Genomic DNA, 63,512 nt, shown 5'->3' on the forward strand with positions numbered 1-63,512 from the left:
TGAGACTTACAGGGAGACCCTCAGGATAGGACAGTGATGTCATTAAGGTGAGACTAACAGGGAGACCTTCAGGATAGGACAGTGATGTCATTAAGGTGCGACTTACAGGGAGACCTTCAGCATAGGACAGTGATGTCATTAAGGTAAGACTTACAGGGAGACCTTCAGGATAGGACAGTATTGTCATTAAGGTGAGACTAACAGGGAGGACTTCAGGATAGGATAGTGATGTCATTAAGGTGAGACTAACAGGGAGACCTTCAGGATAGGATAGTGATGTCATTAAGGTGAGACTAACAGGGAGACCCTCAGGATAGGACAGTGATGTCATTAAGGTGAGACTTACAGGGAGACCTTCAGGATAGGACAGTGATGTCATTAAGGTGAGACTTACAGGGAGACCTTCAGATAGTGGTAAACCGAGGCGTTTTTCAACGTGACTCGTTCAAATGTTGATGATTCTGCCGCTTCGCCAATCCGCTGCATTCTTTTTGGCTACAACAACACGAACCCCTTCGAATGACAAAGCAGGAACTTCGTTAGCATGCAAACATCTGGAACCCTGTTCAATACAGAAATTCATCAGGGCAGATTAAAGTCGCACATGCGTTTTATCTTGACAGGTGTCAAATAACGTTTAGTCACATATAAATATCCCCAAGGCAGAACAGTGGACCAAACTTTACAAGCTGGTTCAAACCTTTGGAATTTCTACACCCATAGTTCTTGATGGCCTGTTTCAGATGAAGTGCTAAGAGAACGCAGGTTTTTCTTCCAACAAGTCCACACACCTGGAGCCTCGTGTATCAATCATTACTATGAGGCAAATTTGTTCTGACACACCCATGGAATGTTTTAGCCCTCAAGATTGTCTGACAGTCAGCAGCAAAGCATGATGGTTATTTGTAATTCCTTCCTCCGAACATCTATTGTCTACCTCTTACAACGAGCAATCAGCCATGCCTGCAAAGACATCAGTGTTAGCCAACTGGTGTGTAAATTCAGGGGTTACCCAGGTTCTACACAGGTCTCTGAGACAAACTTCAGGGCTAAAAAAAATCCCATGGGTGTGTACACAAAAATTTGCCCATAGTAACGACTGATACATGAGGCCCCTGGTGATCTCACTGGTTAAAACCCCTTCAGTTAAACAGGCCAGGCCGGTCAGTAAAATGACCTGCTATGATGGATATAAAGGGACTGGAAGGAAAACATGATTACTCTTGGCAGTCCATGGCACATGTCTGCCTATGTCTTCTACAGACCAGTGGTTCTCAGTCCTGCTTGTGGCCACCACCAGTACTGCTGGTTTAATATATTGCCAAGTACATTCGCCTGGTGTGTCAGCTATTCCAACCAAACTACTCCTCGAGAGAAGCAAGTAACTGTAGTTCAGCGGCTACTAGCACAGTAGAGGGACTCACACCTGTAGTCTGGTTCCTTAGTATAAAAGATGGCTGTCCTGTAAGACACCATTGTAAAGCTGAGTCCAGTGGTGGTCTGGTGTCCAAAATCTCCAAAATTAAACCATTCATCCATCCATTATCCAAACCATTTATCCTTACTCAGGGTGGCGGGGATGCTGGAGTCTATCCCAGCAGTCATTGGGTGGCAGGCGGGGAGACACCCTGGACAGGCTGCCAAACCATCACAGGACTCAATAGTGTGTGAGAGAGTGTAGCTGAGAACTATGAGAGAGTGTAGCTGAGAACGCATCCTCTCTTAAGGCTGCGTAGGACACAATTCACAATACACGGCCTTTCATCAGGCCGTGTAGGCCATGATGAGAGTTATGGCCTACACTGGCTGGTGAGAGGCCGTGTAGGCCATAACTCTCAGCTGCACTGCACACACCATCAAACCTTCTCACGCGCACCATCCAACTCTCTCACGCACACATGCACATAGTGCTTGTGTGTTCTTAAGATTAAACCACTGAATACAATGATAGGATAGCTGATATGCACTATGGGAAAAAAACTATGAAAATGTGACCCAGGCTGCAAAATACCGGTCCGGAATGATCCATTAAATCTATCACATTACTGTAAACATCGTTACCTTGTTACTTCTTTTAAATCGACCAACCTTTAAACAGAGACCATGTTCATTTAATCACGTTTCCAAGAGTTTTATTTTCCATAACTTTTCCAGGACCTCTAATTTACTGACTTTCCCGGGTACTTCATGACCGTATGAACCCTGGTTGGACGCAACATGAAGACTACGACCCGTCAGAACCGGGAACCAGCAGCAGGGTCGGACTGAGAGCCCCTAGTGGACTGGCTGCAGAGCAGAGCAGAGGGTTTCCTCACAGCCTGTACATCAGGGTGTCGCCTTTAGTCATCTGCTGTGGAGGATCAGGTGTATGCAGGGCTTCATACCCGCTCACCACTGCACCAGCTGATTCCACTGACTGAGATCAGACGGTGTGAGATCTAGATAAGTAATGTGATATAGACGCTATGTAGCTGAATAAAGTCCTGCACACACACACACACACACACACACACACACACACACACACACACACACACACACACACACACACACACACACACACACACACACACACACACACACACGACTCTCCACGCCTGCTGTAACGCGTTAGCATGGATGGCTGGCTGGCTGGTACCGGCAGGCTAACGGAGGTCACAGCAGCTAGCTAGCAGCTAGCTAGCTGCTAGCTAGCTGCTCCCGAGCCTGGCGTCGCTGTCCTGCTTTCCGCAGCTCCTTAACCAATATGTCAACTTCATTTCAAATATCCCCGTCTACTGATACGTGCTTGTGTTTATGACCCTGCATATTTAAAGCTGAGGGATTATGCGGCCATGAGCCCGCTTCTGCAGCATGCCTATCGTCAAATAATGTTTAATGTTCGTATATTTTACTCACCTATATCATGGAGTTGTATCTTTAACTTCAGTAGAATACGCTGTTCGTTTTCGACCTTTCTACTGTAAAGTTTAGACCAAGGTGCTTGCCCTCCCGACTGCACTTGCACCGTTTCTGTTGTGTCGGCTTAGTTTCTTCTTCGTCTTCTTCTTCAGTCTACTTACCAAGCCTTCTTCTTCTTCAGTCTACTTACCAAGCCTTCTTCGTCTTCTTAGTCCTCCTCTTCTTTGCCTTCTTCCTGTTATTGTTCTGGTTTATTGGCGGATGGTAAAGAACGGTTTGGCGCATTACTGCCACCACCTGGCAAGGAGTGGACCAGAAGAGTCCAGATTCAAGAGACCAGATTCTTTATTGTTACGTCTCGTTAAAAAGGTACGAGAGAGCAAAATCGTTGTGTTTCGGCTCCTCAACACTGCAGCAACAACAGCAATCAAACAAAAAAAATAAAAAAACGGAACAAAAAAGTAGTAATAATGATATATAATAAATCATAATAAATAGTGTGGGGTGTATGTGAGGTGCTGTGTGTGTGTGTGTGTGTGTGAGTGTGTGTGTGTGTGTGTGTGTGTGTGTGTGTGTGTACATACACACAGGGTGTTGTGATGCGTCTAGTGCAGCAGTGTGTAGTTGGAGGAAGGTGCATGTGTTCTTCCAACCCACTTGTGTCCTTCCTGCCCTTAGCTTGCTGCCGCTGGCTAGCCTCTGTGGCGAATAGGGAAGCATCCTAGCGTGTAAGCCTTCCCTTACCAGTACATAGCCTCTCCTTCACCAAGACTCCTGCCCTTAGCTTGCTGCCGCTGGCTAGCCTCTGTGGCGAATAGGGACGCATCCTAGCGTGTAAGCCTTCCCTTGCCAGTACATAGCCTCTCCTTCACCAAGACTCCTGCCAGGCCTCCCCGTGGCCACACATGGTAACTGGGGTCTTGCGGCTCCAGGCTAACTTGGCAGGGGATCTCGGAGCAGCAGTGGGCCCCAGAGATATGGTGTGCAGGCCAACCCTGGTGGACACGCCCTGGCACCTATCAACCACTGCCCCGCTGCCTTGTGGGTGAGTCTGGAAGACATAAGGCTAAGGGAGCTCACCCCAACAGAAAAGCAAGCTGTGGCGGCACGCTTCGAGGCGGTTTCCGAAAAACAGGATTCCCGGCAGCCCCCTGCAGTTGTGTGGAGGTGCCGGTCGTCTAGGGATCCCCCTTGCCATCGGAACCATCTCCTCTACAATCAAGTCATGTGGCGTTGGGAGAAGCGCCCCACCCCCATGCCACTTTAAAAACCATCTCTGCTGCGCAGGGATCTTCTGCTATCTGAGTCCTCAAAGGACCCACAAATAGAAGAAGATGGTCATCATCGGGCACCATGGACAACCAGCAAGCAAGTGTCTGTGCGCGCGCCCGCCCATTCATTCATTCATTCATTCATTCATTCATTCGCATGCCCGGCCAACGACTCCCAGGTAAAGTCGTCTACGGCCAACTACGCCTTGGTCAACACACTGCTGGTGGGCAGAAGAAGCGATTCAAAGACCAAATGAAGACCACGCTGAAAAGATGTCAGATCAGCCCCTCTTCTTTGGAGGAACTTGCCTCCTGCCGCAGCATCTGGTGCTCTCACGTCTCACAGGGAGTGAAGTCTATGGAAAACCAGCGCACACAACACCGTGTAGCAAAGCGTGTGAAGAGGCACGCTCACAAAGCTACCCCTGCCCCCCCCCAGCACCACTTTTACATGCCCGGTCTGCAAAGCTACCCCTGCCCCCCCCCAGCACCACTTTTACATGCCCGGTCTGCAAAGCTACCCCTGCCCCCCCCCCAGCACCACTTTTACATGCCCGGTCTGCAACCACAACTGTGCATCCAGGATTGGACTATTCAGCCACCAAAGGACCCACAAATAGGAGAAGATGGTCATCATCAGATGCGATGGACAACCAGCAAGCGAGTGTGTGTGTGTGTGTGTGTGTGTGTGTGTGTGTGTGTGTGTGTGTGTAAACTGATGATGCGCTGAAGACCATAGGTCAGTACCATCAGTCCGGCACCAGGCTTAGTGTCTTCCATGAAGACACTAACTTTTCGATGAAGCAGCAATAATTGGCAACGCTGTGTTGGGGAGGGGGCGGAGTCAGCTTGTGTTCATCACGTGACTGCGTCTCTGTGTGTGTGGGGTAAAAGCAGTAGTTCGGCCTGGAGTCGCCTTGTCACGAAAGTGGGGAGACGGTCTCCTTCCAGACTGCCGACCGGAGAGATGCAGTTGGCGAACGCATGTAGTACGAGGGTGGGTGTTTGAATTAAAATAGGGATCGATTGGCCACTAAATTGGGAGAAAAAAGGGAAAAATCAGAAATAATAATAAAAAAAAAAAGCCTGGTTGCTTGGTGGAAAAGCTCTTCTAGAGCCTACTGGTCCGAATTGAGGCTGCGGTACTGCTTGCCTCACGGTAGCAGCTGGAACAGTCCGTAGTTGGGGTGGCTGGTCTTTGATAATCCTGCGGGCTTTGTTGACACAGCGTCCATTGTCTATGCCCTGGATGGAGGGAAGCTCGCATCCACTGATGTCCTGGGCCATCCGCATAACCCTCTGCAGTGTGTTGCGGTTGTGGGCAGTACAGTTCCCATGCCAGGTGGTGATGCACCCAGTCAGGATGCTCTCGGTTGTACCTCTGTAGAAGGCCTGTAGAATCCTGGGCCCCATGCCGAACTTCTTCAGTCGCCTGAGGTGAAAGAGGCATTGCTGTGCCTTTTTCACCTCATGGCTGGTGTGTTCATCCCAGGTGGGGTTCTCGGTAATGTGGACACAGAGGAACTCGAAGCTCTTGAAGACCACACTGAAAAGATGCCAGATCAACCCCTCTTCTTTGGAGGAACTTGTCTCCTTGTCTCACCATCTGGTGCTCTCTACAGCAGTCCCGTTGCTTGTGGTGGGGTCCAGCCTCCCCTCCCCCTCTTCCAGTCGTCCACAATCAGCTCCTTGGTTTTGTCGACCTTGAGAGAGAGGAAATTCTCCTGGCACCACTTTGTTAGGTTGTTGACCTTGTTGTTGTAGGTTGTTGACCTCTCCCCTGTATGTCATCTCGTCATCGTCGGTGATCAGGCCCATCACCGTCGTGTCGTCCGCAAACTTTATCACCAAGTTGGAGCTATGTGTGGCCATGCAGTCATAGGTGTACGGCGAGTAGAGGAGGGGTCTCAGGACGCAGCCCTGGGGGGCTCCTGTGTTGAGGGGCAGAGGGGCAGAGGTGTTGGAGCCCATCCTCACCACCTGGCGTCGGCACGACAAAACTTCTATGTACTTCCATCGATCCATCCATCCATCCATCCATCCATTATGTGAACCGCTTATCCTGCTCTCAGGCCGACAGGTACTTATAAAAAATATTCTGAATTAAACTAGTTATTTCACAGGTTTCTGACAGGGACTTAAATCTCTCCCAGCAGCTACTGCAGACCCTCTCCAGAAGCTCCCAAAACACCCAGAAATGTCCCGATACATCGACAACTATGTCAGTTCAATCAGATGGTTATTAACTGTATGCTGGAATAGAAGGACAATCTGAGCGAGCTGACATAGTTGTCGATGTATCAGGGACATTTCTGGGCAGAATGGATCGTTTGCAAGATGTCGATCAGATCCACAACGGTAGCAGGTCCGGCAAGATGTAGGACGAGAAGAAACAGCAGCAGCAGGGCGAGACAGAGCAGGACGAGAAGGAGCGGGATGAGAAGGAGCGGGACGAGAAGGAGCGGGACGAGAAGGAGCAGCCAGCCAGCGAGGCAGACGGAGGCTTCGGCGGTTTGCGATGGCGGCGTGCAGCGCTATGTGCAGACACAACTTGCACGGGCGTTGAGCGCTCACAAGCAATAAGCTTAGCTTGCTCCGCAACGGCTTCCATCTGTGTTGCAGTTGTAATGGCTCTTTGCAACGTTATAGGAGCAGTCTCTCTCGTACGCGACGGTTTAAAACGTTTTCCACCAACTGATCTCGTAGCATTTCATCCGAGTTTACGAACTCGGACGTAGATGCTAAGTCTCTTATTACTGCAACGTACTGTAGCACAGATTCATTGGGAGTTTGAACGCACTTTCTGAAGGCATGACGCTCAGCCACTATGTTCCGAGCCCGACCTATAGTAAAATGTGCTTCTAAAGCTTTTACAGCACCTTCCACGGTCCGACCTTGGTCCGGCAGTGTATAGAAGAGTCTCTGGCCCTCAGTCCCCAGGCAGTGTAGAAGTAATGCTGACCCTTTAGTCGACTGGTTAACGTTGTCGCCCGTGGTGCAGGAGATCCGGGTTCGCGTCCCAGCTGCGGCGGTTCCCGGGCTGCCCCCCTTGAATTCGCTACATTGGTGTCAGAAGTGGAATGGTGAGACCGTGAGGTCATCGGAAGCGCGTGCGCCAAGAGACGTGAGGGGGCTGATATGCTGAAGCGCGGGGACGCGCTTCCCGAAGGAGGGGGTAGAGTAACGTGCACGGATAAATAGACACGCTAGCCCTTGGCTAACGGGTCGGACCCTTTAATCGACTGGTTAACGTTGTCGCCCGTGGTGCGGGAGATCCGGGTTCGCGTTCCGGCTGTGGCGGTTCCCAGCTGCCCCCCAAATTCGCTACAATGATATTGGTGCCACCTACTGGGGTATGCATAGAACACAACAGAGTGGGGTAATTGGCCGGATACAATTGGGGAGGAGAAGGAAGAAAAAAGAAGAAGCTGCATGCAGTTCTGGCAGAATTTGTACAGGTCTTGTGCCACATATTTCCAGTGAGGTTGAGGTCCGGACTTTGACTTGGCCACTTCAAAACGTTCACTTTTTTGTCGCGTTGCTTTAGCCTTGTGCTTAGGATCACTGTCCTGCTGGAAGGTGAACCTTCGCCCAGGCTTCAGTTTCATGACAGACTGCAACAGGTTTTCTTCCATATTTGCCTGTATTTACACTACCGTTCAAAAGTTTGGGATCACCCAAACAATTTTGTGTTTTCCATGAAAAGTCACACTTATTCACCACCATATGTTGTGAAATGAATAGAAAATAGAGTCAAGACATTGACAAGGTTAGAAATAATGATTTGTATTTGAAATAAGATTTTTTTCACATCAAACTTTGCTTTCGTCAAAGAATCCTCCATTTGCAGCAATTACAGCATTGCAGACCTTTGGCATTCTAGCTGTTAATTTGTTGAGGTAATCTGGAGAAATTGCACCCCACGCTTCCAGAAGCAGCTCCCACAAGTTGGATTGGTTGGATGGGCACTTCTTGCGTACCATACGGTCAAGCTGCTCCCACAACAGCTCAATGGGGTTCAGATCTGGTGACTGCGCTGGCCACTCCATTACCGATAGAATACCAGCTGCCTGCTTCTGCTCTAAATAGTTCTTGCACAATTTGGAGGTGTGTTTAGGGTCATTGTCCTGTTGTAGGATGAAATTGGCTCCAATCAAGCGCTGTCCACTGGGTATGGCATGGCGTTGCAAAATGGAGTGATAGCCTTCCTTATTCAGAATCCCTTTTACCCTGTACAAATCTCCCACCTTACCAGCACCAAAGGAACCCCAGACCTTCACATTACCTCCACCATGCTTAACAGATGGCGTCAGGCATTCTTCCAGCATCTTTTCATTTGTTCTGCGTCTCACAAACGTTCTTCTTTGTGATCCAAACACCTCAAACTTGGATTCATCCGTCCACAACACTTTTTTCCAGTCTTCCTCTGTCCAATGTCTGTGTTCTTTTGCCCATCTTAATCTTTTTCTTTTATTGGTCAGTCTCAGATATGGCTTTTTCTTTGCCACTCTGCCCTGAAGCCCAGAATCCCGCAGCCGCCTCTTCACTGTAGATGTTGACACTGGTGTTTTGCGGGTACTATTTAATGAAGATGCCAGTTGGGGACCTGTGAGGCGTCTGTTTCTCAAACTAGAGACTCTAATGTACTTATCTTCTTGCTCAGTTGTGAAACGCGGCCTCCCACTTCTTTTTCTACTCTGGTTAGAGCCTGTTTGTGCTGTCCTCTGAAGGGAGTAGTACACACCGGTGTAGGAAATCTTCAATTTCTTAGCAATTTCTCGCATGGAATAGCCTTCATTTCTAAGAACAAGAATAGACTGTCGAGTTTCAGATGAAAGTTCTCTTTTTCTGGCCATTTTGAGCGTTTAATTGACCCCACAAATGTGATGCTCCAGAAACTCAATCTGGAAGGTCAGTTTTGTAGCTTCTGTAACGAGCTAAACTGTTTTCAGATGTGTGAACGTGATTGCACAAGGGTTTTCTAATCATCAATTAGCCTTCTGAGCCAATGAGCAAACACATTGTACCATTAGAACACTGGAGTGATAGTTGCTTGAAATGGGCCTCTATACACCTATGTAGATATTGCACCAAAAACCAGACATTTGCAGCTAGAATAGTCATTTACCACATTAGCAATGTATAGAGTGTATTTCTTTAAAGTTAAGACTAGTTTAAAGTTATCTTCATTGAAAAGTACAGTGCTTTTCCTTCAAAAATATGGACATTTCAATGTGATCCCAAACTTTTGAACGGTAGTGTAGCTCCATCCAGTCTTCCCTCGTTTTTAACAAGGTTCCCAGTGCCTGCAGATGAAAAGCAACCCCATGCCATGATTCACTGTGTGTGTGAGTGTGTGTGTGTGTGTGTGTGTGTGTGTGGGGGGGGGGTTAGGGCATGAGCAGTGTTAGGTTTGTGCCACACATAACACTTTGAGTTTTGGTAAAAAAGCTCACCTTTCGTCTCATCTGACCACAAAACTTGTCCCACATCCTAACTGGGTCTCTCTCATGCTTGGCAGCAAACTCTAACCGTGCTTTTATCTGCATAGTTTCTAGCAACAGCTTCTTTCTTGCCTCCCTCCCATACAGGCCAGATTTATGGAGAGCCTGTGATATGGTTGGCTCATGCACATTTACCCCAGTTTCTGCCGTTGACCTCTGGTGCTCCTTCAAAGTGACCGCAGGATCATCTGTGGCTTTCCTCACTAGCCCACGTCTTGCTTGGACACGTGGCTTTGAGGGACGGCCTGTCCTACAAAGCGTCTGGGTGGTGTGATACAGCTTCCACTTTCTGACAATGGATTCAATAGTGTTCCGTGGGTCATCCAAACACATGGATATTGTTTTGTATCCCTTTCCCGCCTTCTGCATTTTATTCACTTTGTCTCTTCAGTATTATGCTCCCTTTTCTTAATTTTCTGATGGAGTTCACGCTAATGAACTTTACACAGAGTGCTTTTATATCCATAAACGAGACCGTTATTTTAATATCTTACAGGTGCACACTATTTATGTCCAATTGTGTTTATCTGAGTTTGTTGGATTTTGTCTCCGATTCTGTTTGTGATATTCATGGACAGGATCTCAAGGTTCAGCCAAAGTGAGGAGTGTGTCCATTTTGGGAACCTCAGAATTGCATCTCTGCTCTTCGCAGATGATGTAGTTTTGTTGACTTCATCAGAACGTGACCCCCAGCTCGCAATGGGGCGGTTTGCAGCTGAGTGTGAAATGGCCGGGATGAGAGTCAGCACCTCCAAGTCTGAGGTCATGGTTCTCTACCGGAAAATGGTGGACTGCTCCCTCCGGGTTGGGGATGAGTTACATTACTTTCCAGTCATTTAGCTGACGCTTTTATCCAAAGCGACTTGCAATAAGTGCATCATTTAATGTAGGAAATCAGGAGAACTACTAGTCATCAGAGGTCATAAGTGCATCTAAACAAGCATCTAAGAGCAAAACCAGAGCTAAAGTAAAAGCGCGAGAAAGAGATTTCGAATACAATAAGTGCTAAGAGCAAGTGACAGGGTAGTAGTTCTTGAAGAGGTGAGTTTTTAACCTGCGCCGAAAGATAGGCAGCGACTCCGCTGTCCTGACATCAGTGGGGAGTTCATTCCACCACTGTGGGGCCAGGACAGAAAAGAGCTGTGACTGGGTTGATCGGCAGCAAGGGCCTCTGAGCAACAGGGCAACCAGGCGTCCTGAGGCAGCAGAGCGAAATTGTCGGGCGGGGGTGTAGGGCTTGACCATGGCCTGGAGATAGGAAGGAGCTGTTCCTTTCACTGCCCTGTAGGCTAGCACCAGAGTCTTAAACTGTATGCAAGCAGCTACTGGGAGCCAGTGTAGGGACATGAGAAGGGGAGTTGTGTGGGAGAACTTAGGGCGGTTGAACACCAGACGAGCTGCAGCTTTCTGAACAAGCTCCAGAGGTCTGATGGCCTATGCTGGGGCGCCAGCAAGGAAGGAGTTGTGGTAGTCCAGCTAGGAGATGACCAGAGCCTGGATGAGCACCTCTGCCATCTCGTCGGTGAGCAATGGGTGAATCCTCTTGATGTTATAGAGGAGAAATCTGCAGGAGCGAGCAACCAATGCAACATTTGCAGCAAACAACAGTTGGTCATCCAGGATCACACCCAGATTCCTCGCAGTCCGAGTTGGCATCACCACGGTGTTGTCAATGGTGATGGCCAGGTCTCGGTGTGGGCAACCTTTCCCCAGGAGGAACATCAGCTCTGTCTTGTCTAGATTGAGCTTCAGGTGGTGTGTTGCCATTTACTCCGAGATGTCAGTCAAGCATGCAGCAATGTGTGTCTCTACTTGTGTGTCAGAGGAAGGACAGGACAAGATCAGCTGGGTGTCATCGGCATAACAATGGTAACAGAAGTCATGCAAGCGAATAACAGAACCCAGGGATGTCGTGTACAGGGAGAAAAGGAGAAGACCCAGAAAAGAACCTTGTGGAATGCCTGTAGTCAGTCTGCGAGGCTCTGACACAGATCCCCTCCATGTCACCTGGTAGGAGCGACCCGTCAGGTAGGTTGCAAACATTGAGAGTGCAGAGCCTGTGACACCCAGTCCCTCGAGGGTAGAGAAGAGGATCTGGTGGTTCACTGTGTCGAACGCAGCTGACAGGTCCAGGAGTATCAGGACAGAGGAGAGAGAGTTGGCTCTCGCAGAGGGCCATCTCTGTCGAGTAACCCACCCTGAACCCAGACTGGTTGGGGTCCAGGAGTTTGCTCTGGTGGAGGTACAAAGACATTTGGTTGAAGACAGCACGTTCAAGAGTTTTGGATAGAAAGGGTAGAAGGGAAACCGGTCTGTAGTTTTTGATGTCAGAGGGGTTAAGTGATGGTTTCTTGAGAAGGGGGGTGACTCTAGCAGTCTTGAAGGCAGATGGAAAGCACCCTGCCTGGAGGGAAGTGTTGATGAGGTGGGTTAGAAAGGGAAGGAGTTCAGGTGCTATAGACTGATGAAGAGGGGAGGGGACCGGGTCAAGGGAGCATGTGGTGGGGCAACTGGATGTGATGAGGTTGAGGACCTCGTCGGGGGAGAGGGGAGCGAGGTGGGATAGGGTGGGATGTTGAGAGGTGAGGGAGGGTGCAGAGGGTGGGATAGTGCAAGCAGCACTAACCGGGTAGTGAGAAAAGGAGGATCTGATGTTGTTTACCTTCTTGTCAAAGAAGTTAGCGAAGTCACCAGGGAGAAGGGAGGAAGTAGGAGGAGGAGGTGGGTGTTGAAGACGTGTAGAGAAGGTTTCAAAGACTTTCTCAGGATTAGAGGCAGAGGATAGGATTTTAGAGCGATAGAAGGCAGCCTTATCAGCAGAAAGGGAGGAGGAGAAAGTGGAAAGAAGAGATTGGAAATTGAGAAGGTCCTCTGGGAGTTTGCCTTTTCTCCATTTGCGCTCTGCCACTCTTGGCCGGGGATGGATCGAGCGGCTGAAAAACACTGCAAAGACTGCCATGGTTGCCAGATAGTAGCCAGACGCGACCCACCAGAACCACTGAGACCCACACCCCTTCCAGACGGGCCTTGGCAGGATGTGGCCGTAGACTTGCTTGGACCCCTGCCATCCAACCATCCATTCTTGTAGTAGTAGATTACTATAGTCATTATTATGAATATGATATCTTGACATCTACAACAACAGAGAAGGTTATTGATAGCCCAGAGTCAATATTTAGCCGTCACGGCTTACCAGTCACCTGTAAATCAGATAATGCCCCACAGTTCAAGCCTGAGCTATTATATTATTGTGAAAATAACGGCATCACACATCTGAAGACAACAGCTAAATGGGCTCAGGCCAATGGAGAGGTCGAGCGCCAGAATGCATCACTAATGAAGAGAATCAGGATTGCTCATTCAGAAGGACTGGACTGGAAAAGGGAGCTGAGAAAATATGTGACTGTATACAGAAGCATCGACCCTACCATGACAGGGAAGAGTCCAGCAGAATTGCTCTTTAATCGTAAAGTGAGAGGAAAACTGCCAGATCTCACAGAGTCACGTACAGACATGCAAGTGCGTGATCGGGACCGGGAAGGGTAAATCCAACTGTACACAGATGAACGCCGGAGAGCACAGCACTCAGAGATAAACGTCGGTGACACCGTGCTTGTAAGGCAAGACAAAGTGGATAAGTTTACCACTCCCTTTAATGGACTGGAGGAGACAAGCCATGACCAGGACGACACACAAGGGGTTGAGGACATCACAGTAAAGTAAGGGCATGGGTGACGTGAGGATTGAGGATTTTTTAGTTTTATTGTCAGACACAGGTTTGTAAGATGTTTGGATGCAAAATTATTACAGAATTCAATTATCAGACACAGGTTTGTAAGATGTCTGTAGATCTTCAAGGAAAAAAGGGATGTCATGTATTGCGTTTGGATTGTAACAAGAGAATTCATTCAGTAAAATATTGAAATGCGAGTATGCGTTTGTCGTTCGTTTTGATTCAATTCAGTGAATATTGTAATGATCTGGTTTCAAGTATTAAGACATAAACACAACAGTACGCTATGCCACTCCCCTGCTTCGAAAGAAAGTCATGCCCTGCCTACAAGCCCCCAAGGAACCAGTCATGCCGAATCTGAGAAGTACCGACAGACGACTTCCCAAGAACCCAGAGCAATCTGAGGCCTACAGTGCAGACATGCAGAAGCTAATCCAAGCTGGTGCAGTAACGAAGCTAAGCCCCGGAGTGGACCAACCAGGCATCACCCGAGAGGTACACGTGTTCTGCGATGCATCCGAACAGGCATATGGCTCAGTGGCATACCTAAGGACAGTTAACAGTCAGGATGATGTCCACCTGTCCATCCTGAAGGCCCAATCCAGAGTCGCGCCCAAATGACTACACTCCATGCCCAGATTGGAGCTTTGTGCAGCCGTGACTGCAGCTCTGCTGTCGAACCTCATACAACGGGAGCTTACCCTGAAGATCGACCACCAGACCATCCTGTGGAGGGACTCCATCACAGTGCTGAGTTGGCTACAGTCCGAGTCCTGTCGCTACAAGGTATTCGTTGGCACCAGAGTCGCAGAAATTCAAGAGCTTACAGATCTTCATAAATGGCGTTATGTGGACTCAGCGAGGAATCCTGCGGATAACATCACAAGAGGCAAGACCCTGAAAGAGCTGGTGGAGCCTAACAAATGGAGCCAAGGACCCCCATTCCTCCTGCACCCTCCAGACAGTTGGCCTGTGAAGCCTGCCGGTGAACCTGATGAGCATGTCTCTGAGCTCCGCAAGTCCACCTTCTGTGGTGTCACCTCAACTGTGTCCAGTACACCGTTAACCGATGTGAGTCGGTGTAACACCTGGAAGGAGCTCCTAGAAGCTACAGCACAGGTGCTGCACGGGGCGGCAGATTAGAGTGTTGACCCCACTGCTGAAGATTACCGCAACGCAGAGACACTCATCTTCAAGAGAGGCCAGCAGGATAGCTTCCCAGAGGAGCTCCGACTTCTGAAGGCAGGCAAACCCATTCCCTCTAGTAGCCGACTACTTACCTTGGCCCCCAACTTTGATTAAGCCAGCGAGCTCATCCATGTCGGAGGCAGACTCCGTCGAGCAGAAGATTTGGACCAGGCAACTGTGCACCTTATTGTCCTAGACCCTAGTCACCCATCCACCAAACTCCTGATCCAGGATATCGACAGCCGGCTGAACCATCCTGGCCCAGAGAGAGTGTTTGCTGAGCTTTGTCGAGCTTCGCTGAGCTTCTGGATCCTGCGCGGGCGTGAAGCTATCCGCAGTTACCAACACACCTGCACTGAATGCCGACGTTGGAAGGCCCGACCAGCTGTCCCCAAGATGGCGGACTTGCCCCCTGCTTGTTTGCGTCTCTTTAAGCCTGCATTCCACTCCACGGGAATGGACTGCTTTGGACCATTCCACGTTAAGGTGGGACGACGCAACGAGAAAGGATGGGGTATAATCTTCTAATGTCTCCCCACCCGAGGTGTACACTTGGACCTCCTGGCCAACATCGATGCCGACTCCTTCCTGATGGCCCTCAGGCAATTCATTGCCTGACGGGGGACACCAGCAGAGCTGTTCTCTGATCAGGGAACAAACTTCCGGGGATGAGAGAGGGAACGACGTCAGTCCGTCGCCGAGCTGTCTCCTAAGCTACAATGACAGCTTGCTAAGCAGAAGATCGGAGGAGTACTTCGGATCGTTCTTCTGGAAGTGGAAGGGATCCTCAACTCGAAGCCACTGGGCTATGTCTCTTCCAGTCTCACCTTGACCCCATTACACTCAACGTCCTATTGATGGGGCGGCCTGACGGATCTCTACCTCAGATCGTCTATCCCGAGACAGAACTCATCAATCGGCGCCACTGGAGGAACTCTCAGGTCTTAGCAGACCAGTTCTGGTCTAGTTTCATCAGGAACTATCTTCCTGGCCTGCAAACCCGCCAGCAGTGGCACTCCACTCCAGTCGACCTCACTGAAGATTCTGTAGTGATGCTGGTCGATCCGCATCTGCCACGAGCCCTTTGGCCCACTGGGCATGTCATCAAATTACACAAGAGTGCTGACGGTCACGTCAGGTCAGCCGATGTGAGGATCAAGGACTGTGTCTACACCAGACCACTAGCCCGACTGGTTGTCTTGCCAGCCATTCCAGATAGTGAAGAGGAGCAGAACCCGAGTGCCTCAACCCCTCCTTTGTAGACTATTGTCACCTTTCGGTGTAGCAAATGTACTTTATACATTTGGGGGTGGCTGTTAGAAAGGCTCCATTCACAAAGCTGATGATTGACAGATCTTGGCCCCGCCCCCAAGACCAGACTCCTTCTGGGGCTAACCTCCCAACAGAGACGAGGAGAAAGTTTGCTGCTAGCCTAGCAACCTTACGTTTCCAGCCTAATATTACGAGAAGACAATCTAAGTTGGAGTTTGTATTTTGATCTGTGCATGTGTGCGTCCATGAGGATATGTAAGTCCCCCCTTGTCCTTAGTGCACAACACTGACTTGTTATTTGCTGAGATAACGTTAGCCTATTGTACGTTGTTTGGATTAGTTGTAAGAGTCCGCTAGCAACAGAGCCGTTAGCCTCCTCTCGTCACAGTATTTAGCTAGGTGGCTCGGGACACGTTATGAATGTCTTATGGATGCTAGCCTATCGGGCCCGTTATGGATGTACTTGTTATGAGCCTTATTCTCTGTGTGTACGAGCTACATGTTTGGTTAGCTAGACTGTATACTGAGCTAGGCTATGTATTCTTCAGATCATCTGTTGTCGTCAGCTATAGCCTAATAACGTTACAGCCTGATGTTGGACTTTGACTTGAATGCTAGATCTGTTCGTTTACTAATGGTAGTATGGTTTGTAATGTGTTACAGACCACACAGCATGTTAATAATTGAGAAACATGGTCACTTATGTAAAACTATCAAACCTCACACAAAACTATTAAAACTGAAAACAGCAAGTTACCAAAGAATATACGTATTTATAAGCTAAAAGGATAACTAAGTCAAAACAGCTAGGCAACAAGAAATATTTAAAGACACACTAGGTGAAAAACAGCTACAGCTAGAATAAGACAGCTACAGCAAGAATAAGATCCGACTAGTTCCCACTAGGAACCAGCAGCAGATCTATAGAGAAAAGGACTAATACTCAAGCAGCTGGAATAAGACTAATAGCAACTTGTTAAACAAGAAAGATGATACTCTATTCCAGATGAACCAGCAATTCAGAATCACTCCTGGAGTTAAAATTCACACTGGGTTGTTGCCTCAAGTGAAGGAGTTCAAGTATCTCGGGGTCTTGTTCACGAGTGAGGGTAGGATGGAGTGGGAGATTGACAGGCGGATTGGTGCAGCATCAAGAGTAGAACGCTGCTTCTTCTTCACATCAAAAGTTGAGGTGGTTCGGGCATCTGATTAGGATGTCTCCTTGTCACCTTCCTTTGGAAGTTTTCCGGGCAAGTCCAGCTGGGGGGAGACCCCGGGGTAGACCCAGAACTTGCTGGAGGGACTACATGTTCAATCTGGCCTGGGAACGTCTTGGGATCCCCCAGGAGGTGCTGGAGGGCGTTACTGGGTAGAGGGACGTCTGGAGTGCCCTTCTTAGCTTGCTGCCACCACGACCTGACCCCGGAGAAGCGGCTGATGATGAGATGATATGAGATAATTACAGAGGCATTTGTGTGAACATAATCTGGGGAAGGTCTTCCACAACATTATAAATTCTTGGCTCATACACTTCCTTACGAAACAATGTCCTGAGCAAAGGTCAAATTGGATTCCTACGAAATCATCTCACATCAGACCATATTTACACCCTACACAACCTGGTCGACAAATATGTTTATTAAAATAAGAATGTTTCATTGACTTCAAAAAAGCATTTGATTCAATATGGCACATTGGTATATGTTGCAAACTACTTCAAAGTGGCGTAGGGGGTAAAACATGTGACTTACTAAAACCTATGTGTGCAAACAACATGTGCAGCATCAAGATTGGAACATCCTTTATTTCTCAAGAATGTGTGGGGTGAGACAAGGTTGCTGTTTATCACCTACCCTGTTCAACATTTATATTAATGAATTGACCACCATGTTGGAACAGTCCACAGCACCTGGTCTTACACTTCATAACGCTGAGATCAAATTCCTGCTGTACGCAGATGATTTAATACTGTTAAATCCAACAAAAGATGAACTACAACAGAGTTTGGACAGACTTGAATGTTACTGTCAGACCTGGACCCTGGCAATTAACATCAAAAAGACCAAAACAATTACTACTACTACTTTCGGCTGCTCCCGTTAGGGGTCGCCACAGCGGATCATCCGTTTCCATTTCTTTTTTTTTTTTTTTCTAAATTTATTTCTGATTTTTCCCTTTTTCTCCCAATTTAGTGGCCAATCGATCCCTATTTTAATTCAAACACCCACCCTCGCACTGTATGCGTTCGCCAACTGCATCTCTCCGGCCGGCAGTCTCGAAGGAGACCGCCTCGCCACTTTCGTGACAAGGCGACTCCAAGCCGAACCACTGTTTTTCCGACACACACAGAGACGCATTCACGTGACGAACACAAGCCGACTCCGCCCCCCTCCCGAAGACAGCGTTGCCAATGATCGCTGCTTCGTCGAGTCCGGCCATAGTCGGATCTGAATCCGTTTCCATTTCTTCCTGTCTTCTGCGTCTTCCTCTGTCACACCAGCCACCTGCATGTCTTCCCTCACCACATCCATAAACCTCCTCTTTGGCCTTCCTCTTCTCCTCTTCCCTGGCAGCTCCATATTCAGCATCCTTCTCCCAATATACTCAGCATCTCTCCTCCACACATGTCCAAGCCATCTCAATCTTGCCTCTCTTGCTTTGTCTCCAAACCGTCCAACCTGAGCGGTCCCTCTAATATAATCGTTCCTAATCCTGTCCTTCTTCGTTACTCCCAGTGAAAATCTTAGCATCTTCAACTCTGCCACCTCCAGCTCCGCCTCCTGTCTTTTCGTCAGTGCCACTGTCTCCAAACCATATAACATAGCTGGTCTCACAACCATCTTGTAAACTTTCCCTTTAACTCTTGCTGGTACCCTTCTGTCGCAAATCACTCCTGACACACTTCTCCACCCACTCCAACCTGCATGCACTCTCTTTTTCACCTCTCTACTGCACTCCCCGTTACTTTGGACAGTTGACCCCAAGTATTTAAACTCGGATGTCTTTGTCACCTCCACTCCTTGCATCCTGACCATTCCACTGTCCTCTCTCTCGTTCACGCATAGGTATTCCGTCTTGCTCCTACTGACTTTCATTCCTCTTCTCTCTAGTGCATACCTCCACCTCTCCAGGCTCTCCTCAACCTGCACCCTACTCTCACTACAGATCACAATGTCATCCGCGAACATCATCGTCCATGGAGACTCCTGCCTGATCTTGTCCGTCAACCTGTCCATCACCATTGCAAACAAGAAAGGGCTAAGAGCCGATCCTTGATGTAATCCCACCTCCACCTTGAACCCATCCGTCATTCCAACCGCACACCTCACCATTGTCACACTTCCCTCATATGTATCCTGCACCACTCCTATATACTTCTCTGCAACTCCTGACTTCCTCATACAATACCACACCTCCTCTCTCGGTACTCTGTCATAAGCTTTCTCTAAATCTACAAAGACACAATGCAACTCTTTCTGGCCTTCTCTATACTTCTCAATCAACATTCTCAAAGCAAACATCGCATCTGTGGTGCTCTTTCGTGGCATGAAACCATACTGCTGCTCGCTGATCGTCACCTCTCCTCTTAACCTAGCTTCTATTACTCTTTCCCAAATCTTCATGCTGTGGCTGATCAACTTTATACCTCTGTAGTTGTTACAGTTCTGCACATCGCCCTTGTTCTTGAAAATCGGTACCAGTATGCTTCTTCTCCACTCCTCAGGCATCCTCTCACTTTCCAGGATTGTGTTAAACAATCTAGTTAGAAACTCCACTGCCATCTCTCCTAAACATCTCCATGCCTCCACAGGTATGTCATCAGGACCAACTGCCTTTCCATTCTTCATCCTCTTCATAGCTGCCCTCACTTCCTCCTTGCTAATCCGCTGAACTTCCTGATTCACTATCCCTACATCATCCAACCTTCTCTCTCTCTCATTTTCTTCATTCATCAGCCCCTCAAAGTATTCCTTCCACCTTCTTAGCACACTCTCCTCGCTTGTCAGCACATTTCCATCTCTATCCTTGATCGCCCTAACTTGCTGCACATCCTTTGCAGCTTGGTCCCTCTGTCTAGCCAATCGGTACAAGTCCTTTTCTCCTTCCTTAGTGTCTAATCTGTCATACAACTCACCATACGCCTTTTCCTTTGCCTTTGCCACCTCTCTCTTTGCTTTACGCTGCATCTCCTTGTACTCCTGTCTACTTTCTTCATCTCTCTGACTATCCCACTTCTTCTTTGCCAACCTTTTCCTCTGTATAATTTGCTGTACTTCCTCATTCCACCACCAAGTCTCCTTGTCTTCCTTCCTCTGTCCTGATGACACACCAAGTACCTTCCTAGCTGTCTCCCTCACTATTTCTGCAGTGGTTTTCCAGCCATCTGGCAACTCTTCACTACCACCCAGTGCCTGTCTTAACTCCTGCCTGAACTCCACACAACAGTCTTCCTTCTTCAACTTCCACCATTTGATCTTCGGCTGTGTCTTCACTCGCTTCCTCTTCTTGGTCTCCAAAGTCATCCTACAGACCACCATCCGATGCTGCCTGGCTACGCTCTCCCCTGTCACCACCTTGCAGTCTCCAATCCCTTTTAGATGGTGCCTTCTACATAAGATATAGTCCACCTGTGTGCACTTTCCTCCACTCTTGCACGTCACCCTGTGTTCCTCCCTCTTCTTGAAATATGTATTCACCACAGCCATTTCCATCCTTTTCGCAAAATCGACCACCATCTGTCCTTCCACATTTCTCTTCTTGACTCCATACTTTCCCATCACCTCCTCATCACCTCTGTTCCCTTCACCAACATGTCCATTGAAGTCCGCTCCAATCACCACTCTCTCCTCCTTGGGTACCCTCTCCACCATGTCGTCCAACTCATTCCAGAATTCTTCTTTTTCATCCATCTCACACCCAACTTGCGGGGCATATGCGCTGATAACATTCAGCAATAAACCTTCAATTTCCAGCTTCATACTCATCACTCTGTCTGACACTCTCTTCACCTCCAGCACGCTCTTGACATACTCTTCCTTCAGAATTACCCCTACCCCATTTCTCCTCCCATTCACACCATGGTAGAAGAGTTTGAACCCACCTCCGATACTCCTGGCCTTACTCCCCTTCCACCTGGTCTCTTGCACACACAGTATGCCTACCTTTCTTCTTTCCATCATGTCAGCCAGGTCTCTCCCTTTACCAGTCATAGTGCCAACATTCAAAGTTCCAACTCTCACCTCCACATGCCTACCCTTCCTCCTCTCTAGCTGCCTCTGGACATGCTTTCCTCCTCTCCTTCTCCTTCGCCCAACAGTAGCATAGTTTCCACCGACACCCTGCTGGTTAACAGTACCGGTGGCGGTATTTATGATCCGCATATTTGATTTGGCAAAGATTTTATGCCGGATGCCCTTCCTGACGCAACCCTCCCCATTTGTCCGGGCTTGGGACCGGCACTAAGGATGCACTGGCTTGTGCATCCTCAGTGGCTGGGTTAAAAAGACCAAAACAATTATATTTCAAAAAACGATCCAGATGTCAGGGAAACAAATATCACTTTACAATTGGAACACATGCCATTGAAAACTGTTTGGAATATAATTATTTCGGCTTGAAAATAAGTTCCACTGGAAATTTCAACCCAGCAGTCAAGGAACTGGGAGAGAAAGCACGCAGGGCATTTTATGCAATCAAAAGGCAAAGTCACATTCAGATTCCAATCTTAATTTGGCTCAAATAACTTCAATCAATTATACAACCCATTCTGCTCTATGGAAGTGAAGTGTGGGGCCCGCAAACAAACCTAAATGTGGACAATGGGCAAAACATCCAATTGAAAATGCACACACTGAATTTTGTAAAAGCATCCTGCAGGTGCACAGGACACAACTAATAATGCCTGCAGAGCTGAATTGGGCCAATTTCCATTATTACTGAAGATCCAAAAATGACCAATTAAATATTGGCTTCATTTAAAAGAAAGTGACCCCCACTCCTCGCACCACAAAACCCTGCAGAGCCACGAGATGAGAGCAAAGACGAAGGTCACCTTACTCAGCTGGTCCTGATGCTCCGTTCCAGTCCAAGCAGTGTTCTGCCTCAGGACCAGTCTGACCCCAGGACTATCTGAGTCAACCAAATTATAACACAACAGAAACAAAAGTACCTCACCTATTGGAACACAAAATCATACACACAAAGTAAAATGCAAAGCTATCTGGCTCTAAAGAGACAGAACACGGTGGCAACCTACCTGAGCACAGTGACTGATGTTAAACAGACATATGTGAACACAGTACAGACTGAGACTCATAGCCTGGCCATAGAGACACAGACACATGGTAACACAGTACAGACTGAGACTCATAGCCTGGCCATAGAGACACAGACACATGGTAACACAGTACAGACTGAGGCTCATAGCCTGGCCATAGAGACACAGACACATGGTAACACAGTACAGACTGAGACTCATAGCCTGGCCATAGAAACACAGACACATGGTAACACAGTACAGACTGAGACTCATAGCCTGGCCATAGAAACACAGACACATGGTAACACAGTACAGACTGAGGCTCATAGCCTGGCCATAGAGACACAGACACATGGTAACACAGTACAGACTGAGACTCATAGCCTGGCCATAGAGACACAGACACATGGTAACACAGTACAGACTGAGACTCATAGCCTGGCCATAGAAACACAGACACATGGTAACACAGTACAGACTGAGACTCATAGCCTGGCCATAGAAACACAGACACATGGTAACACAGTACAGACTGAGACTCATAGCCTGGCCATAGAGACACAGACACATGGTAACACAGTACAGACCGAGGCTCATAGCCTGACCATAGAAACACAGACACACGTTAACACAGTACAGACTGAGGCTCATAGCCTGGCCATAGAAACACAGACACATGGTAACACAGTACAGACTGAGACTCATAGCCTGGCCATAGAAACACAGACACATGGTAACACAGTACAGACTGAGACTCATAGCCTGGCCATAGAGACACAGACACATGGTAACACAGTACAGACCGAGGCTCATAGCCTGGCCATAGAAACACAGACACATGGTAACACAGTACAGACTGAGACTCATAGCCTGACCATAGAAACACAGACACATGGTAACACAGTACAGACTGAGACTCATAGCCTGGCCATAGAAACACAGACACATGGTAACACAGTACAGACTGAGACTCATAGCCTGACCATAGAAACACAGACACACGTTAACACAGTACAGACTGAGGCTCATAGCCTGGCCATAGAAACACAGACACATGGTAACACAGTACAGACTGAGACTCATAGCCTGGCCATAGAGACACAGACACATGGTAACACAGTACAGACTGAGACTCATAGCCTGGCCATAGAAACACAGACACATGGTAACACAGTACAGACTGAGACTCATAGCCTGGTCATAGAAACAAAGACACATGGTAACACAGTACAGACTGAGACTCATAGCCTGACCATAGAAACACAGACACACGTTAACACAGTACAGACTGAGGCTCATAGCCTGGCCATAGAAACACAGACACATGGTAACACAGTACAGACTGAGACTCATAGCCTGGCCATAGAGACACAGACACATGGTAACACAGTACAGACTGAGACTCATAGCCTGGCCATAGAAACACAGACACATGGTAACACAGTACAGACTGAGACTCATAGCCTGGCCATAGAAACACAGACACATGGTAACACAGTACAGACTGAGGCTCATAGCCTGGCCATAGAAACACAGACACATGGTAACACAGTACAGACTGAGGCTCATAGCCTGGCCATAGAGACACAGACACATGGTAATACAGTACAGACTTAGACTCATAGCCTGGCCATAGAGACACAGACACATGGTAACACAGCACAGACTGAGACTCATAGCCTGGCCATAGAAACACAGACACATGGTAACACAGTACAGACTGAGACTCATAGCCTGGCCATAGAAACACAGACACATGGTAACACAGCACAGACTGAGACTCATAGCCTGGCCATAGAAACACAGACACATGGTAACACAGTACAGACTGAGGCTCATAGCCTGGCCATAGAAACACAGACACATGGTAACACAGTACAGACTGAGGCTCATAGCCTGGCCATAGAAACACAGACACATGGTAACACAGTACAGACTGAGGCTCATAGCCTGGCCATAGAGACACAGACACATGGTAATACAGTACAGACTTAGACTCATAGCCTGGCCATAGAGACACAGACACATGGTAACACAGCACAGACTGAGACTCATAGCCTGGCCATAGAAACACAGACACATGGTAACACAGTACAGACTGAGACTCATAGCCTGGCCATAGAAACACAGACACATGGTAACACAGCACAGACTGAGACTCATAGCCTGGCCATAGAAACAGGCAGATGTAAGAAAACATGGCTGCCAAAAGAGGAGCGTCGGTGCCAACAGTGTGGAGGAACTGCTGTAGAGACAGAGCAGCACTTTCTCACACAGTGCCCAGCATTTCCACTTATCAGGGAACAAGTTTTTACCCAAAATTCAGCAATAAACACCCACAATTTATGAAATCAGATAAGGAAAAACTAAAAATTATACTGGGGGAAATGAAAGAAAGTTGTGTTCTGGCAGGACAGTTAATCTCTGCCTGCCACCACATGAAGGAATCAGAATGACCTGCTGATCTACATCAGGCCTCAGTTTTAACTCGCCTTCTTTTTATTCATGTGTTATATATGTATGTATTATTGTCTTCTTTCTGTGTATAGTACTTGTTAACATTCGTTATTTGTACAATGCTCTGGCAATACTGTAGTTTGTTATGGTCATGCCAATAAAGCAGTTTGAATTTGAATTTGAGAGGGAGAGAGAGACAGAGAGAGAGAGAGGTAGGGGGGAGAGAGAGAGAGAGACAGGGAGCGACAGTGAGAGAGAGAGACACAGAGAGGGAGGGAGAGAGACAGAGAGGGAAAGAGGGGGAGAGAGAGACAGAGGAGGAAGAGAGAGAGAGAGATGGGGGAGAGAGAGACAGGGAGAGAGAGGTAGGGGGGAGAGAGAGAGAGAGAGACAGGGAGCGACAGTGAGAGAGAGAGACAGAGAGGGAAAGAGGGCGAGAGAGAGACAGAGGAGGAAGAGAGAGAGAGAGATGGGGGAGAGAGAGACAGGGAGAGACAGCGAGAGAGAGACAGAGAGTGAGGGAGAGAGAGAGAGAGAGAGACGGAAAGGGGGGGGGGGGAGATAAGCCAGTGATTCTGCTAGTGAATTTTTAAAGCGGTGTGGAACTTTGTCAGGCGGGTCACTGTGACAGTGGGGTCGAGTTACAGCGCGCACGCCTCTGAGGGAAGAACAAACCCGACAAACAGTCAGCCGTTACTTGGCTTCATGCCTGTTTTAATGTGAGAAACTGAGAGAAGAGAGACACACTTCTCCAGTATCCAGTCATTCTATCAGTCCATCAGCTCTTTTCTTTTTCATTTCAGTTTTGTTCACTTCTGTTAAGTTCTGGATGTCAGCTGGACTGGAATAAACAACACTCATGGGTTCTGTGGTAAGTGTACATCTATCTATCTATCTATCTATCTATCTATCTATCTATCTATCTATCTATCTATCTATCTATCTATCTATCTATCTATCTATCTATCTATCTATCTATCTATCTATCTATCTATCTATCTATCTATCTATCTATCTATCTATCTATCTATCTATCTATCTATCTGTCTGTCTGTCTGTCTGTCTGTCTGTCTGTCTATCTATTTGTCTGTCTGTCTGTCTAGCTAGCTAGCAGGGGTTGGTTCCTGTGGCTTAACACAATAGGAATCAGTTCAGTGTGAGGAACTTTGCCATCACAGCAGAATCACATTGTGATTGAATAACAGAAAAATCAAAGATCTCAGGAAAATCAGTTGTTTCATTAAAAAAATCATGAATTTACTGAATGAAATCATATTCTGCTGGTGATGAGTCATATTCTGCTGGTGAAGTTTATTGGTGGACTGTTGTGAACTTACTCGTCCGTACTGTTTAGCTGCTTGTCGTTTTGTTTATGTGATAGTGAAAGGTGAAAGGTTTGTTTATCTGGTAGTGAGAGGTGATAGGAAACTATGTAAAATATCCATTTGGGATCAAATCAAACAACAAATTAGAGTTTATTCAACCAATCAGTCTAACTTGCCCTCAAATCAGCAAGATGAATAGTTTTCCAGAAGAACTTCACTAAAAACCAGAGTTATCATGTGCTGTGTATCAGACAGACACGTCAGACAGGCAGGAGAATGCTGTCAGTCGTGAATATTTAACATGTGGCTACTAGTCTAGGGATTAAGGCTTCCCCAACCCAACGCTATGCTAAGCTATGCTATGCTAACCCAGCGCTATGCTAAACTATGCTATGTTAACTCAGCACTATGCTAAGCTATGCTATGTTAACCCAGCGCTACACTATATGAACAAAAGTATTGACACAGCTGGCCATTACACCTACAGGAGTTTTTATGACATCCAATTCTAAATCCATAAGCATTAATATGGAGTTGGTTCCCCTTTGCAGCTATAACAGCTTCCACTCTTCTGGGAAGGCTTTCCACAAGATTTTGGAATGTGTCTGTGGGAATTTTTTTGCCCATTCATCCAGAAGAGCATTTGTGAGGTCAGGCACTGATGTTGGACGAGAAGACCTGGCTCGCAATCTCTAGTTCATCCCAAAGGTGTTCGATGGGGTTGAGGTCAGGGCTCTGTGCGGGCCAGTCAAATTCTTCCACACCAAACTCACCCAACCATGTCTTAATGGACCTTGCTTTGTGCACTGGGGCACAGTCATGCTGGAACAGAAAAGGGCCCTCCCCAAACTGTTCCCACAAAGTTGGAAGCATAGAATTGTCCAAAACGTCTTGGCATGCTGAATAGTTAAGATTTCCCTTCACTGGAACCAAGGGGCCGAGCCCAACCCCCGAAAAACAACCCCCTACCATTATCCCTCCTCCACCAAACTGTACAATTGGCACAATGCAGTCAGGCAGGTAATGTTCTCCTGGCACGCACCAAACCCAGACTCATCCGTCAGACTGCCAGACAGAGAAGCGTGATTCGTCACACCACAGGACACGTTTGCACTGCTCCAGAGTCCAGTGGCAGCGTGCTTTACACCACTCCATCTGACGCTTGGCATTGTGCTCGGTGATGTAAGGCTTGCATGCAGCTGCTCGGCCATGGAAATCCATTCCATGAATGTCTGAATGTTCTCATTCATCCAGGTCATGGTTATCCACAGGAGTTGAATCAAGTGCAACTGGGCTTGATACCAAGTCCAGTTGCACTTGATTCAGCTCCTGTGGATAACCATTCCATGAAGCTCCCGGCGCACAGTTTTTGTGCTGATGTTAATGCCAGAGGAAGTTTGGAATTCTGCAGTTATGGAGTCAACAGAGCGTTGGCGACTTTTATGCACTATGCGCCTCAGCACTCGTTGACCCCGCTGTGTGACTTTACGTAGTCTGCCACTTTGTGGCTGAGTTGCTGTTGTTCCTAAACGCTTCCACTTTTCAATAATACCACTGACAGCTGACCGTGGAATATTCAGCAGGGAAGAAATTTCACGAACTGACTTGTTTCAAAGGTGGCATCCTATGACAGTACCACGTTTGAATTCACTGAGCGCTTCAGAACGACCCATTCTTTCACAAATGTTTGTAAATGCAGACTGCATGGCTAGCTGCTTGATTTTATACACCTGTGGCAATGAAACACCTGAATTTACTGATTAAGAGGTGTGCCCCAATACTTTTGTCCATATAGTGTATGTTAACCCAGTGCTCCGCTAAGCTATGCTAAGTTAACCCAAGCCCCCATACACAAATAAATGATTAAAAACTAGGGAAAATTTAAGTAAACTCAATGTAACATAATTAAAATGAAAGTGAAACTAAAACTAACGAAACTAAGCAGAACTGAGTTTAACAAAAGTAAATAAAGTAAAACGTAATTAAACCTATGATAAACTAAAAACCTGAACCAAACTAAGCTGAGCTGAGCTTAAAACAAAGCTAAATGAAGTAAAGCCTTACTAAACGTAACTCAGCTCTTCCCAGCATAATTAAAACTAAAATTAAATAAAATGAAACTAGCTAAATTTGCCTCTTAACTCTTTCTCCTTTTGTCTCCACCAGCTCCTGTTACTGTTACGTCATGGCATTCATGCTATTATCATAGCAACATGATCTCCAACACCCTGACGCTGTTACCATAGTGACACGCCCTTCAACATATGACACTGTTACCATAGCATCAAGACGTCCGACACCCTGACACTGTTACCATAGCAACATTACGCCTGGAACCATTACACTGCAACTATACTAACATGACTGTCTGATGCTGTTACCATATCAACATGACCCTCAACACCCAGAGAGAGAAAGAGCCTCTACGGCGTCGAGCTAGCACCCCTCTACCCTCCTCCCACTACTGCCAGACCTCCCCTGGGACAGGGGACTCTCACCAGCGTGAAGAGGGACTGGGGACCCTGCGCAGCCATGCCCTTCTGGGCCAGTCAGCATCATACCACCCCGGGGACAAGTCGCTCCACTACCGCGCCCAGTGGAGCTCTGACTCCGATGACGACTCTCAGAGTGATGCCGATTGTGTGTACCGTGTGGTGTTGCTAGGCGACCATGGCGTGGGCAAAACCAGCCTGGCGGGAATCTTCGCCGGGATCTCTGACAAAGATGTAAATTCTGAAGGTGGGTAGTTAATGTTAGCTAACCGCAGACTGCTAGTTAGCTAACTAGTAAGCAACCGTCAACTGAATACTGAAGTTACTCTGATAAGTGAGTAAGCTAATTTTTCAAAATTTCGAGTTAAGCTTATTAACTCTAAGTGACCTCGATAAAGTTAACTGGTGGTCTGCTGAATAAAGCTTGAGGGTAGTTAGCAGGGTGATTAACAAAACAAAACAAAAATACTTTACAGTCGATAATAATTTCATTTACTTTTTTGGATGCAAGTCAATCTCTTTCCAAATGATGAGCCAATTTAAGAAGAACTTTAAAAAGTTCAAATGGAGATTGGAGTTTCCACTCGCTGGTTGAAAACATTAAAAAAAGCAACTACATAAACAGAGCTCCGTAATTAAAACATGAAGGAGAAAATGGATGTGCTGACAACCATTTGAAAATTCTCTTGCTTTTTTAAGTTTTGTTTTTATTTATACGCCAACTTGTTCTTCTCATGTAAGTGTATAAACCTTTTGCAATATTTAGTTTATTTTCAATAGTTTGGCATTTTCATTAAATTTAGAATTCACACAAAACACAAAAGAACACAGCCACAGCTAAGTGATATTTTGGCAGGTAACAGCGTCATAAAGAAGGCTTCTTTCATGCTAAAGTGGCCTGGTTACATGGAGACAGTGTGGCCGGCCAGTTACAGGCTGACTCAGGTCTTACTGAGCCCCTGTGGTTCACAGATGTGCTATTTAGTTAATTAAATAAATGTTACAATTTATCAGATTACAAGATCCCATCACACTCAGCTTTCTGCCTGTCTGCCCTTCTGCCCATCTGTCTATCTGTCTGTCTGTCTGTCTGTCTGGGCTGTGACATTGGTTGTCCTAACTTTGACCCAGTTCGATCATTGACTGGTTTGTTAAGTCACATGCTTGGCTTTGATCGGCCCGAGGCAATGACTGACAGCCTGTATTGATCCAACCACAGTCCATGTGCTAACAACGAGATGTGGTGGACTGGGCTCACATGGTTTATGTTTTCACAATGGCTGAATATAAATGTCCAGATTAAAATTTAACCGCTGCATTCAGGTGAAGACTGGAGTGGCTTGGCCCGCCCCGTTCTATAATTCATCAAATCCGCAGAGACTCATTCAGACTTCCTTAAAGACTTCATAGAAACGTCCATGCAAAATTCATAGACTTCGTACAGACGTTCCTACAGATTTCCATAAAAACGTCGCACGAACTTCCCAGAAAGTTGAACCAGTTCCTCTGGACACAAGGTGTAGTGGGAGAAATGTTTCTTCACCATCTAAGGGACTTCGTCAGTCTCAGCTGACTGCAGGTATCCCCACTGTAGACCAGTCACTCTGTTCACGGTGGTCTATATTGAAGACCTGTTCCGGACCTGTTGCACGGACTGTGCTTTTTCAACCAAGATTTGTTTTTTCTTTTTCTCAAGCGAGGACAACCAGGCCTGCCAGGCGGCGCAACTAAACATGGCGGACGGCCCGACCCTCTCGTTTTTGACGGTAACATCGCCGAGAACTGACGTATCTTCGAACAAGAATGTGACATTTTCATCGTGCCAGCACAGTCTGACAAGCCGGCTCGCACACATACATGCATTCTCCTCAGTCTGGCAGGATCGGAAGCCATAGAACGTGAACGATCTTTTGTGTATGCGGGGGAGGCGAGGGAGCCCGGCGAGGGAGGACAAATCCTCGCCCTAGCAGATTCCAAGGAGGACCCCGAATGTCTCTAGAGGAAATTTCGGGAGATGTGTAACCCACAAACCAATGTTACCATGGAAAGACACAAATTCAACACACGGAATCAGAAAACTGGCGAGACAACTGAATCATATGTCTGTGATTTAAGGATCAAAGCGAAAAGCTGTAACTTTGGAGATAAGAAGAATTTATAGACTGACTGGTCTGTGGTATCAGTGATGACAATCTGAGAAAGGTGCTCCTGCGTAATAGTGGTTTCACTCTGACTAAAGCTACCTCCATCTGTCAAATTCATGAAATGACTGAAGAGCACAACAAAACACTGGCTTCTCCACAGCACTCAGTCACAAATGTTGATCCAGTCCAGGTTAAGCTCACGAGAAAACAAAAGCATGACGTAAAAGTAAAGGGTCACTCTGACAAAACAGGGACACACTGCATTTCTAACTGCAACAACTGTGGTGGCACTCATGCAGCAAGGAGAGACAAATGCCCAGCTTTTGGCCAACAATGCCGCACCTGCAAAAAGTGGAATCACTTTGAAAAATGCTGCAACTCTAAACAACAGCAAACCTACAACAGGCAGAGACCTAGGAGGACTCTTCATCAGCTAGAACCTGACCACGATGATTGCACTACAGATGAGACATTTTATGTCGATGGCATATCACTTCAAGTGAGTGTTGATTCAACTGATGCACAAATAGAGGGAGATGGTGATGCTTTTGTTACTGTGCAAGTTAATGGCCCACCAATTGAGACGAAAGTCGACACAGGTGCCAAATGCAAAGTTTTGTCAAAGGAGACATTTGAGAAGCTAAAAAGTGAAGAACAAATACGAGCATGCATTAAATCCACAAATCTTGTTGCGTACGGGTGCAGCAAAATAAAGACTATTGGATGGTATGGTTAAGTTGCAGTGCCACCTAGGGGGACAGTCATACATGTTGCCATTCGACATTGTGCTGGAGGATAGTTTGCCGCTGCTAGGACTACATGCAGGCAGACAAATGGGGCTAGTCTCATCCAGCAAAGATGTTCACCGGTTAAGCCCCACTGATGATGGTCTGTCCCACCAGATTCAAACAGAATACAGTGACCTCTCCTCAGATGAGCTTGGAAAGCTACCTGTAATCTATCAATGACACTTGACCCAGATGTGAGACCTGTTGTTTGTCCTGCACATTGCATTCCTGTAGCCATGAAAGACAGTCAAAGCTGAACTCAACAGGATGGAGAAACTGGGTGTCATCACTCCTGTACCTGAGCTGACCGACTGGGTGTCATCCATGGTCGCTACTAACAAAAAGGACAAACAAGAAATTAGAATATGCATCAATCTAAGAGACTTGAACACAGCTTTAAAAAAGGCCACATTTGTGTTGCCTCCGGCTTGGTCAGGCGTCCCTACAGACACAATTGGCCGTGTCTGCGGGTGGGAAGCCGGATGTGGGTATGTGTCCTGGTCACTGCTGCACTAGCGCCTCCTCTGGTCGGTCGTGGCACCTATTCGGGGGGGAGGGGAACTGGGGGGGAATAGTGTGATCCTCCCACGCGCTACGTCCCCCTGGTGAAACTCCTCACTGTCAGGTGAAAAGAAGCGGCTGGTGACCCCACATGTATGGGAGGAAGCATGTGGTAGTCTGCAGCCCACCCCGGATCGGCAGAGGGGGTGGAGCAGTGACCGGGACGGCTCAGAAGAGTGGCGTAAATGGCCGGATAAAATTGGGGAGAAACGGGGGGGGGGTGGTCAAAAAGGCCACATCACCCTATGCGGACTGTAGAAGAAGTGGCTGCACACATGTCAAATGCAACTGTGTTTTCTGTCTTGGATGCAAAGAACTCCTATTGGCAGACTGCACTTGACCACACATCCTCATTGCTAACCACTTTTAGCACTCCTTTTGGTCGCTACAGGTTTCTAAGGATGCCATTCGGACTCAGCTCTGCCAGTCAAGTGTTCCAGCGCTCCATGGAGCAGATTTTCGCTGGGTATCCCTGCGCAGTCATAGTCGACGACTTAATCATTGGAGGCAAAAGTGTGGAGGAATATGATGCCAACTTGAGAGAAGTGCTCAACCAAGCTAGGGAGGTGAACTTGAGGCTGAATCCTCTCAAGTGCAGGTTCTGGCTGAACCAGGTCAGCTATGTTGGTCATGTTTTCACTAGTGAGGGCTCTAAAAGCCATCCATCCATCCATTATCTGAACCGCTTATCTTGCTCTCAGGGTCGCTGGAGCCTATCCCAGCAGTCATTGGGAAGCAGGTGGGGAGACACCCTGGACAGGCCGCCAGGCCATCACAGGCCCGAAACACACACACACACACACACACACACACACACACACACACACACACACACACACACACACACACACACACACACACACACACACACACACACACACACACACACACCTAGGGACAATTTAGTATAGCCAATTCATCTGACCTACACGTCTTTGGACTGTGGGAGGAAACCGGAGCACCCGGAGAAAACCCACGCAGACAAGGGGAGAACATGCAAACTCCACACAGAGGATGACCCGGGATGACCTACTAAGGTTGGACTACCCCGGGGCTCGAACCCAGGACCTTCTTGCTGTGAGGTGACTGCTCTAACCACTGCGCCACCATGCCGCCCTGTCTAAAAGCCGACCCCTCCAAAACAAAAGCCATCAATGAATGCCAGTGACAGCAGATGTCCCAGCCCTGCAAAGATTTCTTGGGATGGTCAACTACCTCGGAAAATTCATCCTGAACTACAGTCAGCTGACGGCTCCACTGCGGCAACTCACACACAAAGACACAGAATGGACCTGGCACGAACAGCAGCAAAATGCGTTTGAAGTACCAAAGAAGCATATATTCTGCCCTCCTGTTCTGTCACACTACGACGTCAGCAAGCCAATGACACCTGTGATGCTTCACAGTATGGACTCGGTGCAGCAGATTTGCAGGAAGGGAAACCTGTGGCCTATGCTTCATGGACACTCACTGACACGGAAACTAGATATGCTCACATTGAGAAAGAACTGTTGGCAGTGGTGTTTGCATGTTCACAGTTTAACGATTACATCTGCGGCAAGCCTGTGACCATCGAAACGGACCACCAGCCCCTGGTCACCACACTGAAAGAGCCCATCCATGCAGCACCAGCAAGACTTCAAAAGATGACGTTAAGACTCCAAAATTACAACATCACTCTCATATACAAAAGTGGAAAACAAATGCATCTGGCTGACACTCAGTCTCGAGCTCCTCCGAGTTCCACAGTGCAGCACGCTGATGAGTAAAGCTTTGATGTGATGACAGTCAGCTACTTATGCTCTTCTCAACCGGAAGATTAAAGAGACACACCGCTGATGACACAACCTTGCAGACTCTCAGCACTGTCATCAGGCATGAATGGCCCAACAAACAGCGCAGTCTCCCATCTGCTGTTCATCCCTATTTTCCTTTCAGAGATGAGCTAACCATTGAAGATGGGGCTATCATGAAAGGTCACAAAGCTGTTATTCCCCAGTCACTACAGAATGAATGCATCAGCAGCTTGCACAGAGGACATCCTGACGCTAAAGCCACTAAACGGAGAGCAAGAGGCATAGTTTTCTGGCCCACATTAACAGACGACATCAGCAAAGAAATAAAGTCATGCTATGTGTATACCGGCACAAAATCCCACCAGCAGAAAGAACCACTCCAGTTGCATTCAGTTCCAGATCTGCCTTGGTCTACTGTGGCAACGGACATCGTTGACTGGCGCAGCCAGCAATATTTGGTGTTAGTGGAATCATATTCAGGGTGGAATGAGATTGACCTGCTTTGTGATACTACCTCTGCAACAGTCATCACAAAACTCAAGGGACACCTTTCAGTTCATGGAACACCTCACATGCTCATATCAGACAACGCCAGGCAGTTCACAAGTCAGTGCTTCAAAGATTTTGCTACTCAGTGGGACTTCACCCATGTTACCAGCAGCCCATAGTATCCCCAATCTAATGGGTTAGGCGAAAGAGCTGTTCGCAGTGCTAAACTACTCATGGAGAAATCTCACAGAGATTGAACAGATGTTCTTTTCAATTTACTAAATCTCAGGAATGTGCCACGTGACACAAAGCTTGGATCTCCTGCACAGAACTTATGTCAAGGCAAACACGCACCACGCTCCCTGTCTCAAGGAAGCTACTTGAACCACACATGCGTAAGCCACAGCAGGTAAAAGCCCAGCTTCTCAATAAGAGACTGTCACAGAAGCTGTATTATGACAAATCAAGCAGATCACTTCAGCCTTTGATGGAAGAACAGGTTGTCAGGTTGCAGACCCAACAAGGTAACAGCTGGACAGGCATGGTGAGGGAGGTTTGCAAAGAGTCCAGATCGTACCTCGTCCACTCTGAAGGAAAGGTGTACAGGAGGAATCGCCGAAACATTCTGCCTGTAGCCGAGCATCCCCTAGCACAGCTCGATCCAAGTGACACTGACCACCAGGATACTGGACTTGGGTCAAAAGACCACAACACTCTCATAGGTGAGAGACAAGGACTTTTGGACACTGAACAGCCTCAGGTTGAGGTTCCTGGAGCAAACCTACCGTCTAACACGACTGAAAGACTGTACAGGATAGGGCTGGGCGATATGGACCAAACATTATATCTCTGTATTTTAGGCTGAATGGCGATACACGATATATCTCTCGGTATTTTCTACGAAGTGGCTAAATTTTCAGTTGTAAGTCAAAGCCACATGTGAGATGTCACAAGCACTTTTATTGAAACAGATTAAACAGATCAAAATAAAATGCAGACAGGGTTTTCTTCCCTGTTTTAAAATATACAGCTGCGCAATATATCAACATGTACATGAACAATTATCTAAAATAAATAGCCTATATTAAATAGAAATAGGTCTCTCTCTGAGAATGCAAACCACATTCCAGATTTTCAGTTTAATAACTTTGTGGGGGGGGGGGGATACAGAGCTGCCGCTCCCTGAATTCTCCTAAAATTGCACATATTTACACTTAAAACGAGTTGCAGGAAAAATAATTACGATAAGGTCTACCTAAAATGACCATGAGCGGTCAAAATGGCCGCTCGGAATTTGCGCGTGATCGTGCACGTCATGTCAGTATTTATGACGTGTGTTGGTGGCGTCATTTCCTTCATGAAGTTCGTTGCTCTGTCCTAGAAGCACACTAGCGCCCCCCAGTGCAGAGAAATAGTCTAAACTTGATGTTTGATTATGTCCAACATGTCTGGGTACAGACGCACCATGACCACCACCGAGGGGTGGCAGCATTTACAGGCGTTGGACAGCGGCCATTTTAAATTGTTTGTGTAACAATATCTGTTCTTTCTCAGTGGAACGTTTGAGGTTAATGTTTGTTCCTAGTAGGAAGATTGAGTGTGGGACACCGTTCGTTGTGGTTATGTGGCTGGCGCGAGCCGCATTGTATTCTTGAGGACTGCAGTAAAGACGTTAACTTTCCCTCCAGTCTCCGTCATATCTACAGAAACAAACACACTGAAACACGGTGGCAGCGGTATGAACCTGGAAGCCGTGGTTGGAAGATGTTTGGAAGTGCAGCGATCGCCTTTGAGAACAAGAAGGTAGCAAGTGCAACCGGATGCTAGCTATGACAAGCTAATTACTCCCCGCCAGTCGGAGAAGTTACAGAGTGGGAGCGCGTGAGTAGCTAACGGCACCATAGCAACCATGGAGAGTGCATTGAAATCTAGCCCTTACCTGGAAAAGATGGAGGGGGGAATTCACGTTATATATGGATCTTACAATGGAGCAATAGGAAGAGGCTGTTAAAGTGAACGTGCTGTACTATTTGATCGGGGGAGAGGGAGAGAGATATGTGAAACACTTGGGGTGGGTAGCACAAGAGACAACCTTTTTGTGGAAGAAGTACTCTCGGCATTAGCTGCGTTTTGTGACCCTAAGAAAAATGAAACAATGGAGAGATATAACTTTTTCACACGTAGTCAGGGACAGGATGAGAGTTTTGAAAAATATCTCACTGACTTAAGAACCCTGGCTGTTACATGCAACTTTGGAAATATCCCAGGCTCTCTTGTCAGGGATAGGATAGTGTGTGGGACATGGGACTCTCGTCTGAGGGAACATTTACTCAGAGAGACAGATCTGACTTTGGACAAATGTATGCAGATTGGAAGAGCGGCAGAGCTCTCCAGACAAAGAGCCAAGGCCTTAGAGGCTCAGAGTGCACAAGCAGTCCACGCAGTGTCACAAAAAGACAGACCAAGAGGGACAGACCCCAGTGAGGAGGTGAACACTATCCAATGCAGATACTGTGGGCGGAGACATGAGAGGAAAAAAGAGAAATGCCCTGCATATGGGAAAATGTGCAAGGGCTGTGGGAAAAACAATCACTTTACTACAGTCTGCAAAAACATGGGTTCGGCTAAGAAAAACAGTTCTGTCAATGGAACATGCTGCAGAAGAGTCAGACAGTGAGGGAGGTGTGCTGTGCATAACGTTAAGCCCAGGGTCAGAGACTGTCAATATGGTTCAGAAGGCAACCACAGAACCTGGTACTGCGCTGTATGCAACCATGCTGGTGAACAGAAAACCAATCAGATTTCAGCTGGACCGTGGTGCTAGTTGCAACATCATCCCTGTAAGCTTCACACAGGGCAGGCACCTAGAGACATGCAGCCGGGTGTTGGTGATGTACAATAAGAGCACCCTCACACCACGCAGGAAGTGCACACTGACAGTGACTAATCCATGCAACAAGAAGTCATACAGGGTGGAGTTCATTGTGGTTGACAAAGACACACACAGACCCATCCTAGGGAGTAGAGCTATCCAAGCAATGGAGTTGATCACAGTACAACACCATAACATACAACACCATAACATTTGGGAGGCCTGTAGAGGTGCAGTCCGACCATAAGCCACTCAAGAGCATAGTGACCAAACCACTGCTCAGTGCACCTAAAAGACTGCAGCGCATGCTGATGGGCCTGTAGGGATATGAAGTCAGACTCCGATACTGCCCAGGGAAACATTTAGTGCTGGCTGACACCCTGAGCAGGGCGTATCTCACAGGGAAGGAGACCAGAGGCTCTGCGGAGGTGGAAGTAGAGTCAATCAACATGATGCACTATCTGCCAGTGTCAAGTGAGAGGCTCCGGTCCCTACAGAGCGCTACAGAGTTGGACACAGACCTGCAGATGCTGAAGATGGTGATTCAGCAGGGATGGCCGGCAGTGAAAGAACAGGTGCCCTTGGCAGTGATCACGTATTTCCACCACAGAGACAAACGTAGTGTGCAGAATGGGGTTATCGTCAGGGGAGAGCGAGTTGTTGTGCCTGCGGCCCTTTGGTCTGAGATAATGCAGAGAATACACTCTTCCCACATAGGGGTTGAGGGATGTCTGAGACGGGTCCGGGAGTGTGTCTACTGGCCTGGCATGAATGCACAGCTGAAAACCTACATGGAACAGTGCAGCACATGCAGTGCTTGGACTGTAAAGCAGCAAAAGGAGACCTTGAGGTCAGATGAAGCCCCAAAACGTTCCTGGGAGAAGGTAGGGACCGATCTGTTTTTATTTAGTGACAGAGAATACTTTATCACTGTGGATTATCTCTCACACTTCTGGGAAGTGGATCAGTTGGAGAAAGATACACAGTCGAAAACAGTGATTCGGAAGCTGAAATCACACTTTGCCAGATACAGTATACCCGACACTGTGTACTCAGACAACGGCACTCAGTACACATCAGAAGAGTTTAAACCCTTCAGCAAGGACTGGGACTTCACACACAAAACGTCCTCTCCAGGCTATCCACAGAGTAATGGAAAAGTGGAGTCGGCAGTGAAAACAGCCAAGAGACTGATGGCCAAAGCAAAGAGGGCAGGGGCTGATCCTTATCTAGCCTTGCTAGACCACCGTAATACCCCATCACAAGGCACAGAGAGCAGCCCCGTGATGGTGCTCATGGGAAGACGCACAAAGACACTGCTGCTGATGAGTGAGACGCTGTTGAGACCTAGAACAACCACGCGTCATGAGGCAGTCAAAGAAAACCAAAATCGACAAGCAAAGTACTACAACATCTCAGCCAAGGACCTCACAGAGCTGCCCCGTAATGACAAGGTGAGGGTCCAGCCAGTGACAGGGCCTAGACACTGGTGGCAGAGAGCGACAGTCCTCAGACCAGTGGAGCAAAGGTCATATGAGGTGAGAACAGAGCAAGGCCAGGTTTTTAGGAGGAACAGAGGGAGACTTCCCCGCAGCAGAGGAATGTGTGGAAGATGAGGAACAGGCCACAGAACAGGCAGAAGGAACACCGATAGACATGGAAATGGAAACTCAAATGGGGGGCTCAGATGGGCCAGTACTGCCAGATGTGGCCCACACTCCTCGCTCTAGGTCTGGTCGACCTTTGCGGAGACCAGCACACCTGAAAGACTTTGTTCGAGTCAGCTGACAAAAGGACAGTACACATTCAGTTCATGGACAGTGTCTAAGGAGTTCCTGAGGGCACTTGAAAAAAAATACACAAGGGACTGTATGTTAATTAATGTTATGTTTGAAAAAGAAAGGGAAACATGTAACAATATATGTTATTTCTCAGTGGAACTTTTGAGGTTAACGTTTGTTCCTAGTAGGAAGCTTGAGTGTGGGACACCGTTTGTTGTCGTTATGTGCTTGGCGTGAGCCACATTGTATTCTTGAAGACTGCAGTAAAGAACTTAACTTTACATTCGGTCTCTGTCACATTTATAGAAACAAACATGTTGAAACAGTTTGAAAAATAGTATTAAAGTTGTTAAAATGTTAATTTTGGTGTCAGTTAGTTTCTTAAAAGACATACTTGCATGTGTAATGCATTAATATCTCAACTGGGTATTTATCTTGACAGAATATAGAGTTTAAAAACAGTGGCGGTCAAAATGACTGCCCATGGTCGTTCTAGTAGTTTTTGTACTCCCTTGCCTAAAGGACTGTTATATATTGGGCCAACTGAGGATTTCGTTTTGTTGGTGCAATTCTGATTACCAAGCGAGATGGAAAACGATGGAAGACAACATGCCCGGGACACTTCCAACTCAGGCACGCATAGGGGATGAAGGACTAATTAGAGACTTCATGGAAATATGTAATAAGTGGAGTAGTTTCTCTGAAAACATGGCTAAATGCTATCTCTGGCTGGTTTGAAGAGATAAGAATTGCGAGATGGTGCTCTGACGACCTTAACGTTATCCCCAACAAATTATACGCGAGGATGGGCTAATCGGCCCCTGCCTGGGGCTGCGCCCTACAGGAGGAGGAGGAGGACCTTCACAAGGCCGTGGGTCACAGATCAGAGACGACCCACATGCAGAATCCCTGAGCAGAGGCCGGAGTTAGGCAGAAGAGTGACTTCACTGATGTTACTGGCAGGGCAAAGTCCAGTCCGCTCCACAGACCGGAAAGAACAAAACACCAGGCCGACCGAGCTGAGGTAGGGGGCATAAGGCGAAAGGTTGCAACACGGAAGCAGGCACAGGTCAGAATCCAGAAAAAAGCCAATACACACAATCAGGCGGGACACGAAGCCGGCAGGGAGCACACACTACGGCCTGGCAAAGAACCAGGGCCACCTGCCCACAATATATTGTAGCAAATTCGGGGGGGGGGGTAGCTCAGCCGGACCGCGAACCCGAATCTCCCGCGACAACGTTAACCGCTCGACTAACGGGCCCGACCCATTAGCTGAGTGCTACCGAGCTTCTTCATCCGTGATCGTTACATCGACCCCTTCCTTTGGGATTCGCCACAGCCAGGACGCGAACCTCGGGCGACTACGGTAACCACTCGACTAAAGGGTCCGACACGTTAGCCAAGGGCTAACATGTCTACTTATCCGTGCGTTACAGCAGTGGTTCTCAACCTTTTTGGGGTCCTGGACCCCCTGCGTATTTTTGATCTACCCTGAGGACCCCTCCACCTGATCTTGGGGGAGGGGGGTTGCAATTTGATAGAAACAGTAGAAACTGCATTTTAAATTGCATTAGAGCATTTAGTCACTCTTTGGGGCAAAAATAAGAGCTTTCAGTTGTAACTTAGATATAGTTAACAAAACAGAATTCTTATGCAGTAACTTTCAGATATATGTAACAACACAGAATATGTATTCAGTAACTTTCAGATATATGTAACAAAACAGAATATGTATTCAGTAACTTTCAGATATATGTAACAACACAGAATATGTATTCAGTAACTTTCAGATATATGTAACAACACAGAATTCTTATGCAGTAACTTTCAGATATATGTAACAACACAGAATATGTATTCAGTAACTTTCAGATATATGTAACAAAACAGAATTCTTATGCAGTAACTTTCAGATATATGTAACAACACAGAATATGTATTCAGTAACTTTCAGATATATGTGACAAAACAGAATTCTTATGCAGTAACTTTCAGATATATGTAACAAAACAGAATACGTATTCAGTAACTTTCAGATATATGTAACAAAACAGAATTCTTATGCAGTAACTTTCAGATATATGTAACAACACAGAATATGTATTCAGTAACTTTCAGATATATGTAACAACACAGAATATGTATTCAGCAACTTTCAGATATATGTAACAAAACAGAATATGTATTCAGTAACTTTCAGATATATGTAACAACACAGAATATGTATTCAGTAACTTTCAGATATATGTAACAAAACAGAATATGTATTCAGTAACTTTCAGATATATGTAACAAAACAGAATATGTATTCAGTAACTTTTAACAATGCAAACGGGAGCGAGATCTCTTATTAAAATACAATAAATTACACTTGTGAAACAGATGTAATTAGAGAAAAAAGTCCTGTTACCCTTTATAGTTTAGGTAGATAAAGGTCTCAGTCACATTTGAGTAAAATAATCCTATTTCTATAAATGTCATAGGATCTTTTTTTTAAAGGTATTTTATTTTCACGGACCCCTTGCAATTACACCACGGACCACTCGGGGTCCGCGGACCCCCGGTTGAGAAACACTGCGTTACACTACCCCCCTCTTTCGGGCATATCAACTCCCTCACGCCTCTGGGCGCATACGCTTCCGATGACATCATCATCATCCCACTTCTGACACCAGTGTGGCGAATCCGGGGGCAGCCCGGCCGGACCGTCACAGCCGGGACGCGAACTCGGATCTCCCGCATCGCGGGCGACAACGTTAACCAGTCGACTAAAGGGCCCGACCCGTTAGCCGTTAGGCTAGCTAGCGAGCCTCTGCTCCCGCGGGCGTTGCGCTGTACTGGGTAATGAAAGAGACAAGCGACGAGTGCGGCAGAATGAGCAAGTGATAGGCTGACAGGTCGTACAGCGGGAGTACCGGTGGGTGGAGACGGTGTTCCGGTGGGGCAGTTGGCAGGTGCTGATTGGAGAATGAGCGGAGGGGCGTGTGCAGGAGAAGCAGCAGGAGGGAGGGGCTAAGAGGAGCAGGAAGCTCTGGCGGAGTTCAGGACATGTGGCTCAGCTCATAAAACGCTCAGGTCAACAACGGTCGGTCCAATTATCACAAAACTTCCAGGATATGTCCACATAAGTACCTGACAAATACCGCGAACGTTTTATTCAAATCAACCACTAGCGGGCGTTAGAAACACGCACAGAAAAACGGACGTGGAATGACACAAATCAGACTATCAATCAGAAATTGTTTGCCCAATCACTAGGAAACTTGCAGGATATATTTCATAACAGTGTTAAACAACATGTGTAAAGCTATTTTGAACTCACTCAGTAGGGGGCGCCACTAGTTCCAAACACATGCATGGACGTCCAAACATCACCAAGCTTGGTGGATATTTGTAATTAGGCTTTTGAAGCTGTCAGCTGGTGATGGTCTGTGTTGGCTGCTTGCGGCGATATTTGATGGCTTTTACATTTGATGGCTGACGTTGTTTGCTGCTTCATGTTTGTTGTTTACAACAGGGATTTTTGTTGTTCGTTGTTGTTTACTGTTTATGCATGCTGCTTACTGTTCGCTGTTGTGTTCCAGAAGACACGTACGAGAGGACGCTGACGGTAGACGATGAGGACACTACGCTTGTCGTCATGGATACCTGGGAGGCTGAGAGACTGGTACTACTTTCACCATGTGTGGTGTGTGTGTGCGTGTGTGTGTGAGTGTGTGAGTGCGCCTTATACTTGTGTGTGTTTCTTTTTCCAGGCTGATCTTAACCCATAGGTGGTCTCTGAGTGATGCTGATCCAGTTGAGTTCTCGTTTGAATCCTCTGCTGCTGATCCTCCTGTTGCACACATACATGACCCGATGACGTACATGATAAGATTTCATGATGACATAACATGACGACATGCACGATGACATGATGACATGACATGATAACATGATATGAGGACATGACATGACGACATGATGTGACGACATGACATGATAACATGATATGATGACACGATGACGTACATGATAAGATTTCACGATGACATAACATGACGACATGCACGATGACATGTTGACATGATAACATGATATGACGACATGACAACATGATATGATAACATGATATGACGACATCATATGATGACATGACAACATGATATAACATGATATGACGACATGACAACATGATATGATAACATGATATGACGCCATCATATGATGAGATGAAAACATGATATAACATGATATGATGACATGATATGACGTCATGACAACATATGATGACATGACGACATGATATGACGACATGATATGACGACATGATATGATGACATGAGCACAAGACAACATGATGACATACATCACATGATAAATGGGCTGCATTTTATATATACTTATATAGCTGCAACAGCCACTCAAAACACTTTACATTCAACTAATGTCTCTCTCACACACACACACACACACACACACACACACACACACACACACACACACACACACACACACAAATGGTGTCAGCCGTGCAGGGTAACAACCAGCTCATTGGGAGCAGTTAGGGTTAGGTGTCTTGCTATAAGTGACATCTCCACATTTTTGCAAGTAGGAGCCGAGGATCGAACCAGCAACCCTCCATTTACCAAACAACCTGCTCTACCTCTGACCTGCCACTGCCCCAAAATGATGACATAGATGACATGATATAATAACATCATGACATACATGACATATGATAACATGATGACATACATGACATGATATGATAAAATGATGACACACATGATATGACATGATAACACGACGACATACATGATATGATATGATGATAAAAGGATGACATACATATGATAACACGATGACATACATGACATGATAAAACGATGATATACACATGATACGATAACACGATGACATGATATGATAAAACGATGACATACATGACATGATATGATAAAATGATGACACACATGATATGACATGATAACATGATGACATACATGATATGATATGATGTGATAAAATGATGACATACATATGATAACACGATCACATACATGACATATGATAAAACGATGATATACACATGATAGGATAACACGATGACATGATATGATAAAACGATGACATACATGATATGATATAACATAATGACATACATGATGTGATATAACACGATGACATACCAGACATGATAAGATATAATAAAATGATATTATATGATAAAATGATGATACATGATATGATAAAATGATGACATACATGATATGATAACATGATGACATACGTGACATGATATGATAACATGACATACATGATATGATATGATAAAATGATGACATACATGATATGATAACATACTTCACATAATGCATGATGTCATGATGACAAAATATGACAACATGATGAGATACATGATGACATGATGACATACATGTGAATGACATTATGATATACACAACATGATAATATATATGTCATGATGATATGATGAGTCAAGCCAAGTCAAATCAAATTTTATTTGTATAGCCCCATATCACAAATTACAAATTTGCCTCAAGGGGCTTTACAGCAACACAACATCCTGTCCTAAGACCCTCACATCGGATAAGGAACAACTCCCTAAAAAAAACAAACTAAAAAAACCTTTTAACAGAGAGAAAAAATGGGAAGAAACCTCATGGAGAGCAACAGAGGAAGTATGTATATCATATAGTATATACCTCCTCAGAGGCGGTATATATCACCATGTCATCATGTTATGTATATCATCATGTCATCATGTTATGTTTATCATCATGTCGTCATGTTATGTATATCATCACGTCATGATGACATGTTTGTCATCATGTCATCATGAGATGTCATGATGACATGATGAGATACTTAACATGATGGCATGATGATATACATGTCATGATGACATGATGATATACATGTAATGACGACATGATTATATACATAACATGATGATATACATGTCATAATGACATGATGATATACATAACATGATGACATGACATACATAACATGACATGATGATTTACATAACATGATGACATGATGATATACATGTCATGATGTCATGATGATATACATAACATGGTGACATGGTGATATATACCTCCTCAGAGGCGGTATATATCACCATGTCATCATGTTATGTATATCATCATGTCATCATGTTATGTTTATCATCATGTCGTCATGTTATGTATATCATCACGTCATTATGACATGTTTATCATCATGTCATCATGAGATGTCATGATTGCATGATGATATACATGTCATGATGTAATGATGATATACATGTAATGATGATAGGATTATATACATAACATGATGATATACATGTCATAATGACATGATGATATACATAACATGATGATATACATGTAATGATGGCATGATAATATACATAACATGATGACATGATGATATACATGTAATGACGGCATGATTATATACATAACATGATGATATACATGTCATAATGACATGATGATATACATAACATGATGACATGACATACATAACATGACATGGTGATTTACATAACATGATGACATGATGATATACATGTCATGATGTCATGATGATATACATAACATGATGACATGATGATATACATGTCATGATGTCATGATGATATACATAACATGATGACATGATGATATACATGTCATGATGGCATGATGATATACATAATGTGATGATATACATGTAATGATGGCATGATAATATACATAACATGATGACATGATATACATAACATGATGATATACATGTCATAATGACATGATGATATACATAACATGATGACATGATATACATAACATGACATGATGATTTACATAACATGATGACATGATGATATACATGTCATGATGGCATGATGATATACATGTCATGATGACATGATGATATACATGTAATGATGACATGATTATATACATAACATGATGATATACATGTCATAATGACATGATGATATACATAACATGATGATATACATAACATGATGCTATACATGTAATGATGGCATGATAATATACATAACATGATGACATGATGATATACATGTCATGATGTCATGATGATATACATATCATGGGGACATGATGATTTACATAACATGATGACATGATGATATACATGTCATGATGTCATGATGATTTACATAACATGGTGACATGATGATTTACATAACATGATTACATGATGATTTACATAACATGATGACATGATATACATAACATCACATGATGATTTACATAACATGATGACATGATGATATACATGTCATGATGTCATGATGATATACATAACATGGTGACATGATGATTTACATAACATGGTGACATGATGATATACATAACATGATGACATGATGATATACATAACATGATGACATAATATGATGGCATAATGACATGATGACATGATGACATGATATGATGGCGTAATGACATGATGACATAGCATGATGACATGATGATATACATAACATGATGACATGATATGATGGCGTAATGACATGATGACATAACATGATGACATGATATGATGGCATAATGACATGATGACATGATGACATGATATGATGGCATAATGACATGATGACATAACATGATGACATAATATGATGGCATAATGACATGATGACATAACATGATGACATGATATGATGGCATAATGACATGATGAGATGATATGACATATAATGACAAGACGACACGATCTCATGATGCAGCATTCTGTCTCGCGCGCACTCTCTGTCTCTGTCTCTGTCTCTCACTGTCTCTGTCTCTCTCTCTCTCCTGGTCTGAGTCTATGTCTCTCTGCCGGATTGGTTCAGGACTACTGTATGCGGGTGGGCAGTGCTTATATAATCGTCTACTCCATCACGGACCGCACCAGCTTTGACTTCGCCTCTGAGCTCCGGATCCAGCTGCGCCGTACACGGCAGGCGGACAACATTCCCATCATCCTCGTGGGCAACAAAAGTGACCTGGTCAGGTCTCGCGAGGTGGCTGTGGAAGGTATGAGGTCAAAGGTCACACGCATGCACACACACAGATAGATGCACATGCATATAACGGCTGGTTAGTTTGTGACTGAAGCTAAGTATAACATCAAGTATTACATCAAGTATAACATCCTATCTTATCACACATGATAACTGTGAGACATAATACAAAAAGAAACGGCATCCAATAGAACAAAGAAATAACAAGAAAGAAAAATCTATAGCATAGATTTGAAGATATCTGAGCAATTACAGAATTTTCAAGTTTTATAGTCAGTGTTTTCAAAGGTAGAATGAGTAGGATTTTTCTAAATATCCATGTATAGACTCAGACAAAAATAATCCTTCTCAATCATCACTTGTAAGCCACTGGATGTGTGTGGCGGTGTCTGTATCTGCACAGACCCTGTCCCCTGCCTGTATTTTCTTAGTTTTCTTATTTTGCTGTGTACGGGACGTTTCTGGGCATTAACCTTTGGGCAGCAGGAGTCTATAAAAGCATAGTTACCAGGTGCCAGATCCAGATCATACGCATGCATCCAAGATGAGACACATGCATGTCTTTTTGATGGTGGGAGGAAACCGGAGCACCCGGAGGAAACCCACGCAGACACGGGGAGAACATGCAAACTCCACACAGAAAGGACCTGGGACGGCCCGGGGTTCGAACCCAGGATTTTCTTGCTGTGAGGCAACAGTGCTAACCACTGGACCGCTGTGCCACCCCAATGGCAGACACAGTGCCAAAAAGACGCAAACATGGCGAGGCGAAACCCCAAGCGGACAAAGCTAGTTCCAGACTGAGAGGGAATCTGGGGTTGGCTTTCACCTGCTGGTGAGCACGGACGGAAAGAACCGGATGAAGAGCAGTGCCAAGGTGAGCTGTACACTGGGATGTGTTGTGGCGACGGTGGTCAAGCGACGCGTGCTGCTGGTGTCATTTAGCAGGGGAAGAGGGGGAATCCTACTCATTCTACCTTGAACTAATGCTCACGCTCGTCCTTCTTTCACCTGTTTCGCTTTATAAACATGTTTCCCAGACACTATAAACACATTCGTTACAAACCAAATACTCCTGTCAACCCACTTCTTATCAAATAAGTCAAGTCAGTTTGGTTTGTGTAGCCCAGTATCACAAATCTCAAATTTGTCTCAGGGGGCTTCACAGCAACACAACGTCCTGTCCTTATATCCTCACATGGGATAAGGAACAACTCCCTAAAAAACCTTTAACAAGGAGAAAAAACAGGAAGCAAGCTCAGGGAGAGCACCAGAGGAGGATCTCTCTCCCAAGACGCACAACGTGACATGATGTTGTGTTTACACAATTTACACAACACACCACTGAAAGAGGATAACACAGTTATAATGGAATTATAACTGTGTTATAATGGAATATAGTGGTATATGAAGAGCATGATGAGGAGGATGCCAAGCAGTGTCCAGACACCACCGGAACAGCCCAGGAACCTGAGCCACATGACCACCATCACCATGTACACGAAAAACCCCCAAAACATTAGTCACACATCTAAGAGAGAGAGAAGGATATAACATTGAAACAGGATATCAAAACTATATCGATTTATAAGATATATAAAAAGAAAATGTGATGAGGGGGATGCCAAGCAGTGTCCAGGTGGTGACCACCATCACCATGGAGACCTGGAGGAGGACAGACTGCACATACACACAAGGGAGACTCACATCACACCATTCGCACACACAGAAGAACAGAAAGGTGAAGACATCATTCAGAGAGAGAGAGAGAAAAGACATGTGAGAGAAGACAACAGTTTGCAATAGTCAATACTCTATACACTATAATCTTGTCGGCAGAACAGTGGTTGGTAAATTCACTGAGACAGAGACCGGCCCACCATGCAGTACAGGCTGTGAAGCACTCAACTTAAAGACAACTAATTGTAGGCTAAGGCAAAAAGATGAGTGTTAAGTTTGGACGTAAAGGACTCAACAGACTCTGATGGTCTGATGGCAGCAGGCAGGTTATTCCACAACAGTGGAGCCCGATAGGAAAAGGCCCTGCTGCCACCAGCTGACTTCTTTTTAACTTTGGGGACACACAGGAGCCCTGTATTTTGAGAGCAGAGGGCTCGAGATGGCATGTAAGGTTTAAGGAGATCAGACAGGTAGGATGGAGCAAGTCCATTTAGGATTTTATAAGTCGGCAGAAGCACCTTGTATTCTGATCTAACATGGATAGGAAGCCAATGAAGGGAGGCAGGAATTGGTGTAATATGGTCACATTTCCTAGATTTAGTTAGGATTCAGAGAATTTTGATATAATATTACTATAGCAGACACAATGCGTTCTTCCAGATAAGTAGGACTTAAGCCAAGAGAGAGCTAAGCCAGAGACACCAAAATTACAATTTAATCTATCTAAAAGTATACAGTGGTCAGTGGTGTCAAAGGCTGCGCTGAGGTCCAGTAGTAGAAGCACAGAAGTGGAATCAGAGTTGATAGCCAGTGGAAGATCATTCACCACTCTGGTCAGAGCAGTTTCAGTGGAGTGACAGGTCCTGAAAGCCGACTGAAAAGTTTCATATAGATGGTTTTCTTCTATATGGGTCGAAAGTTGTTGATACACAACTCTCTCTGGTACTTTAGAAGAGAATGGAAGATTAGAGACTGGCTGATAGTTATTAAGAGGCCCTGGATCAAGGTGCGGTTTTTTAAGTAGAGGTTTAACCACAGCTGTCTTAAAACTGCTGGGAACAATGCCAGTAGTAAGTGATAAGTTAACAAAGGCCAGAGGTCTTTAAACAGTTTTGCTGGTAAGGGATCAAGTAGGCAAGCAGTTGGTTTAGAAGCTGACACGAGCTTACTCAGAGTATCAAGAGAGATAGTCTCAAAAGCTGTAATAACTGGGACTGTCAGTGACTCGTTGTGTAGATATGAATTTGATGGCAGCGCGCCGGACGCAGTGGCTACTGTGGTTCCCTGTTCAGTGTTGTGTTTTCTTTGTTATTTACACGTTAGTTTTAAGTGTATTTACAAGTGTAGGTCCTGCGCTCTTCTACAGCTGTCAGGAAGTGTTAAACCTCAGAAGGGATTACTCACTTCCCTCCACCATCACGGACAACTTCCCCCTCCATATTATCCGCTCACCGGCCTCTCAGTGGAAACACTGCCCCCTGTCGGCAACATGAACAGAAGAGGGGGGAACGAGGCGGGCTACCTGCTAAGCTAAGTAGCGCTCCCTTCAAAGTGTCCCTCCCCGGCATCTTCATGGCTAATGACCGGTGGTTAGCTAACAACATGGAGGAGATAAGACTCAGGCTGGCCTCTCAGAAAAGGCTGCAGAACTGCTGTCTGATGATGTTTACGGAGACTTGGCTCAACAGCAACATGGCGACTCAGCAGTCGAGCTAGCGGGCCGCACAACCTTCCGTGCCGACAGGACAGCGGACTCCGGCAAGACCCGCGGAGGAGGTTTGAGTATTTATGTCAGTAACTTTTGGTGCAACAATATAAAGATGGTTGAAAGGCATAGCTCTGCTGATCTGGAGCTCCTTATGATTCAGTGCAGGCCTTTTTACCTGCCCAGGGAGCTAACGGCCATTACCATCACCGCTGTATACATCTCCCCACATACTAATGCTAAGGTAGCACTTAAGCAGCTACAATGTGCCATCAGCAGACAGCAGACCCAACACCCGGACAATGCCTTTATCATAGGTGGTGACTTTAATCAGGCTAACCTCAGGGCTGTATTGCCCAAATCCCATCAGCATGTCTCCCACCCCACTAGGGGACAAAACACCCTGGACCATCTCTATACAAACATCAAGGACTCATACAAAGCTTCTCCCTGTCCCCACCTGGGGTATTCTGACCACCTCTGCCTGTTCCTGGTCCCAGCCTACAAACCCCTAATAAAACGGGTCAAGCCAGCAGTAAAGACAATCACTGTCTGGCCAGAAGGAGCAGTCTCTGAACTCCAGGACTGTTTTGAAAACACAGACTGGAGTATTTTTGCACATTCAGCTACCCATGGCTCCCCTATAGACATTAATGAACAGACATCTGCCATACTAGCCTACATTAACTTTTGCACTGAGAGTGTCACAACAAAAAATCTATCTGCACCTTTCCAAACCAGAAACCCTGGATGACCAGTGAGGTCCGGCAGCTGCTGAAAGTCCGGGATGCAGCGTTCAAGTCAGGTAACTGTGAGGCCTACAGCGCAGCCAGATCAAACCTCAAAAAGGGCATCAGAACAGCCAAACATAAATATTCCCTACGAATAGAGGACCACTTTCACAATGATCCCCAGCGAATGTGGCAAGGCATTCAGTCTATCACAGACTACAAAAGCTCCAATAGTGGTCCCACTGTCCATGATGCCTCCCTGCCAGACAAGCGAAATCATTTCTATGCCTGCTTCACCAAGGACAATACTGACCCAGCCACAAAAATCCCCAGCCACCCAGAAAACCAGGTGCTCACTCTATCAGTTGCAGAGGTCAGAGAATCACTAAGTGAACACACGGAAGGCTGCCAGACCGGACGGCATACCAGGTCGGGTCCTCCAGGAATGTGCCGACCAGCTGGCTGAGGTCTTCACAACTATATTTAACCTCTCACTGTCCCAATCCATAGTCCCGACATGCTTTAAGACCACCTCTATCATTCCTGTCCCCAAGAAACCAACATCCACATGTCTGAATGACTACTGACCCATAGCACTCACCCCCATTGCCATGAAGTGCTTTGAAAGACTGGTTCTGGCTCACATCAAAAACATTATCCCCCCCCACATTCGACCCAAATCAGTTCGACTACCATCCCTAAAGGTCTACTGAGGATGCCATTGCCACTGCCCTGCACTTTGCTCTGACCCACCTTGAGCTTAACAACACATACATCCGGATGCTGTTTATAGATGACAGCTCTGCCTTCAACACTATCATCCCCGCCAAACTAACCACCAAACTCCTCTCCCTTGGCCTCAACCCCTCCCTCTGTAACGACCCTGGACTTCCTGACCAACAGACCTCAGTCTGTTGGTCAGGAAGACCTCAGTCTGTTAGGTTCCTTCACCCTGACCCTCAGCACAGGTGCCCCTCAAGGCTGTGTTCTGAGCCCCCTTCTTTTCTCCCTCTTTACCCACGACTGCCTGCCAACTCACCCTTCAAATGTTATAGTTAAGTTTGCAGATGACACCACAGTCATTGGCCGTATCACCAACAATGACGAGATGGCCTACAGGGACGAGATTGAGCACCTCAAATCATGGTGTACTACCAACAATCTTGTCCTCAATGTGCAGAAGATGAAGGAGCTGATTGTGGACTTCAGGAGGTCTAGAAGCTGCAGCCACTCCCCCATACACATCAATGGGGTGGAAGTGGAGCGTGTTTCCAGCTTTAAATTTCCTGGAGTCCACATCAGCGAGGAACTTGCCTGGACGTTAAACACCAAGGCCCTTGTGAAAAAGGCCCAACAACACCTGCATTTCCTGAGGAGGCTGAGGAGCGCCCGTCTATCCCCCAAAATTCTCACCAACTTATTTTTTTATTTTTTTTCAAAATTTCTTTTATTTATTTCTAGTTTTTCCCCTTATCCCACCCGATTAACCCAATGGCATATGGCTGGAACTCTTGTCGAATAACTCCCCTGGCTCACGTTTCCACAGGAAGGAGATAGTCGTAACACCAGCTTCCTTCAAACTCGTGTCGGCTGCTCTCGCTATTTTACACGCTGAAGCCTCGCATGGATTGCATTACCCTCAGGCCGCGAAGGAGACGTAGGGAGAATGCTTTCGGTTGCTTGGCTGCAGGCGCCCGGATGGGCCAGAGGGGTCGCTGGAGAACAATGAGTCCCCGAACACTACACCGATCTACACCCACTATCCCTCAGGTAAGGGTGACCTAATGAATGCCTTAACCCGTGGACGCTCTGGCCGTGACCAGTTACGGTGAGTCTGGGATACGAACCTCCCACTGCACCTCAGTAGACCAGAAAGCTCTGCAGCGGGTCGTCAAGGCAGCCCAGCAGATCACCGGGACCCAGCTTCCATACATTAAAGACATTTATCACAAACGCTGCCTTCGAAGGGGTCTCAGCATCAGCAGAGATCCCACCCACCCCAACCATGGACTGTTCTCCCCCCTGCGCTCTGTGAGGTGCTACAGGAGCCTCAGAGCCCACACTACCAGCTTCTTTCCCCAAGCTGTTGCCCACCTGAACCTGGCTACCCACTGAATGTCTGTAGATATTTTTAAATATTTTGTACTCCAGCTCTCTTTATTTTCAGCTTTCGGTCTTCATGTGTGTATATCTTATACTCTGTTTGCTGTGTCTGTCTGTGTCTGTCTTGCACTGTTTGGTGAAGCCACAGCCTCATTTCATTTTTAACATGTGCCTGCACATTGTTTCTAATGACAATAAACTGAATTGAATTGAACTGAATTGAATCAGCAGGAGTAGATGGAGTTGAAGAACTAATTTTGTTTAAGATCTCATCAACCTTATTGCAGAAAGTCTAGAAATTCATGGGCCGTGATTGATGAGCAGCTAACAGACGGCTGCTTTTTAGTAAGTTTAGATACAGTGTCAAAGAGAAATCTGGGGTTATGTTCATTAATATCGATTAAGAGAGAGAGATACGCTGGTTTTGCAGCAGATAAAGCACGTTTGTATTTCAATAAACACTCGTGTCACGATAGGTTAAAAACTTCCGATTTTGATTTTCACCATTTATACATTCCAGTCTCCTGTAGGCCCACTTAAGAGCACGTGTCTTGACGTTAAACCAGGGTGTAGGCCTCGTGTCTGTGTGGGTTTCCTTCCACCATCAAAAAGGCATGCATGTTTGGGTTAATACTCCTGCCCGTGCCCCTGACCAAGCCAATGGAAAGAAGAACTGTCGAGAGTTGGTCCCCGGTTTCTGCAGCTGCCCACTGCTCCCATAAAATAGGATGGTTACATGCAGAGCACAAATTTCATTGTAACTTGTACAATGATGAAATAAAGTGGCTTTCTTCTTCTTCTTCTCTGTCTCTCTCTCTTTTCCTCTCTCATTTTCCCTCCTCCATCTCCACCCACCCTCCCCTCTTCCCTCCTCCCGTCCTCTGTGTTAATTTCCCAGAGGGGCGTGCATGTGCCGTGGTGTTTGACTGTAAGTTCATCGAGACGTCGGCATCTCTCCAGCACAATGTCAGCGAGCTCTTTGACGGCGTTGTTCGTCAGATCCGACTCCGGCACGACAGCAGCGAGGTCGCTCAACGCCGACGTTCGGTTTATAAACGAAAGGAGAGTCTCACCAAGAAAGCCCGGCGTTTCCTGGACCGACTAGTGGCTCGCAACAACCAGCGCATGGCCGTCAAAGTCCGGTCAAAGAGCTGCCATGACTTGGCTGTGCCCTAAAACAGCCAATCCAACAGGAAACCCTCTTTAAGGACATGTTTCCATCAGGAACCTTCATAAGTGTGACATGAAGTTGAGAGGTGTGACAAGCAGAAGATAGGGATTCTAAAAGGCTTCAGTCTCTCTGGGATTGGTTGAGCTTGCCATGGAAAAAGATAACAATCATATTGTCTCTTAAGTGAGCTCCACCAATTAGCCAGAGGCTCGCAGTGATTGAGAGCGAGATTTCATCCAGTAGCTGAGTCTGGTCTGAGGACATCACATGAAATCATGTTTTCCTGCTTTCCTCCTCATCAATTCCTGGTGTGCTTCTTCTTCCTCCACTGCTTGAACATTCACTTCATGGCACAAGATTCACCTTTGCATTAGGAGAATGTACATCAAGCCCTTTAAGAATGTGTGAGAATTGGTCTGGTCTGATCTGAACTGGTCTGATCTGATCTGATCTAAAGTGAAGTGAAGTGAACTGAGCTGGTCTGATCTAATCTAATCTAATCTGATCTGATCTGATCTGATCTGGTCTGATCTGATCTGGTCTGAACTGAACTGATCTGAACTGATCTGGTCTGAACTGAATTGAGCTGATTTGGTCTGGCATGGTCTGGTCTGAACTGCTCGGATCTGACCTGACCTGACCTGAACTGAACTGAACTGAACTGAACTGATCTGGTCTGGTCCGATCTGATCTGAACTGATCTAGTCTGGTCTTGTCCAAGGTAAGGTGTTCCATTCTTCCTGTAGAAAACATTACATTAATGAAAACCATTTCAACATTAGTGTAGATTGCCAGACTGCTTGAGAACATAGTTGTTACCATAGTGACAGTCATACATACCATAGTAAACAGTGTTCCCAAGCACTGCTGCCTTAAAACTATAGCAAACTGTTGTCTAGAGCAGCGTTTCCAAACCCAGCCCTCATGGACCCCCTATCCTGTATATTGTTTTAGGCCTTGTTCAGACTGCAGGTAAATCGGATTTGTTTCTCAAATCAGATCTTTAAGAAAGACTGTCCGCACTGTTATTTGCAAGTGATCAGATCGGATTTGTGTTTCCAGACATCACCAACTTATCTGCATGGGTTGCTGTGGTAATGACTTAGGCGTGAGTAACTATGTATGCTGGCGATGCAGTTTACCAATGAGGGAAGCATGACAAATGGAGATACATCATCTCGTGCTCCAAACAGCTGTCAAGTCACAGTGCAGAACTCCTCCATAGCACCAGACAAATTCAGTGACAAAGGAGGCTGGTATACATTCCGTACTGCAGTCATGGTGGGCACTCTGGATTTGACATCGTTTGTCGCGTTGTGAGTGACACAAAAGACAAATTGAATTCCGATTTGGAGAGCCAGAGCGTCCGACTGAGGGGCATCTGTAGAAATTGCATTTCATGTGGTTTTTTTGCTGTCCAGACGTTCTAAAATCAGTCTGAATACGATCTGGATATGCCAAAAAAATGGATTTGGACTGACAGTCTGAACAAGGCCTTAGTAACCCTGAAGAGGTATGCTTCCTTGTAGTTGTTCATCAGATCATCTTGTAACACTTGATCTGAAATAATTAAGTGCACTGGTTGAGTTAGTAAAAGCAGGCCTACTTATGCAGGGTCACAATGAAAATGTGTAGGACAGGGAGTCGTTGAGGACTGGGTTGGGAAACACTACTCTAGAGAAGAGGTCCACTGTAACCATAGTAACAGAGTAAATGTTAGTAGTCATTAACTAGATTCTGTTGTTGTCATGGAAACAGTCCAGTGTTATCATGCTGTTAATTCAGCTAGTCTCTCCTCCCGTCTCTATGGAGTGAGTCGGCCTGCAGTGGATCAGAACCAGGCGTGGACAGGAACAGACTCCTTGGCCACTACCAGACCAGATCCAGCTGGGAGGCTACAGGCCATCGGGTCAACCTCCAAAGAAACGTGTACCTCAAATATTGTGTTTCTTACGGTGAGATGTTGCACATGTATGGACGTTAAAATGCTAAAACAGATCTTTTCTTACTGCCTGTACACTGTGCTAACCTGGTCACTTTAGGGTCCTCAGTCCAGTCTTATTTGGTGTGTAAGTGTCCATGTGATATTGGTTGCAGTCTTAACCAGGACGGGTCTTCTCTCAGTCGCTGGAAGTGTTTGTTGCTTCCGTGTTGGAAATGAACACAACTGTTAAAGCACCAGTGTTGCTGGGGCCACTCCAACCTGTGTCTACAAGGTCATGTTGGACAGACACACAGATAGATAGATATATGGATGGATGGATGGATGGATGGATGGATGGATGGATGGATACAGGTAGACAGCTATGATAATGTGTGATGAATCTTCACTGACCAGAGGTTTTATCAATGTCTTCCTCCTCTCTTTTCCTCTCTCCTCTATTCCCTCTTTTTGTTAAACCCCCCCTTTTAAAAGTTCATCCAGCCAGTCAATCAGAGCTCTCAACAGGCTGTCTGTTGATGAGACGGGAAGTGAGATTTCAGGAGGACCTCTTAGCTCCGAGCACTGCTGAATGTCAAAACACACAGACACACACACACACACACACACACACACACACACACACACACACACACACACACACACACACACACACACACACACACACACACACACACACACACACACACACAGAGTTATCCTTGGGTTTTTCCAGTGTCTCTACCATCTAATGTGTTGTATAAGTTGAGCGTTAGTGACCATGCAGCGTGGTGACCATGCAGCATCAGTGACCATGCAGCATCAGTGACCATGCGGCATCAGTGACCATGCAGCGTGGCGACCATGCAGCATCAGTGACCATGCAGCGTGGCGACCATGCAGCATCAGTGACCATGCAGCATCAGTGACCATGCAGCATCAGTGACCATGCAGCGTGGCGACCATGCAGCATCAGTGACCATGCAGTGTGGCGACCATGCAGCATCATTGACCATGCAGCATCAGTGACCATGCAGCGTGGCGACCATGCAGCATCATTGACCATGCAGCATCAGTGACCATGCAGCGTGGTGACCGTGCAGCGTCAGTGACCATGCAGCATGGTGAGCATGCAGCATGGTGACTGTGCAGTGTGGTGACCATGCAGCATCAGTGACCATGCAGCGTGGCGACCATGCAGCATCAGTGACCATGCAGCATCAGTGACCATGCAGCGTGGCGACCATGCAGCATCATTGACCATGCAGCATCAGTGACCATGCAGCGTGGTGACCGTGCAGCGTCAGTGACCATGCAGCATGGTGAGCATGCAGCATGGTGACTGTGCAGTGTGGTGACCATGCAGCATCAGTGACCATGCAGCATGGAGACCCTGCAGCATCAGTGACCATGCTGCATGGTGACCATGCAGTGTGGTGACCCTGCAGCATCAGTGACCATGCAGCGTGGCGACCATGCAGCATCAGTGACCATGCAGCATCAGTGACCATGCAGCGTGGCGACCCTGCAGCATCATTGACCATGCAGCATCAGTGACCATGCAGCGTGGTGACCGTGCAGCGTCAGTGACCATGCAGCATGGTGAGCATGCAGCATGGTGACTGTGCAGTGTGGTGACCATGCAGCATCAGTGACCATGCTGCATGGAGACCCTGCAGCATCAGTGACCATGCTGCATGGTGACCATGCAGTGTGGTGACCCTGCAGCATCAGTGACCATGCAGCGTGGTGACCATGCAGCATCATGACCATGCAGAATCACTGACCATGCAGCATTGTGACCATGCAGCGTGAATACATCATGACCACAACGCTGACATTTCCCTCGATAGAGGCCAACTGATTAAAAACCAGCTTATTAATATCCAGATTATTGATAACCTGCTGATTTAAAACTGGTTAATTAATTACCAGTTGGTTGATAATGCCACTTGCCCCAGCAGCTACTTCAGCAGGTAACCAGTCACCACAGCGACGACGGTCAGTTCATTATGGGAAGGGAAGAGTAGCAGTCTCCTATTCTTCTGTTGTGATTGTTTGGACTGTTTTCACTATTGCATTGAAACATCGCAGTTTGAACACATATTGTAAAACTCTGACTTAGCAAAGTAAGAGTTTTATAATAACTGATAATGATGTGATTTAATGCATGACAAATTTCATTCATGAGGTGTAAACTGCTGGGGAGAAAGACTGGGTTCATTTCTGTATCCTTCAAATAAAATACTTGTTGTGGATATTGATGTGCTCTAAACTCTGTGAGTTTAAGACAGCTGGTGGTTTGAGTGTCTGATACCTGAAGGAGTGAGCACGTTTGTCTGCTGTGGCATTCAGCTGTTAAGAGCGGACCTTAAATCAGATGTTAACTCTCAACATAGTGAAGGACTGAAACAGCAGAACCCTCTTGAAATAATCACGGGCCAGGCTATATAGACTTTAAAATGCAGCCTTGTCTCTAATAATGTATGACCAGGACAATAATGAATGACTGTGGCTGATGGGAACGAGCCTGACATATCGCTGCACTAACATAAAGCAAAACTAAATTGGACACAAGACTAGCTTTTACTTCTTTCACAATTTGTCCATGAAAGGAAAGAAATAATTAAAGGTAAATTTGGACCTCTAACAGCAGCAGCTGTTAATGGCAGCAGCCATTTCTGGGACTGGTTTTTGGTGACTTGGGAGTCTTCTATAAAGTCCTAATATTTAAGAACTAGTTGTCGTTATTAATCCCCTTGGGCAAATTCAGTTACTGCGAGTTAGCCCGCCCTAGCTGTGATGTGTGTAGCTAGGAGCTGTGGGCTGCTGCCTCCATGCTGCGCCCGGGGACCAAAGCCAGTTTTTTCCCCATCGTCTTGGTCAGGGGCACAGACAGGAGTATAACCCTAACATGTTTCTTTTGATGTGGGGGAAACCGCAGCACCCAGAGAAAACCCACCACAGGCACGGGGAGAACATGCAAACTCCACACAGAGGATGACCCGGGATCACCCCAATGTTTTACAACCCCGGGGTTCGAACCCAGGGCCTTCTTGCTGCGAGGCGGCAGCGCTAACCACTGGGCCACCGCGCTGCCTTGGTTTAAAAGTCACAAGATGAGTCCGCGGTGGTGTAGCGGTCTCAGCAGCAATCATAGGCAACGCTGTCTTGGGGAGGGGGCGGAGTGGGCTTGTGTTCGTCACGTGAATGCGTCTCTGTGTGTCGGACAAAGCAGTGGTTCGGCCTGGAGTCGCCTTGTCACGAAAGTGGGGAGGCGTCTCCTTAAGGTGTTCAGCAGTCCCATTCTCTCAACGCCCGAAACTGGGGCATAAACATTCACAAAAGTTAATTTTGGACCTTCATATTGTACCGTGACTTTTAGAATATGACCACCCACTATCTCTTCTACCTCAGAAGAAGAGGGGCTAAAACGCTTAGAGAAAGGCACACCAACGCCACCACTGTTAGCTAATTTGTGGCTTAGGAAGACCTCCCCAGACCGCTCCTTCTGCCATTCACGGTGTCACGGTGAGTTTCTTGAATAAAGACCACATCCAACCCCTTCATTTCTACCAACTTGAAGAGAGAAGCTCTCTTCACATCGCTCCTGGCTCCATTTATATTTAAAGACCCTATCTTCAAATCAGCCATGAAAGGGAAAGAAGTTGTCTCTGCAACAAGAAAAGCACATACAAACAACATGAGGAGAACACATTTTGTCTTAATCATCGACTATTAATTGTGTGCTTTGACTTTTGTTGTAATTTTCTTGAGTCGGTAAACCTCTCGGTCAGTGAAAGCCCCCTCTTCCTTCCTCAGCCGTGCCACAGACCTGACCAAAGATCTCAAATTGGGGAAGAACTGTTCAGTTTTAACCGTCCTTTGTCCATTAGCTTCAGTTAAACATTTCCTGATTTTCTCGAGGGGGTAAAAAAAGGTTTCATCCTCTTGTGATGGCGTCCAGTCACTTTCCTCATCCGATGAATCATCCAACACTTTCTTGGCCTTGGCACCACCCTGCTCTTTGTCAGACATGTTCCTTTTACTGTGTTTAGCTGTTGGACCCTTCTCCTCCGTAGACATGTTTTCTCTACCAGTTCCTCACTGACCACACTTTCCACACTCTGACCGCAGTTTGTTTTATCTTTGTTACATTTCCTTTCCTCTGCCAGCTTACATTTTACTGGTTTCTCTCTGGTCTGGGCCTTGTCGGCATCATTTCAGCTCTTACCTTGGCCCTGTTTCTCACTCTGCTCCCTGTCCTGACTGTCTGCTCCCTGTCCTGCTCCCTGTCCTGCATGTCTGCTCCCTGTCCTGCATGTCTGCTCCCTGTCCTGCTCCCTGTCTGCTCCCTGTCCTGCTCCCTGTCTGCTCCATGTCCTGCATGTCTGCTCCCTGTCCTGAGTGTCTGCTCCCTGTCCTGCTCCCTGTCTGCTCCATGTCCTGCATGTCTGCTCCCTGTCCTGCTCCCTGTCTGCTCCCTGTCCTGCATGTCTGCTCCCTGTCCTGCATGTCTGCTCCCTGTCCTGAGTGTCTGCTCCCTGTCCTGCATGTCTGCTCCCTGTCCTGCTCCCTGTCTGCTCCATGTCCTGCGTGTCTGCTCCCTGTCCTGCTCCCTGTCTGCTCCCTGTCCTGCATGTCTGCTCCCTGTCCTGCTCCCTGTCTGCTCCATGTCCTGCATGTCTGCTCCCTGTCCTGCTCCCTGTCTGCTCCCTGTCCTGCATGTCTGCTCCCTGTCCTGCTCCCTGTCTGCTCCCTGTCCTGCATGTCTGCTCCCTGTCCTGCATGTCTGCTCCCTGTCCTGCATGTCTGCTCCCTGTCCTGAGTGTCTGCTCCCTGTCCTGCATGTCTGCTCCCTGTCCTGCTCCCTGTCTGCTCCATGTCCTGCGTGTCTGCTCCCTGTCCTGCTCCCTGTCTGCTCCCTGTCCTGCATGTCTGCTCCCTGTCCTGCTCCCTGTCTGCTCCATGTCCTGCATGTCTGCTCCCTGTCCTGCTCCCTGTCTGCTACATGTCCTGCGTGTCTGCTCCCTGTCCTGCGTGTCTGCTCCCTGTCCTGCTCCCTGTCTGCTCCATGTCCTGCGTGTCTGCTCCATGTCCTGCGTGTCTGCTCCCTGTCCTGCGTGTCTGCTCCCTGTCCTGCTCCCTGTCTGCTCCCTGTCCTCCCTGTCTGCTCCCTGTCCTGCGTGTCTGCTCCTTGTCCTGCGTGTCTGCTCCCTGTCCTGCTCCCTGTCTGCTCCATGTCTGCTCCCTGTCTGCTCCCTGTCCTGCATGTCTGCTCCCTGTCCTGCTCCCTGTCTGCTCCATGTCCTGCGTGTCTGCTCCCTGTCCTGCATGTCTGCTCCCTGTCCTGCTCCCTGTCTGCTCCATGTCCTGCGTGTCTGCTCCCTGTCCTGCGTGTCTGCTCCCTGTCCTGCTCCCTGTCTGCTCCCTGTCCTCCCTGTCTGCTCCCTGTCCTGCGTGTCTGCTCCTTGTCCTGCGTGTCTGCTCCCTGTCTGCTCCCTGTCTGCTCCCTATCCTGCGTGTCTGCTCCCTGTCCTGAGTGTCTGCTCCCTGTCTGCTCCCTGTCCTGCGTGTCTGCTCCCTGTCCTGCATGTCTGCTCCCTGTCCTGCTCCCTGTCTGCTCCATGTCCTGCGTGTCTGCTCCCTGTCCTGCGTGTCTGCTCCTTGTCCTGCATGTCTGCTCCCTGTCTGCTCCCTGTCCTGCATGTCTGCTCCCTGTCCTGCTCCCTGTCTGCTCCATGTCCTGCGTGTCTGCTCCCTGTCCTGCATGTCTGCTCCCTGTCCTGCTCCCTGTCTGCTCCATGTCCTGCGTGTCTGCTCCCTGTCCTGCGTGTCTGCTCCCTGTCCTGCTCCCTGTCTGCTCCCTGTCCTCCCTGTCTGCTCCCTGTCCTGCGTGTCTGCTCCTTGTCCTGCGTGTCTGCTCCCTGTCTGCTCCCTGTCTGCTCCCTGTCCTGCGTGTCTGCTCCCTGTCCTGCGTGTCTGCTCCCTGTCCTGAGTGTCTGCTCCCTGTCTGCTCCCTGTCCTGCGTGTCTGCTCCCTGTCCTGCATGTCTGCTCCCTGTCCTGCGTGTCTGCTCCCTGTCCTGAGTGTCTGCTCCCTGTCCTGCGTGTCTGCTCCCTGTCCTGCGTGTCTGCTCCCTGTCCTGCATGTCTGCTCCCTGTCTGCTCCCTGTCCTGCATGTCTGCTCCCTGTCCTGCATGTCTGCTCCCTGTCCTGCATGTCTGCTCCCTGTCCTGCTCCCTGTCTGCTCCCTGTCTGCTCCCTGTCCTGCGTGTCTGCTCCCTGTCCTGCATGTCTGCTCCCTGTCCTGCGTGTCTGCTCCCTGTCCTGAGTGTCTGCTCCCTGTCCTGCGTGTCTGCTCCCTGTCCTGCGTGTCTGCTCCCTGTCCTGCTTGTCTGCTCCCTGTCTGCTCCCTGTCCTGCATGTCTGCTCCCTGTCCTGCATGTCTGCTCCCTGTCCTGCATGTCTGCTCCCTGTCTGCTCCCTGTCCTGCATGTCTGCTCCCTGTCTGCTCCCTGTCTGCTCCATGTCCTGCGTGTCTGCTCCCTGTCCTGCTCCCTGTCTGCTCCCTGTCCTGCATGTCTGCTCCCTGTCCTGCATGTCTGCTCCCTGTCCTGCATGTCTGCTCCCTGTCCTGAGTGTCTGCTCCCTGTCCTGCATGTCTGCTCCCTGTCCTGCTCCCTGTCTGCTCCATGTCCTGCGTGTCTGCTCCCTGTCCTGCTCCCTGTCTGCTCCCTGTCCTGCATGTCTGCTCCCTGTCCTGCTCCCTGTCTGCTCCATGTCCTGCATGTCTGCTCCCTGTCCTGCTCCCTGTCTGCTCCCTGTCCTGCATGTCTGCTCCCTGTCCTGCTCCCTGTCTGCTACATGTCCTGCGTGTCTGCTCCCTGTCCTGCGTGTCTGCTCCCTGTCCTGCTCCCTGTCTGCTCCATGTCCTGCGTGTCTGCTCCATGTCCTGCGTGTCTGCTCCCTGTCCTGCGTGTCTGCTCCCTGTCCTGCTCCCTGTCTGCTCCCTGTCCTCCCTGTCTGCTCCCTGTCCTGCGTGTCTGCTCCTTGTCCTGCGTGTCTGCTCCCTGTCCTGCTCCCTGTCTGCTCCATGTCTGCTCCCTGTCTGCTCCCTGTCCTGCATGTCTGCTCCCTGTCCTGCTCCCTGTCTGCTCCATGTCCTGCGTGTCTGCTCCCTGTCCTGCATGTCTGCTCCCTGTCCTGCTCCCTGTCTGCTCCATGTCCTGCGTGTCTGCTCCCTGTCCTGCGTGTCTGCTCCCTGTCCTGCTCCCTGTCTGCTCCCTGTCCTCCCTGTCTGCTCCCTGTCCTGCGTGTCTGCTCCTTGTCCTGCGTGTCTGCTCCC

General features: G+C 47.0%; 2 protein-coding genes across 2 annotated transcripts in view; one reads left to right on the plus strand and one right to left on the minus strand.

The window, feature by feature from the left end:
- rpp14 (ribonuclease P/MRP 14 subunit) overlaps nt 1-3,050 on the minus strand; it is a 13,345-nt gene extending 10,295 nt beyond the window's left edge. Inside the window, exons 1-2 of the mRNA XM_056274552.1 lie at nt 2,899-3,050; nt 395-513 (exon numbers count right to left, since the gene is read on the minus strand). Coding sequence (XP_056130527.1) covers nt 395-486 — 92 coding nt within the window. The 5' untranslated portion in view covers nt 487-513; nt 2,899-3,050. The remainder of the gene's footprint in view (nt 1-394; nt 514-2,898) is intronic.
- A 25,250-nt stretch (nt 3,051-28,300) lies between these two features.
- On the plus strand, nt 28,301-54,402 carry rem1 (RAS (RAD and GEM)-like GTP-binding 1). Its single transcript, XM_056274990.1, has 4 exons — nt 28,301-28,649; nt 42,421-42,499; nt 46,664-46,866; nt 53,971-54,402. Exons 1-4 carry the CDS (start codon nt 28,301-28,303, stop codon nt 54,246-54,248), a joined length of 909 nt encoding a protein of 302 aa, XP_056130965.1. The 3' UTR covers nt 54,249-54,402.
- Nucleotides 54,403-63,512: the final 9,110 nt, after the last annotated feature.

The sequence above is a fragment of the Lampris incognitus genome, chromosome 2 (genome assembly GCF_029633865.1).
Source record: "Lampris incognitus isolate fLamInc1 chromosome 2, fLamInc1.hap2, whole genome shotgun sequence".
In the NCBI taxonomy this organism is placed as follows: Eukaryota; Metazoa; Chordata; class Actinopteri; order Lampriformes; family Lampridae; genus Lampris; species Lampris incognitus.

What these genes read in the sequence shown, in the direction of transcription:
- rem1 (XM_056274990.1), top strand. Translation starts at nt 28,301, where the DNA reads ATGACCCTCAACACCCAGAGAGAGAAAGAGCCTCTACGGCGTCGAGCT. An exon ending in CAAAGATGTAAATTCTGAAG is followed by an intron (nt 28,650 to 42,420) that starts GTGGGTAGTTAA and finishes GTTGTGTTCCAG; the next exon opens with AAGACACGTACGAGAGGACG. An exon ending in GATACCTGGGAGGCTGAGAG is followed by an intron (nt 42,500 to 46,663) that starts ACTGGTACTACT and finishes GAGTCTATGTCT; the next exon opens with CTCTGCCGGATTGGTTCAGG.